General features: G+C 49.1%; 1 protein-coding gene across 1 annotated transcript; it reads left to right on the top strand.

Moving 5' to 3' along the window:
• Nucleotides 1-41,027: 41,027 nt before the first annotated feature.
• On the top strand, nt 41,028-43,952 carry LOC109777495 (uncharacterized). The gene is made up of 2 exons (XM_020336121.1): nt 41,028-41,373; nt 43,885-43,952. The coding sequence occupies exons 1-2, from the start codon at nt 41,028-41,030 to the stop codon at nt 43,950-43,952; spliced, it is 414 nt and encodes a 137-aa protein (XP_020191710.1).
• Nucleotides 43,953-72,089: the final 28,137 nt, after the last annotated feature.

Here is a 72,089-nt window from a genome sequence, read left to right as displayed (position 1 = left end):
CTGTATTCCAACTTTTCCATGGTTCATACCCCCGATACTAGCCATAGATGCATCAAAATAAGCAAACAACACGCGAAAAACAGAATCTGTCAAAAACAGAACAATCTGTAGCAATCTGAATATTTCGAATACTTCTGTAACTCCAAAAATCCTAAGAAAATAGGAAATCCTAGATAATTTTTTTATTAATTTTCTGCAAAAAGAATCAGTATTTTATCACGCTCCTGCTAAGAGTAAGAATTGTTTTCGTGAGCGCAGAAGTTTCTGTTTTTCAGCAAGATCAAATTAACTAACACCATAGGTTATCCCATAGGTCTTACTTGGCGCAAACACTAACTAAAACACAAAACCACATCTAACCAGAGGCTAGATGATTTATTCAAAGCAAAATAGGACCTAAAAATCAAGCATAAAAATAAAATTGGGTTGCCTCCCAACAAGCGCTATTGTTTGACGCTCTTAGCTAGGCATAAAAACATGAATAGATCTAAGTGTCGTCGTAATAATGATAAGGTAAATCTCGAAAACTCATCTCATACTCGATACATTCGGTGGAAAGTTTTCTTTGTGCCAAGCAAAAGTAACCAAAAGGGCTAAATTTAAGGGGATAAGAATCCCCAAGATTGATTTCGGGAGGAATTGGTTCCTCCTTTGGCCCTTCATATTGTATGGCCAACTCATCATTATAAGCATTCTTTTGGCAAAAAGTCATGAGCTTGTGTCCAAGGGAGAAACCTAAGCCATTGTTTTTAATAGAAAAATCATCATTAAGCTCAGAAATCTTATTGACTAAAACACCAGTAGGAACCCTCTTTCTTAAATTTTCATTATAAGCAACATGATCTAAAGACCGTAAACGCATTATATCCTCTTGATTAAAGAGAATTCCCTCTATGGGAGGGCGACCACCATCCACTTTATAATGAGCAAAAATTTCACTATCTTCTTTCATAATAAATCTAAACTCATGAGCTAGGAGTATAGTGGCGGCGCACTTAACAGAAGAATGCTCAATATTAGAAAACTCTAGAAAAATCCACAAGGCTACTAGTTTTATGGAGGATATTAGAAAACTCTAGAAAAACTCTAGAAAACTATAGAATATAGTGGCGGCATGTGAACAAATTGTCTTTCAAGTTCAACAACAACCAAAGATATAGCATCCGCAAGGCTACTAGTTTTATGGAGGATAGATCCACCCATAGTGGGGAGTGCACCGGCACAAGTAAAGATATCTTGAATAACCCCCTTTCCAATAATATTTCCGCTACCTATGCGGATTTTCTTTGTGTGCAAGATAGTAGATTCTTCATGAGGATTAGAATTAGCAAAAGCCTCAACGTTTCCCCAATCATTACTACTATCGTTTTCAATAATAACCTCCCCAGTTTCAGACATGGTGGCGACAAACGAGCAAACGGAAAAGACGAATGAAAGAGGGGCAGAGAAAAGGCGAATCTTTTCGAAAATCGTTTTAGAAGTGGGGGAGAGGAAAAAGAGAGGCGAATGGAGAATAATGTAATGCGAGGAATGAGAGTTTATGATGGGTACTTGGTATGCTTTGACTTGGCGTAGATCTCCCGGCGACGGTGCCAGTAATCCTTCTTGCTACCTCTTGAGCTCGCGTTGGTTTTTCCCTTGAAGAGGAAAGGGTGATGCAGCAAAGTAGCTTAAGTATTTCCCTAAGTTTTAAGAACCAAGGTATCAATCCAGTAGGAGACTACACGGCAACCCACCGAATACCCGCACAAACAAACACCAACGCGACAAAGGGGTTGTCAATCCCTTCACGGTTATTTCCAAAGTGAGATCTGATAGAGATGGATAAACGGTAAAGTAATATTTTTTGGTAATTTTGGTTTATGGAACGGAAAGTAAAGATTGCAAAGAAAGTAAATAGGAAACTAGAGATTGTAGATCGGAAACTTATATGATGGAAAATAGACCCGGGGGCCATAGGTTTCACTAGAGGCTTCTCTCGAGATAGCAAATATTACGGTGGGTGAACAAATTACTGCCGAGCAATTGATAGAAAAGTGCAAAGTTATGATGATATCTAAGGCAATGATCATGAATATAGGCATCACGGCTATGTCAAGTAGACCGAAACGATTCCGCATCTACTACTATTACTCCACACATCGACCGACTCCTGCCTGCATCTAGAGTATTAAGTTCATAAGAACAGAGTAACGCATTAAGTACGATGACATGATGTAGCGGGATTAACTCAAGCAATATGATGAAAACACCATCTTGTTATCCTCCATGGCAACAATACAATATGTGCCTTGCTGCCCCTACTGTCACTGGGAAAGGACACCGCAAGATTGAACCCAAAGCTAAGCACTTCTCCCATTGCAAGAAAAACCAATCTAGTTGGCCAAACCAAATCGATAGTTCGAAGAGACTTGCAAAGATATCAAATCATGCATATAAGAATTCAGAGGAGATTCAAATAATGTTCATAGATAAACTTGATCATAAATCCACAATTCATCGGATCTCGGCAAACACACCGTAAAAGAGTATTATATCGAATAGATCTCCAAAAACATCGAGGACAACTTTGTATTGAGAATCAAAGAGAGAGAAGAAGCCATCTAGCTACTAGCTATGGACCCATAGGTCTGAAGTAAACTACTCAAGCTTCATCAGAGAGGCAATGGTGTTGATGTAGAAGCCCTCCGTGATCGATTCCCCCTCCGGCAGGATGCCGGAAAAGGCCACAAGATGGGATCTCACGGGTACAGAAGGTTGCGACGATGGAAAAGTGGTTTCGTGGCTCTCCCGGATGTTTTTGAGGTATAAGAGTATATATAGGCGAAAGAATTAGGTCAGGGGACTCTCGAGGGGCCCACAAGGTCGGGGGCCGCGCTACACCCCCTGGGCGCGCCCTATACCCTTGTGGCCGCCTCGAGGCTCCTCTGACTTGCACTCCAAGTCTCCTGGGTGTCTTTTGGTCCCAGAAAAATCATGGCGAAAGTTTTATTCCGTTTGGACTCTGTTTGGTATTCCTTTTCTGTGAAACTCTGAAACAAAGAAAAAACAGAAACTGGCACTGGGCTTTAGGTTAATAGGTTAGTCCTAGAAATCATATAAAATAGCATATTAATGCATATAAAACATCTAAAAAAGATAATATAATAGCATGGAACAATCAAACATTATAGATACGTTGGAGACGTATCATTCATCCAGCGGCAATGGCCTCTACTACCACGAGGTCCTGTTCATCCAACCCCCCACCGGGAACTGTTCATCCAACCCCCCAACAACGCTCACTATTCATCAAGAGGCAACAGGTTTGATCGGCTTCTGTTAGCAGCAGTAGTGAAGGAATCGCTCGATCGGGTTCAGTTAAGAGCCAGATCGATCGATCGCTCGAGTTCAGTAACGCGTAGCCTGCAGTGCAATCGCTCAGGTTCAGTAGGAAAATGCCTCGCTCGGGTTCAATTAGAGCCCAACGCCTCGCACCCACGCGCATACGTGTACGAGAGAAACGCGCATCGCTCGGCCCCCGACCACCCACCATAATCGGAAACTCCTTGATATTTTTCTCGCCCTCGCTTCTGCCACGGTTTTATCCGTCATGGACGGCCGAAAGAATATCATGCAACTGCGTCTCCGACCCGCCCAGGACGAAATGCCCATTTTTTGTCATGATTTTTTTGTCATAGAAGTAGGAGACCACCACATCTATGATGATACCGGGTTTTGTCACAATTATCGTCATAGAAGTGTCATAAGCATGACAAAAAAAATTCGTTCGGCCCAAAATGTCACGGATGTGTCTTTTTTTTGTAGTGATAAATGGTGGCACGTCTCCCGCGATCGACAAAGCCCATTAATTGACTCTGGATCCTGTCATGATTAGTAGAAACAAGAAACAAAATCCAAAAATAATGCTCCTATGAACTACTAACAAGTGGTGGTAAAACGCTCACAGTATAGCAAATCAAAGCCTTACAAATTCTTACCATGCAGCAGGTGGTGACCGGAAACCAGCAGGGTCAAATAACTCCCAAAGTTGGGTAAAGCAGTTGCGAGGCAAACGTACGTATGCACAGTGTACAAATATGTGGATCTGTGTTGGTTTTATATGTATGGAAAAAATGCTACAACCACGTTAATTAATGCAAGCTGAAAATTCGTTCAAAGTGGTCAAGTGCTTGTTCTAGGCTAGATCATGCTAGAGACATGAGCCTAAGACACAGACGTAATTCATGTAACCACAAGATGAATATATGTGTATGTAGAAACTGAACAAAAAGCAGCCAAAAATGAGTTTACTAGAGAGAGTGAGCTAAAGCAGCAATGACAAAGAAAAACAATAGTTGACGTGTATTCCACCGCCTTTTGTTTCAACCGTTCCGACTGAACCAAAGTTGAGCATCACGTATCCTTCTTTCTCTTTTTTTTCCTTTGAATGTTGTGTTTCCTTTATTTTTCTAACTGATAACTCTCACGCTGCACAAGTCAAACAAAGTATATGTCCCAAAGGAAATCGATCTCTGAACAACTCTGTTTTTCTTAAATAAATATCCTTGGAATCCAAACCTTCCAAAGAATCTACTTGTACTAGTACGTAGCCTTTCCTTGGATGCTTTTTTGTTTGTTCTTTTCAGACCATACCATGTGATCCCTCAAAATGTTCTCCTCGTTACTCTTCTCTCTCTCTCTCTCTCTCTCTCTCTCTCTCTCTCTCTCTCTCTCTCTCTCTCTCTCTCTCTCTCCTGCTATTTTTTTACTTGATGATCAAAAACTCCAGCCGAGCAAAATTACACACTATCTGCACTTCTTTCTTTCTTCTTGTCTATTGCTTTGCACGATCCAAAAATTCTACTTTCTTTCCAACCGAACTGAATGGATCAGCGCATCCCTGTTTTTTCTATTTCCTTATATCTCTCTGCGGTTCAATAGCCAAGCAAAATAAGATGCCACATGAGCGAGCAAATATCTCAACTTTCCAAACAAGCGCCCCAAGCAATCAATTTTCTTTTACCAACGAAATCTCAGCAGCCAAAAAAATGTAACTACCTAATTTGGGGACCCAACAATGATCTCTTTCCTTTTAAACCAAAACCACAAATCAGCCCTTTATTCCTTGCCAAACATTGTCTCTTTCTTTTAGGCTGCACCAAACTTGCCCTTTTATTCTGCTTTTTTTACTGATCCAAAGTTACCAAACCAGGAGGATTCAATCTGATTCTCGTTTTTTTGTTGATCCGAAGTTACCAAACCCGGAGCACACCACATCCCCCTTTTTCCTCTTTATTGTTTTTCTCTCTCTTTACTTTCCAAGTACTACTACGGAATCCCCGTAACTCTTCTTTGATATAATTTCCTTCTTATCTCCTCACGTGATCACCTTCTATTCTTCTTTGCGCTCTTGCCAAGTCGAACTCCTAGCACGTATGGATCTCTTCCCAACAACCGAATTCTCTTTCCTTATTATTTTTTTCTTACTTGATCCACACATCAAAAGGACAAGGCCAAGGCACGAGGCTCAATGAATCTGATTGCTACCTCCCTCATGATATTTTTAATCAAGGAAGTTTCGAACAAACGTGGCTCCCTGTGATTCTATAGCATTTTTTTACTACTCCTCCCCTTGCAATTCGTACACAAGTAAGTCTCAACCTTTTTTTTCTTTCTATAACCCAACAAGATCAGATCGGTTCACAAAATCTGCCACCATCCCAAAGCTTCCACCGAAAAACTCTCTTTTTTTACGAGGAACGATATGATGGCAAAACTGATTGAGGAAACGACCACTTACAAAAACAGTGGATGGATAGCGACAGCCGTGGTAGGAAATAATATCTGGCAGTGAAAGATGTCAACGAAGTGGATGACGGTGTGAGCGGACGCGACGTCGACAAAACGTGATTAGAACTCGAAACTCTAAAAGGCTAAACACTAAAACCGACAACTCAACACATGATGTAACCGAAAATTTAACAATGCAAAAACTAAGTGGTAATGGCGAAAAGGCTCAGACTGTCTAGGACATGGATGAACTAATCTAACTTTTTTTCTGTCTTTTTTGAACTCTAGGTATGAAGAACAGATGCAATCTAGACTAGTAAAAATTGGAGAATCTCACCGAGCAACCTGAAAACTGATACCACTTGATACAGGCGAGGGCCCGATCTTTCGATGAGATGATAACTATCGATTTGCTGGAGTAGACTTTGACGATCCGACTACAAACATGCACAACGTTGCGCCTTAGCAATATCTAAACCAACTCCGAGAGGTTATTGACCACGCCGGAGCACGATCAACCTGACCATGAAAGTTTACTCCTGCAAGCAATCGAAGAACCAACAAGAATATGATAAAGCAATCTGAATATCGCGAATGTATATGAAGTGTTGTTAAAGGTGGGGTTCTAAAAGCGGTCTTGGTCTGGTCGTTGGACACAAACGAAGTACACGAAGTTGCAGTAGTGTCTAACTTTTAACTAATTAAAACCCAAGTCTAAACGATGCCTTAAGGGCTGTATTTATAGGGAAAAGAGAGGGGATTTCCTTCACCCTTGGCAATGTGGGACTAAAATACCTCCTAAGTCGTTTTTCCTATAATACAGACTCTAAAACTAGATTACATGGGCCTGGCCCAAAAATAAGGTAGTGCACCACCAATAATAAGCTATGGACGAAATTTATGAAATGCCATCTTGTCTATTTCGTCCATCTTCTTGTATGTCATCATGGTGGCTTCAAAGTTCGGAAATCTCCACTAGAACCTCCGTTCTTGTTCTCTTCGCACATGCCTTCATCTCCGTGCTTGACACTACTAGGGAAAACCTTATACACAGAACTTTAGCTGTAGCGCGTGTTAAAAAAGCACACTGGTGCTAAGTAGCAGTAGCGCGCTGATGTAAACTGCGCTACAGATACAGTTGTAGCAGTAGCGCGCCTGAAGATAAAAACGCTACTACTAAAATTCTCACGGCTTAGCCGATAGGCTACACATAGTAGTAGCGATCTACGTCGAACCGCGCTGCCGCTACTTGCTTTGTAGCAGCGCGTTTACGCTGAAATTCGCTACTGCTAAAGGAAATAAAATTAAATGGAAATCAAATAAAAAAGTAAATGAAAATGAAAGAAATAGAAAAAGGTGAAAGGAAAAAATAAAATGTAAAGCAAAATAAATGAAAAAGGGGAAGAAGAGAAAGGAGTAGCAGTAGCGCGTATTGAGGAACGCGCTGTAGCTAGCTTAGCAGTAGCGCGCTTCCTGGAACGCGCTACTGCTACTTCTGACTAACCGCGCGGTTCGTTCTTCCCCACGGCCACTTTCCCCAAATCCAACTCCTCCGTTGTCGCCGCTGCCGTCGCCCGTTGGCCATCGCGCGCTCTCCTGTCGCTCTCCTCACACCCTCGACGCCGCCCCCGACCCCGACCTCGACGCCGCCCTCCGCCGCACGCCCGAGCCCCGACCCCAACCTCGACGCCGCCTGCCCCTCCCTCGCCGCAGGCACCCGAGGTGAGCACGCCTGCTCCTCCCCCTCCCCTAACTCTGCCTAGGGTTCTGCAAATTTTAGTTGCATCAAATTAGTTAGGGTTCATCTATGGGTGGAAACGAATCGGATGCGGATGTTATCGGATACGGATGCGGCTCTGATGTTTTTTTAGATGATGAATAAACACTATTGTAATACATAATAAAATGAGTAAAATTTGACCACTTATTTCACTTTTAAGTTGGATAACTGGAATATCCACTACCACTTTCCACTCCTAGGTTCATCAAATTAGATGGTAATTAGGGCAGTAGTTCCTAGGTACTAATTAGTTAGTAAGAACTAGGTACTAATTAGGTACTAGTTTATTTTTATTTATAGTAAGCTTATTTTTAGTAAGAACTAGTTGAACATGTCACATTTGTTGTTATTTTTTAGTTAAAGCAATTTTTCCCGCATCGACGTCGACGATGCCTATCCCACATCCTTGTCGTCGACTCAGCGGAGGACACCTGCTTGACCAGATGGGCCATGTCCGGGCCTGGGCTCCGTCGGGCTGGTACTGGGAGGCGCTACCTACCGAGGGGCGCAGCTTGGTGAGGAGCCAGCCCATCGTTGACCCGAACCTTCTTTGGTGGCGGTCGCGTGGGCCAGTGATGGTGTAGAGGCTTGAGGACCCCGCGGAGGTGGTATGTCACCGTGTCAGTGAGGAGGACGCGCCCGTCCATCGCTACTTGTTTGCGTTGGAGCACAGGTTCTCCAGGGATCTCACTGGAGCTATGATCCTGTGATGGTTCCTGCTCTTTGGGTGTGACGCCCGGATAATTAAGCTACAGTGAACCTCTGCTAATGATGCCATGTCACTTCCATTACTGTTGCTAATCTCACGTTAGTTCGAAACCAATTTAAATTCAAAGTCAAAATCAAGCAATCAATAAAAGTTTTCAAATATTAAAACTAAAATGTTCATCATGTGGCAAATAATCCCTAACTAGTTTTGTGGTGAAACCAACCTTTTACAAAGTGTTTAAATGCCCTAGACTAATTAAAAATAGCGGCTAAAATAATAATTTAATTGCTTTTGAAAATATAAAAATATTAAACTAATTTATTTTGGGTCCAACTATGTTTGGCAGTGGCCTATTTTGATGATACTAATTTAGGTGCTAACTTGGTATTTTAAAGAAACTAAAATAATTAGGAACTAAAAGAAAACAGAAAAGAAAAAAAAAGAAAAGGTAAAAGAAAACAAAACGAACAAAAGAAAAGAAAGAGAACCCCACCACTGGGCCAGTTGGCCCAGCTGCTAGCCAAACCGGCCCAGGCCGCCCTCCCCACTCCCCATATCCCCCACCCCGGTCAAACCCTAACCCGTAACCCCCACTCGCCCCCCACTACGCACTCCTCACCCCGATCCGATCTGAATCGGGGCTTGCCTCGTCGCCGCACCGCCGGCGCCCGTCGCTCCGACTCGCCGGGCCACCTCGCCGCTCGTCGAATGCCTCCCCGCTGCGTCCCGACGACCACGACTCGCCGCCCGGCGCTGCCGACGTCGTCTTCCCCGCGCCCGTCTGCCTCCCCTCTGGACTGCCTCCCCTCTGGCGCACGTCTCCGACCTCCACCTCGCGCCCCGCTGCCCTTTCCCTACCGGCCCCGTGAGCATGCACCCCTCCCTCCTCTCTCTGCCGTGCCGCGCGCCCGCTCCGCCGTGGCCGCGCCCTCTTCCCCTGCCTCAAATCCTCTTCCCTTCCCCGTTCGGTCACCGCGGCCACTACCGCCGCCCGCGCTCCCGACGCCGTGCTACCCGCGCCCATCCCGCGGTTGCCACCGCCCGACTCCGCTCACGCGCCCCAGCCGGCGCCAGGGACCAGTCGGGCTGCGCTCGCCCCGTCGCCACGGTGGCCTCGCCCCACTGCGCCGCTCGGAGACCCCCGCACCTTGCCTGCTCGCCGTGGCCACGCTCCGGTGAGCCGCCCGTGGCGCCCCAACGGCCTCTGGTCAGGTCCGCCCCAACGGACGCCCACGCCCCGCTCGCGCCATGGCTGCGCCGTGCTTGAGCCCGCCCACACGGGGCCGTGCCCGCCGCCGCTCGCTCCCCGGCCGGCCCGTGTTGGCCTCACCCACGCCGGCCTGGCAACCTGCCAGGTCCGCTGCCCTCCCCGGCGCCCCTGGGCATGCGCTCGCTCGGGCTGTGCCCAGCGCCCACACCCGCGTCGCCTGTTCGGGCAGCCCCCGCGGCACCCGAACCCACTATGGCTCTTAGGGCCTATGACAGATGGGCCCCACGCCCAGAACATTTTTTATAAAAAGAAAAGGAAAAGAGAATAAAATAAAAATGAATTAATAAAATTAATTAAATCAATAATTAATTAATTAGTTAACTAATTAGTGAATTAATTAAGTTAATTAATCCTGTTTAATTAATCTAATTAACTAGTTAGTTTAATTAAACAGTAATTAGATTAGCTAAATCCTAATTAACCTAAGCTGAGTATGACAGGTGGGTCCCACATGTCAGCGACCCAGTCAACACCTCTGTTGACTGCTGATGTCATGATGACGTCAGCAAGCACTATTCTGGATAATGTTGAATTAAATTAATTAAATAAATTCTAAAAATGATTTAAAACTTTAGAAAATCATATAAAATAAACCGTAGCTCAGATGAAAATACTTTCTACATGAAAGTTGCTCAGAACGACGAGACGAATCCGGATACGCAGCCCATTTGTCCGCCACACATCCCTAGCATAGCAAACTCGCAACTTTTACCCTCCGATTCATCGGTTCGAAAACGCGAAACACCGGGAATACTTTCGTGGATGTTTCCCCCCTTCGCCGGTACCACCTCCTAACGCGTTAGGGCACACCTAGCACCGCACATTGTCTTGTCTTCCATCGTCATGCTTATGTTTGCATTATATTCATTGTTTCTTCCCCCTCTTCTCTCCGGTAGACTACGAGACCGACGTCGCTGCTGGTGCCCCGACCGACTACGCTGTTGACGACCCCTACTTGCCAGAGCAACCAGGCAAGCCCCCCCCCCTTGATCACCAGATATCGCCTATTCTTCTCTATACGGCATGCATTAGAGTAGTGTAGCATGTTACTGCTTTCGGTTAATCCTATTCTGCTGCATAGCCTGTCATTGTTGCTACAGTTGTTACCCTTACCTGCTATCCTACTGCTTAGTATGGGATGCTAGTGTTCCATCAGCGGCCCTACACTCTTGTCCGTCTGCCATGCTATACTACTGGGCCGTGATCACTTCGGGAGGTGATCACGGGTATATACTATATACTTTATATACATGACACATGTGGTGACTAAAGTCGGGTCAGCTCGTTGAGTACCCGCAAGTGATTCTGATGAGGGGGCTGAAAGGACAGGTGGCTCCATCCCGGTAGAGGTGGGCTTGGGTTCCTGACGGCCCCCGACTGTTACTTTATGGCGGAGCGACATGGCAGGTTGAGACCACCTAGGAGAGAGGTGGGACTGGCCCTGGTCGGTGTTCGTGGATACTTAACATGCTTAACAAGATCTTGGTATTTGATATGAGTCTGGCCATTTGGTCTATACGCACTAACCAACTACGCGGGAACAGTTATGGGCACTCGGCGTCGTGGTATCAGCCGAAGCTCTTTTTGACGTCAGCGACTGAGTGGCGCGCGCCGCATTGGACCGTAAGCTCGCGCTTGTATTAAGGGGGCTAGGTCTGCTTCCGGCCGCGTACGCAACGTGCAGGTGTGCAATGGGCGATGGGCCCAGACCCCTGCGCGCATAGGATTTAGACCGGCGTGCTGACCTCTCTGTTGAGCCTAGGTGGGGCTGCGACGTGTTGATCTTCCGAGGCCGGGCATGACCTAGGAAAGTGTGTCCGGCCAAATGGGATCGAGCGTGTTGTGAAATGTGGTGCACCCCTGCAGGGAAGTTTATCTATTCGAATAGCCGTGTCCCTCGGTAAAAGGACGACCCGGAGTTGTACCTTGACCTTATGACAACTAGAACTGGATACTTAATAAAACACACCCTTCCAAGTGCCAGATATAACCCGGTGATCGCTCTCTAACAGGGCAACGAGGAGGGGATCGCTGGGTAGGATTATGCTATACGATGCTACTTGGTGAACTTACCATCTACTCTCTTCTATATGCTGCAAGATGGAGGCTTCCAGAAGCGTAGTCTTCGACAGGATTAGCTATCCCCCTCTTATTCTGGCATTCTGCAGTTCAGTCCACCGATATGGCCCGTTACACATATACCCATGCATATGTAGTGTAGATCCTTGCTTGCGAGTACTTTGGATGAGTACTCACGGTTGCTTTTCTCCCTCTTTTCCCCCTTTCCCTTCTACCTGGTTGTCGCAACCAGATGCTGGAGCCCAGGAGCCAGACGCCACCCTCGACGACGACTCCTACTACACCGGAGGTGCCTACTACTACGTGCAGGCCACTGACGATGACCAGGAGTAGTTAGGAGGATCCCAGGCAGAAGGCCTGCGCCTCTTTCGATCTGTATCCCAGTTTGTGCTAGCCATCTTATGGCAACTTGTTTAACTTATGTCTGTACTCAGATATTGTTGCTTCCGCTGACTCGTCTATGATCGAGCACTTGTATTCGAGCCCTCGAGGCCCCTGGCTTGTATTATGATGCTTGTATGACTTATTTTTATTTTTAGAGTTGTGTTGTGATATCTTCCCGTGAGTCCCTGATCTTGATCGTACATGTTGCGTGTATGATTAGTGTACGATTAAATCAGGGGCGTCATAAGTTGGTATCAGAGCCAACTGCCTGTAGGAATCCCCTTCCCAACTCCTTGGCCGAAGTCGAGTCTAGACATTACAAAAACTTTTTACGAACATGGCTGTGTGTCTTACGGGCCCACGTCGCCATTTGGGTGGTATTAGGATCTTTTACTTCTCGATCTATACTCTGGGACTCTGATCTCTCTTCTATTTGGGTTAAATGATTTTACTAAATTTGACTCTAGGTTCTCGTAACTACTTATCCCGGAGAGCCCCTTATCACAGATGATCGCCGACTGCACCAGAAGATGTTGAAGATACTCTTCAATCATTCCCGAGACCCTTGTGCCCTCTGCCTTTTCAATTCCCTACTACCGATATATCCATATGGATAACGACATACACTTGTTGTTCATACAATTACTCTGAGTTTCTCTTGTTATTACCAGATATATCGAATTGCTCTCCGGCTTTTAAGAATCCCTTGTACCACTGCCTTGTAGTTCCTTGCCGCAGAAATACCCATACGGATAGTTACTCGCACCTACCGAGTATCGACTCATCCCCAGTTGATTCATGTATTTCCCAATAGTCTTCAAAATACTATTCGATCTTCCGAAAATCCTCAGGAGCCTATTGCTCTTGAAATTCTTGTTTGCTTGCATTATGGTTAATCCCATAAGTCTCGTAATCTTATTGGCATCCCTTGTCATTATCATTTTGAGTCTGTTGATTCAATATGTTGCGAATGCTCGCAATCCTCAGTCAGATCCTAGAATTCATCCTTCCGGCTCAGACATCATTTGAATGTGAGCTGGTTCTTGACCAATCAATGCCTTGATCGGTTGTGCTTCTAAGTCTATTGAGCTTATTCATTTTTGATCAGAACGTTTGCTTTTGATCCCTTGATTTGGAAATCATAAATTCCTTTGCAATTGAGCTTTGAATTAGTCAGTTGTTCTCTAATCGGATCTCCTTGCATTCTTTCTTCCTCTGGTTGAGTACCGATGCTCACATCAGATCCCTTGAAGACCACCAGATCCTTTGTTGGATTTTATCCGACAATATCCTTCATATTCAAATAACCTTGTGAGCCTTTCCATGGATATATAAAGCCTTGGGTAAATTGTATCCTCTGCTTTCTCAACCATGCCCTGTTTTCGAGCTGGTGGTATTTACTATTGAAGCTTGTGGTATATGTTTCCACGATACCCTGACGGGTTGAACCTATGCCTTCCTTAATATGTGTGAACTCGAAAGTTTTCACGAGTCATACTCTTCTGGTATTTTGCCAGATAAAATTTCAACACTACAACTTCTTCGAAAGTGAGGAGTGGATGAAAGGTTATGCATTGGAGAAGTGGGAGTCGACCTTGAACTTTGTGTTCATGCCCATGGAAACGATGTAGATCGTATCATTAAAGCTTCTCTTCAAATAAATATTTCCTTGGTATAAGTTTATCTTATATCTGGGATCTGGCATTTTGCAATCGTGGTTCCAACCATGTTCTCTTTTAAATACCATTTCTCGTGCAAGTTTAAGCACTTGTCTTCTGCAGAACAATACCCAGTCCAACCTCTATTCTGATCTATCGTCGAGTATTACCCCCTGGTATCTCGAGATTATCACAGAACTGCATAACCTCTTATGAGTTCTTCATCAAGTACTACATCCTCACTGATTCCAATTTTTCACGGGCTCCGAGTTTTTAAACACTCAAAGGCACCGATAACTGAACCGAGTCTGCATTACGGTTCAACAACTCTTACTAATATTCTTTACTTATGAGTTTGTACCCGATCATGTCATTCCTAGCCTGATCGGCTATATCATTATTGTGCTAAATCTTAACTGTGCTACCCGGTCCTTCTTCCCGGAACACAATTTTTGACGCTTAGCTAAGCTTGCGTTGATTTCCTTGTCTTATCATTCCATCTCGAACAACAAGCTTGGTTTCGAGTTTGTGTCGTAACCATGGTTCCAATAACCTCTTGCTTCATCATTCCTTTGACTTGATGTCGTCGATGAGTGATTATATCTTCATGAAACCTCTCGACAAATGTGTCATGATCATCATCAACATTCCGAGCTCCTCAAGGATATCAATTGAATTCATGACGAGAAATACCATCCTTGCCCTCGATGATTTGTGTTATCATCGACCACTCGATTGCCTTCCGTTCAACACAAACTTGTTCGTGTTTTGTGTTATACCTTGAGATCCTTGCTATCCAGCATTTGTTCTTCTATACCTGGGAGTATTACCATCTTTTATGTCAAGAATGTCGTGAGAATTCCACCACCTCTTAAGAATTCTTGATGCAGGTGATACCTTTTGCCACATCCGTTCATTCCTTGGTCCCCGTGTTATTTATAACCGGAAAACCGACAACCGAACAATGATGTGCGACTTCAAAACTTCTAGCAACCCTATTGCTTTGAAGTTAATGGTCGATATTTCATTCTTAAATCATTGGTTATCGGATCACCATTCTAACATTGATCATGCTACCTAAGCCCATATTTCGGGTGCATCTTTCAACCAATGTTTAACTGTGTATGTTTTCCACCAGCATACCTCATTATATCATTTGATCTGACAAATGTTATCTCCTTGTTCACATAAGTGTGGAAATCCATCTTTTGAAAATCTCAATGAATTGTCGCTGAGTCAATCAGCCACCTCCTCACGTCTCCTTGGTTTAATGATGAACTCGTGTGTCGGAACTCGTCCCATAGTTCATTTCCCGAGAATCTTGCAATGTCATTTCGTCGACTTGTGGTGCACCTTTTCTTCTCGGACATCCTGAGTCTGAGGTATCATGACACTAATCGGATCTGAATCTCGGTCAGATATGATGGTTGGGACAACTTTCCAGGAGTTATGATGTTGGTCCTTTGATGACCCGGTAATCTGATGTCTTGCCTAGCCCCCCCTGGCTGGAGGACCTATCATTATAATTTCTTTTGCAAGGATAACCATTATTCCTGGAGGAAATTGTAAGACTTATAATATAAGTTGCCCCTGGTGTATCATTTGTGTATCCAAAGTCCGGCCCTTGATTGAAACACCATATCATTGCTACCTCGAAGCATGAGTATGATACCCTGCTCATCAACAAGAACATTGGAGGCGCGATGCTAAATGTTTCTTGGTCAGTTATCCAAACACCGTTGTATGGGTAACATCTTGATTAATCCTTGCCTCTTATCTGAATGGTTGGGTACTTGCTCTCCTACCCTGTATGCCATGTCCTGCTTGTCCTTGGGAAGAATATACCTCTGAAGTATGAGTTTAAACACATTTTCCCTTCTATTGTTTTGTTTAATCTGATAAACATAATTTCCTTTCCATTGTTTTGTTTAACCTTTCTGTGATCTATATGGCATAAGCAATAATATCTCCCTACTTATGTAAACACCGTGGTGTACAACTCGGTCAGTAAAACCCTGTTACTATTGTTGATGATATTCCGGTAACCACCGATGGACGAGAACTTTGCCTATTGGTCCGCCTCGTTTCAACGAGCAAGAAAATGGTTCTCTTCGTCCTTCGCCCTTGGTACTGATGTTGTTGCTGACATAACTGACAGGCGATACTCTGACCTGCCTTGCTATCTTGACCGTGCAAATTGATTAGCGCCTTCCTGCAGTTAACCCACATGGTGAGCCCATAACCCACAGTTCCACAGGATCGAAACCTGACTCTCCTGTACACCCCTGTTTCTAAAGTTATTCCTCATGCTTGGCTTCGTATGAAAAATCACGAGCCAACTTCCTAGTGATCTATTCTGGTATCAGACACAGTACTATTCTAGTTGCGCTGAACCCCTTTCACACTTTGTTTCAGTCAATGAACGATTTCCTACCTGCTTGAAACTTCCCATGATACCTCCTTACTTTGCTCTCAATATTTTTCTTAAGTTTCAATTCGAGAGTTACTTTCCGCCACCTTCCCCGATGTTATCTACCAGATAAGCAGCATTGTAGCGGTCCGTTCTTCCGAAGTTACTCCTTGTCCTTCATACGTACGATGGAGTATCCGAAGATAGGATGACGACTTCATCATGATGACCTAGAGCAGGGAAATGAAGACATCAATGTAATGGATCGACTTCTTCGAGAAGAGCACCCAAGACCGAGAAGACTCGATAGAATTTCGTAGCCAGAACTTTCCCCCTTACTTCACCTCTTAAATCTCGGGACGAGATTTCTTGTAGTGGAGGAGAATTGTGACGCCCGGATAATTAAGCTATAGTGAACCTCTGCTAATGATGCCATGTCACTTCCATTACTGTTGCTAATCTCACGTTAGTTCGAAACCGATTTAAATTCAAAGTCAAAATCAAGCAATCAATAAAAGTTTTCAAATATTAAAACTAAAATGTTCATCATGTGGCAAATAATCCCTAACTAGTTTTGGTGGTGGAACCAATCTTTTACAAAGTGTTTAAATGCCCTAGACTAATTAAAAATAGCGGCTAAAATAATAATTTAATTGCTTTTGAAAATATAAAAATATTAAACTAATTTATTTTGGGTCCAACTAGGTTTGGCAGTGGCCTATTTTGATGATACTAATTTAGGTGCTAACTTGGTATTTTAAAGAAACTAAAATAATTAGGAACTAAAAGAAAACAGGAAAGAAAAAAAAATAAGAAAAGGTAAAAGAAAACAAAATGAACAAAAAAAAGAAAGAGAACCCCACCACTGGGCCAGTTGGCCCAGCTGCTAGCCAAACCGGCCTAGGCCGCTCTCCCCACTCCCCATATCCCCCACCCCGGTCAAACCCTAACTCGTAACCCCCACTCGCCCCCACTACGCACTCCTCCCCCCGATCCGATCTGGATTGGGGCTTGCCTCGTCGCCCCTGACGCCGCTCGTCGCCGCACAGCCGGCGCCCGTCGTTCCGACTCGCCGGGCCACCTCGCCGCTCGTCGAACGCCTCCCCGCTGCGTCCCGACGACCATGACTCGCCGCCCGGCGCCTCCCGACGTCGTCTTCCCCACGCCCGTCGCCGGAGCGCCTTCGCCGGACCTCCCCGCCGGACTGCCTCCCCTCCGGCGCATGTCTCCGACCTCCACCTCGTGCCCCGCTGCCCTTTCCCTACCGGCCCCGTGAGCACGCGCCCCTCCCTCCTCTCTCTGCCGTGACGCGCGCCCGCTCCGCCATGGCCGCGCCCTCTCCCCCGGCCTCAAATCCTCTTCTCTTCCCCGTTCGGTCACCGCGGCCACTACTGCCGCCCGCGCTCCCGACGCTGTGCTACCCGCGCCCGTCCCGCGGTTGCCAGCGCCCGACTCCGTTCACGCGCCCTAGCCGGTGCCAGGGACTAGTCGGGCTGCGCTCGCCCCGTCCCCATGGTGGCCTCGCCCCACTGCGCCACTCGGAGATCCCCGCACCTTGCCTGCTCGCCGTGGCCACGCTCCGGTGAGCCGCCCGTGGCTCCCCAACGGCCTCTGCTCAGGTCCACCCCAACGGACGCCCACGCCCCGCTCGCGCCACGGCTGCACCGTGCTTGAGCCCGCCCACACGGGGCCGTGCCCGCCGCCGCTCGCTCCCCGGCCGGCCCGTGCTGGCCTCACCCACGCCGGCCTGGCGACCTGCCAGGTCCGCTGCCCTCCCCGGCGCCCCTGGGCATGCGCTCACTCAGGCTGTGCCCAGCGCCCGCACCCGCGTCGCCTGTTCGGGCAGCCCCGCGGCACCCGAACCCACTATGGCCCTTAGGGCCTATGACAAATGGGCCCCACGCCCAAAACGTTTTTTTATAAAAAGAAAAAGGAAAAGAAAAGAAAATAAAAATGAATTAATAAAATTAATTAAATAATTAATTAATTTATTAATTAACTAGTTAGTGAATTAATTAAGTTAATTAATCCTGTTTAATTAATCTAATTAACTAGTTAGTTTAATTAAACAGTAATTAGATTAGCTAAATCCTAATTAACCTAAGCTGAGTATGACAGGTGGGTCCCACATGTCAGCGACCCAGTCAACACCTCTGTTGACTGCTGATGTCATGTTGACGTCAGCAAGCACTATTCTGGATAATGTTGAATTAAATTAATTAAATAAATTCTAAAAATGATTTAAAACTTTAGAAAATCATATAAAATAAACCGTAGCTCAGATGAAAATACTTTCTACATGAAAGTTGCTCAGAACGACGAGACGAATCCGGATACGCAGCCCGTTCGTCCGCCACACATCCCTAGCATAGCAAACTTGCAACTTTTCCCCTCCGATTCATCTGTCCGAAAACACAAAACACCGGGAATACTTTCCCGGATGTTTCCCCCCTGCGCCGGTACCACCTCCTACCGCGTTAGGGCACACCTAGCACCGTGCATTGTCATGTCTTCCATCGTCATGCTTATGTTTGCATTATATTCATTGTTTCTTCCCCCTCTTCTCTTCGGTAGACTACGAGACCGACGTCGCTACTGGTGCCCCGACCGACTACGCTGTTGACGACCCCTACTTGCCAGAGCAACCAGGCAAGCCCCCCCTTGATCACCAGATATCGCCTATTCTTCTCTATACAGCTTGCATTAGAGTAGTGTAGCATGTTACTGCTTTCGGTTAATCCTATTCTGCTGCATAGCCTGTCATTGTTGCTACAGTTGTTACCCTTACCTGCTATCCTACTGCTTAGTATGGGATGCTAGTGTTCCATCAGCGGCCCTACACTCTTGTCCGTCTGCCATGCTATACTACTGGGCCGTGATCACTTCGGGAGGTGATCACGGGTATATACTATATACTTTATATACATGAATCATGTGGTGACTAAAGTCGGGTCAGCTCGTTGAGTACCCGCAAGTGATTCTGATGAGGGGGCTGAAAGGACAGGTGGCTCCATCCCGGTAGAGGTGGGCTTGGGTTCCTGACGGCCCCCGACTGTTACTTTGTGGCGGAGCGACAGGGCAGGTTGAGACCACCTAGGAGAGAGTTGGGCCTGGCCCTGGTCGGCGTTCGCGGATACTTAACACGCTTAACAAGATCTTGGTATTTGATATGAGTCTGGCCATTTGGTCTATACGCACTAACCAACTACGCGGGAACAGTTATGGGCACTCGGCGTCGTGGTATCAGCCGAAGCTCTTTTTGACGTCAGCGACTGAGTGGCGCGCGCCGCATTGGACCGTAAGCTCGCGCTTGTATTAAGGGGGCTAGGTCTGCTTCCGGCCGCGTATGCAACGTGCAGGTGTGCAATGGGCGATGGGCCCAGACCCCTGCGCGCATATGATTTAGACCGGCGTGCTGACCTCTCTCTTGAGCCTAGGTGGGGCTGCGACGTGTTGATCTTCCGAGGCCGGGCATGACCCAGGAAAGTGTGTCCGGCCAAATGGGATCGAGCGTGTTGGGAAATGTGGTGCACCCCTGCATGGAAGTTTATCTATTCGAATAGCTGTGTCCCTCGGTAAAAGGACGACCCGGAGTTGTACCTTGACCTTATGACAACTAGAACTGGATACTTAATAAAACACACCCTTCCAAGTGCCAGATATAACCCGGTGATCGCTCTCTAACAGGGCGAAAAGGAGGGGATCACCGGGTAGGATTATGCTATACGATGCTACTTGGTGAACTCACCATCTACTCTCTTCTACATGCTGCAAGATGGAGGCTGCCAGAAGCGTAGTCTTCGACAGGATTAGCTATCCCCCTCTTATTCTGGCATTCTGCAGTTCAGTCCACCGATATGGCCCTTTACACATATACCCATGCATATGTAGTGTAGATCCTTGCTTGCGAGTACTTTGGATGAGTACTCATGGTTGCTTTTCTCCCTCTTTTCCCCCTTTCCCTTCTACCTGGTTGCCGCAACCAGATGCTGGAGCCCAGGAGCCAGGCGCCACCCTCGACGACGACTCCTACTACACCGGAGGTGCCTACTACTACGTGCAGGCCGCTAACGACGACCAGGAGTAGTTAGGAGGATCCCAGGCAGGAGGCCTGCGCCTCTTTCGATCTGTATCCCAGTTTGTGCTAGCCATCTTATGGCAACTTGTTTAACTTATGTCTGTACTCAGATATTGTTGCTTCTGCTGACTCGTCTATGATCGAGCACTTGTATTCGAACCCTCGAGGCCCCTGGCTTGTATTATGATGCTTATATGACTTAATTTTATTTTTAGAGTTGTGTTGTGATATCTTCCCGTGAGTCCCTGATCTTGATCGTACACGTTGCGTGTATGATTAGTGTACGAGTAAATCGGGGGCGTCACATTGGGTGTCCACCGCCCGCGCCGATACCCGTTGTGCACTAGGGTTTTAGTTGTATTAGTGATGTTATATGTATGGTACTATTCGGGATGTATTAGTGATAATATTCGACGATGTACGGACGCATGAGATGATTTACTTTTGCTTATTGAATGCATGCTAATTTGAATACTTATTTATTTTACAATTTGGTTTTGCTTATTGAATGCTCATGTCAATATGAGTCCTATAAGATATTTTGAAATGTATATCTTGTGTTGCTCAAATAGGATATGTGCTTGCCCAAGTGGCCGGTCATGTTTGCAGGTTACACCTCCGAGTGGCCTATGTTTTGCCGGAGTGTTGATTCATTTCCGTTCCGGCAAATTTCAGGCGCTCGATATGTCCTATTTTAGCAAAGGTCATGCCGGATTTTTCCGTGAATTTTGGCATGATTTGTGCCAGAATATGTAGGAAATATCGAGTGCCCCGGATTTGTGTGTTGAGTATCCTGGTAGTTGCCTTCGATCGATTTTCAATTAATGTTTCAACTATGAACATAGGAAATGTCTGACGACAAAAAGGATTTCGGTATTTGCGAATACTGCGAAGACGAGCACGGCTTGTGCGATAGAATCTTCCTAGATGATGATAGGCGCTTCAGCATCAAGCTGAACGAGAACTTCGAAGTGGATACAGTAAGTCATAACGACAAGTCTTTTTTCGTAATTAAGCATGACGTCTGCTTCATTTGCTTCAACTTATAATTTAAATTTTTTACTATTCTACTAGCGTATCCCCTGCCATGCAAGAGTTTTTGTCTTGGATAAGATAGGTTTCAGTCCTATGAAAACTACTATGGAGGTAAAGAGAGTTTACTTGAAGACCGAGCTTGGTTATACTTTCCATGCAAAATTATACAACGTAGACACCTACACCAATTTTGAATGCAAAACTTGGCAAGCACTATGCAAGACTTATGCATTTGAGCCTGATATGGTTATCACCTTTGATATTCGTCCGGAAGATGATATTGAAGGTAATGTCGACATCTGGGTCGATGTGCAGACGCCTCCAGTTATACCATTATGTGAGTTTCTCAACCATATTTATGTCTTCGATATTGTTTATTCAAAAATAGTTGACAACTAATTTCTATTGACAGCTTATTTCCATTCAAGCAAACATGTCCGGCGCTTGGTAGACATGACCGTCCACTGTCCCGACAAGTCATTATGTTTCATAGCTTGAGGATCTTGATGCTGTCAAGACAAATTATTTTCCTGCACTTAAAAATCTTAGTACTCAAAACGTGCGACCAATAGTGATCGTATTGAACTATGGTCACATCTATGTAGGAAAGATGGTAAGATTTTTACTATTAGTCCTCAGTGCATCTTTTGCATACAGTATTTTTAAGCTAAACTTCATTGCTAAGTATGTTACTATACGATGTTCTTCAACATGGACTCCCGATGAATGTTGTGCCTCATTGGATCGAGACTAAAGGTCGCATGAGAATGGTTAGCTTACGGCCAAGATATCCTACAATGCACTTTAGTGCATTCAGGATTTCTAAAAGCGAGGAATGCTTAATACTGAAAGACTGGAGCAAAATTGTGAATGATCGGAGAGAAGTACTAGGGGGCAGCAATCAGAAGTGCAGCCCACGATTAGGAGACAGATTCATCTGCATGCTCCAACATGATGAAGCAGGAGTGCCACATGTTTTATGCTATTTTACCTGAGAGAGAGCAGCAGGAGTGATTAGCTAGCTAGAAATGAGTTATGATGATTAAATAGCTAGTGTTGGTGGTAATGACTATGATGATTATTATTAGCTAGTGTTGGTGGTGATTAGATAGCTACCGCAGCTAGTGTTGGTGGTGATTAGCTAGCTAGAATGAGTTTGAAGATGATGATGTGTGCTACACTATGACTATGATGATTAAATAGCTACTGTTGGTGGTAATGACTATGATGATGATTAAATAGCTTGTGTTGGCGGATTAGATTCAAGTGGAGGCAACATGTGGTGCACATCGAAATTACTAGTAGCGATGGAGAGTAAACACACTACTACTAGCTATATTAGCAGTAGCGCGGGAGTGAACAAACGCTGCGGCTATATGTCTTAGCAGTAGCGCATGTCGCACACGCTACTGCTAAGGAATAGTCGTAGCGCCTTACTAGTAGCGCAGTGTCCCGCGCTACTAGTGGGCATTAAACCCGCACTACTACTAGGGTTTTTCCTAGTAGTGTGATCATGCTTCAATGTTCGTCCTTCTTGTCCGTGCTAAGCCCTTCAATTGTAAGCAACACAAATGTATCCAAGTTAGGCAGCATCACATTCTCATGAATATTAGAAACATTACTAAGAAACGAAAGTACCTAATAATTTAACTGGCGTGAGCGGGCTCTAGAAACTGGTCCGATAGGTATAGTAGTAGGGGTTGTGGGTGTAACAATGGTGTCCATGTCCTCATCATCCTCCCCTTCTTGAAAACATAGCCGTCCTCGGCGTTGCTTAATCTGAAAGGTGGCTAACAAAGGAGACAAGGTGTACACATTGTATATGTATATGTCATCCATTTTGACTGATCTCAGTTGTAGCACATGTGACACAGTCATACAAGAGCACCCTTGAAAAGTCGTGAAATATAAAGCCAATATATTATCACAAGAAGTCAAAGGCATGAAAATATTGCAACCCAGTTTGCACATATAAGTATATGTCCTAAAGGATGTATGGAGGCTTGCGTCGGGCCGGATGTCCAGGGCCTGTGCCGGATGTCCGGACTAGCAGGGGCCGGATTCGGTGACGTTCTGTGATGGAGGGCCGGATTTTCGCGCAGGCACTGGACGTTCGGCCTGTCGGGCCGGATGTCCGGGGCCTGGCCGGATGTCCGGGCTCTGTAGCTCGTCGGCTAGCCTGCTGCTACTGTAGACACCTTCAGGGGCCGTATGTCCGAGGTGGTGGCCGGATGTCTGGGTCCTGGGAGTTGTCTTTGGTTCTTTTCATCGTTCCCCTTCATCCATGTATATGGGGGCTTGTCCGTCTTCACGAGCATCTCTGAGAGAGTATTCTAGATACCTGATCACACATAGCTTTTTCGGACTTAGGTAGTGATAGAGGCAAAGGTGTCCAATCTTTCGATGAGATGAAAATTGTCAATTTTGCGGAGTCGAATTCGACGATCCGAGTATGAACGTGCAACAATGTTGCACCTTAGCAATTGCTAAACTAATCTCCTGAGGTTATTGATGATACCGGAAGCATGATCAGCCTGACCATGAAGGTCTATTCCTGCATGCAATCAAAGAACAAGCAAGAATATGATAATGCAATCTGAATATTGCAAATATATATGAAGTAATGATAAAAGTGGGGATCCGAAAGCGGTCTTGGTCTGGTCGTTGGACACAAATGATGTACACGAAGTTACAATGGCTAATTTTAACTAAACAAATCCCAAGGAAGCAAGGAGTGGCGGCCAAGGAGGTGAGAGGACGTCCAAGGCATAATAAACTAACCCTAGGTCGTACAAGGCCCATGGGCCCAAGTGGAGGTGATGCAACACCTTTGGACTTGTAGTTTGATTCGGATTCTGCTACAGTGTCAAATTGTTTCATCAATATCTCAACGCTCCGGATGAATTTGAATGTGAATCCGATTGGGTTGGAAAGAGCATGAAATCTACTTTCCAACAAACGAAGAATCACCCAATTCGGAGTCCGAATGAAAGAGATCTTGGCGTTTTCAATCAGGTATGTCTGTGAAGTCCGAATCTGAGTCTAGAACGTGAGAGACTTGGACTCTATCTTCTCTTGGTCCAAAAGTGTAACACCCCGCATGTAACTTGCCATATTTGTAACTCCGACTCTTGCCATTTCCGGCTATGTGATATGTTTTTCCCTCCGTTGTCGGGTTTTGTCTTTCGTTTTGTATTTTGTCATGTCTTGCATTTTCATATCATGTCATCATGTGCATTGCATTTGCATATGTGTTCGTCTCATGCATCCGAGCATTTTCCCCGTTGTCCGTTTTCCAATCCGGCGCTCCTATCTCCTCCGGTGCACCCCTCTAGTTTTCTTTCGTGTGCGTGTGTCAAACTTTCTCGGAATGGACCGAGGCTTGTCAAGTGGCCTTAATATACCACCCGGAGACTACCGGTCAAGTTTCGTTCCATTCGGAGGTCGTTTGGTACTCCAACGGTTAACCGGGCATCCGCAAAGTCCATTTGAGTGTCCAGCAAAACCCCCCTCCAAAACCAGTCCAAAGCCCACCAAACTCTCTTCCATGCTCTAGGTCGTTCGATCACGATCGTGTGGGCGAAAACCGCACCTTATTTGAAGTCTCCTAGCTCCCTCTACCTATTTATAAGTGGGCATCCCGAAAAACGGATTCGCAGACGAACCCTAGCGTTTTTCCCACCGCGCCGCCGGACGCGTCCGTCCGCGCCGGACAACGTCCAACCGCCGCCGCCGCCGGCCCGCGGGCCCGTTCCCGGCCCCCGCGGCCCGAGCTGCGCCGCCGCCCGAGCCCGCGGCCGCACCGCGCCTCCGCCGCCTCTCCCACCGTCGGCCGGCCCGCCGCCGCCGCGGCGCCCGTCCCCGCCGCCGCGCGCCCGTCGCCGTCCCCGCCGCCGGCGAGCGCCTCCGGCCCCCTCGCCCCTCGCCTCGCCGGCCCCTGCCTCGCCTCCGGTCGAGCCCGAGCGACGAACCTCGATCCGATCTGGTACTCCAGCCCGTTGACTTCTCGCTCCGGTTTTTTTTCAAAGTCTGAAAATTCCATCAGCAAGTGCCTATGTTCGAGATGTGATAACTTTGTGCATGTAGATCCGATTCACGAGTCTAATATGTCAAATTGTTCGTCTCGTGATGCTTTTCATTTTGTTCAATTGCACCATTTTCATTAGAGGTCATCTTGATGCCCAAATCTCTGTTGTAAGAGGGCTAGTTGCTGTTATTCTCTGGTTCTTATCAGAACTTGGAGATTTGTCATTTTTGTATCATTTATTCTGCGCATCTTTTGGGCATGAGCTCGAACATGTGTTTTGAAGTATGCCCTGCGATCTTTCTAGTGGTGTAGTCCATGTATTTTTGGGATCTCTGTGGTGACTAGCACAAGCATGCAAAGTAGGCTCCGTAATATTTCTGATTTCAGGGACTTAGTGATTTCTCCAAGTCCTTGTCTGCTGTTATTTTGTTTCCATGTAAACTTGATGCTACAGAGAGATCCATGCATATTTTGGAGATGTTCAGTAAGGATGTTTTGTAGCTATAGTTGTAATTGATCTATTCCTGCAATATTTTGCAATTATAGAGTGCCATAGCATGACTTAATCTTGCTCTACTTTTGCTATAAAATATTTCTGGCAGATTCTTAACATGAGATGCAATTTTGCCAAGCTTACTGTAGTTGATCCTTACATGCTATGCAATTGTTCTTGCCGTGGTTAGCTTCATAAACATGCCATCTTGCTGTAGGTGTGCTTTGTTTGTAGTTCATTGCTCTGTAGTGGGTGCATCAAGCTCACAAAGAGGCCTACATATTATTATTTCTGCCATGCTCTGTTTTCTGCTATGTCTGAAACCTGATAACGAAAATTGCTATGTTTACATGCTTGCCATCATATCTTCTGTTCCTTTTTGGCTTATGGTCAGTAAGGGCCTTTTGTCATGTGCATTTAGTAGAACACTTCCATGCCTTGTTTTGCTATGTTAAGTTCCTGTAGCACGTTGATTTCGTGCTCTGAACATTGCTACCTGATGCTGTTTTCTGCCATGTCCAGTTTTTCACCAAGTCTGTGATCCTGTTATCTTTTGCACTTTTGCCATGCTTGTTTGAGCTTGATATGTTGTGATCTAGCCATAGCTCAGTGTTCATCTTTTGTGAAGCATCTCCTGTAGATTACTGTCATATGCTTTGTTGCTATGTTGGGGTGCTATAGCATTGTTGTTTCTTGCATTTTAAGTGCTATCTTGCTGTTTATCGCAGATTAGTGTCATTCTTGTTTTGCTTGCCATTTGCAAACCGTGAATCCGATTCCGGTGATCTTTATATCGATTTCGACCGAAATCATATCATCTTTCCAGTGGAATGCTTGGTTTGCCAAGTTACTGCCATGTTCATCATTTTCCTTCCGGAGCACGCATATGCATCGCATATCATATCTCGCATATCATACATGTTTTGCATCATGTTGCTTGTGCATTCCTCGTGATTGATTGTGGTTCCGTTACTTGTGTTCTTGTCTTGGGTAGAGCCGGGAGACGAGTTCGTGAACAAGGAACCTGTCGAGTACGCTTACGAGGATCAAGCTTTCGACAACTCTGAGAACCTCGTGATGCTCTTCATTTTGTTCAATTGCACCATGTTCATTAGAGGTCATCTTGATGCCCAAATCTCTGTTGGAAGAGGGCTAGTTGCTGTTAATCTCTGGTTCTTATCAGAACTTGGAGATTTGTCATTTTTGTATCATTTATTCCGTGCATCTTTTGAGCATGAGCTCTACATGTGTTTTGAAGTATGCCATGCCATCTTTCCAGTGGTATAGTCCATTTATTTGTGTGATCTCTGTGGTGACTAGCACAAGCATGCAAAGTAGGCCCCTTAATAATTCTGATTTCAGGGACTTAGTGTTTTCTCTAAGTCCTAGTCTGCTGTAATTTTGTTGCCATGTAAACTTGATGCTACAGAGAAATCCATGCATATTTTGGAGATGTTCTCTAAGGATGTTTTGTAGCTATAGTTGTAATTGATCCATTCCTGCAATTGTTTGCAATTTTAGAGTACCATAGCATGACTCAATCTTGCTCTACTTTTGCTATAAAATATTTCTGGCAGATTCTTAACATGATATGCATTTTTGCCAAGCTTATTGTAGTTGATCCATACATGCTATGCAATTGTTCTTGCCATGGATAGCTTCATAAACAGGCAATCTTTCTGTAGGTATGCTTGGTTTGTCATGCATTGCTCTGTAGTGAGTGCATCAAGCTCACAAAGAGGCCTACATATTAATATTTCTGCCATGCTCTGTTTTCTGCTAAGTCTGAAACCTGATAACGAAACTTGCTATGTTTACATGCTTTCCATCATATCTTCTGGTCCTTTTTGGCTTATGGTCAATAAGGGACTTTTGTCATGTGCATTTAGTAGAACACTACCATGCTTTGTTTTGCTATGTTAAGTTCCTGTAGCATGTTCATTTCGTGCTCCGAACATTGCTACCTGATGCCGATTTCTGCCATGTCCAGTTTTTCACTAAGTCTGTGAACCTGTAATCTTTTGCACTTTGGCCATGCTTGTTTGAGCTTGATATGTTGTGAACTAGCCGTAGCTCAGTGTTCATATTTTGTCAAGCATCTCCTGTAGATTATTTCCATGTGCTTTGTTGCTATGTTGGGGAGCTCTAGCATTGCTACTTGTTGTATTTTAAGTGCTATCTTGCTGTTTATTGCAGATTAGTGTCATTCTTGTTTTGCTTGCCATTTGCAAACCGTGAATCCGATTCCGGTGATCTTTATATCGATTTCGACCGAAATCATCTCATCTTTCCAGTGGCATGCTTGGTTTGTCAAGTTACTGCCATGTTCATCTTTTTCCTTCCGGAGCACGCATATGCATCGCATATCATATCTTGCATATCATACATGTTTTGCATCATGTTGCTTGCGCATTTCTCGTTGTTGATTGTGGTTCCATTTGTTTGTGTTCTTGTCTTGGGTAGAGCCGGGAGACGAGTTCGTGAACGAGGAACCTGTCGAGTACGCTTACGAGGATCAAGCTTTCGACAACTCTGAGAACCTTGCAGGCAAGATGACCACCCCGCGAAATCACTTCTATCTTTGATATGCTAGTTGTTCGCTCTATTGCCATGCTCGCTACCTATCACTTGCTATATCATGTCTCCTATTTTAGCCATGTTAGCCTCTAACCATCCTCTCCTAGCAAACCGTTGTTTGGCTATGTTACCGCTTTTGCTCAGCCCCTCTTATAGCGTTGCTAGTTGCAGGTGAAGTTGAAGTTTGTTCCATGTCGGAACATGGATATGTTGGGATATCACAATATCTCTTATTTAATTAATGCATCTATATATTTTGGTAAAGGGTGGAAGGCTTGGCCTTATGCCTGGTGTTTTGTTCCACTCTTGCCGCCCTAGTTACTGTTATACCGGGATTATGTTCCTTGAGTTTGCGTTCCTTACGCGGTCGGGTGATTTATGGGACCCCCTTGACAGTTCGCCTTGAATAAAACTCCTCCAGCAAGGCCCAACTTTGGTTTTACTATTTGCCGCCTAAGCCTTTTCCCCCGGGTTTTCGCGAGCCCGAGGGTCATCTTATTTTAACCCCCCCGGGCCAGTGCTCCTTCGAGTGTTGGTCCGAACCGAGCAGCCTGCGGGGCCACCTCGGGGAAACTCGAGGTCTGGTTTTACTCGTAGCTTGACTTATCCGGTGTGCCCTGAGAACGAGATATGTGCAGCTCCTATCGGGATTTGTCGGCACATTCGGGCGGTTTTGCTGGTCTTGTTTTACCATTGTCGAGATGTCTTGTAAACCGGGATTCCGAGACTGATCGGGTCTTTCCGGGAGAAGGTTTATCCTTCGTTGACCGTGAGAGCTTATGATGGGCTAAGTTGGAACACCCCTGCAGGGTATTATCTTTCGAAAGCCGTGCCCGCGGTTATGAGGCAGATGGGAATTTGTTAATATCCGGTTGTAGATAACTTGTCACTTGACCCAATTAAAATACACCAAGTGCGTGTGTAGCCGTGATGGTCTCTTCTCGGCGGAGTCCGGGAAGTGAACACGGTCTGTGTTATGTTTGACGTAAGTAGGTGTTCAGGACCTCTTCTTGGTCATTACTAGATGACGTCCGCTCCTTTGCTTCTCTTCTCGCTCTCATTTGCGCAAGTTAGTCACCATAGATGCTTTTGCCGCTGCAGCTCCACCTCGTTGCACCTCTTGTCCTATAAGCTTAAATAGTCTTGATCTCGCGGGTGTGAGATTGCTGAGTCCCCATGACTCACAGATACTTCCAACACCAGTTGCAGGTGCCAACGATGCCAGTGCAGACGATGGCGTCGATCTCAAGTGGGAGTTCGACGAGGAACGTGGTCGTTACTATGTGTCTTTTCCTGATGATCAGTAGTGGAGCCCAGTTGGGACGATCGGGGATCTAGCATTTGGGGTTGTCTTATTTTCATCTGGATTTTGACCGTAGCCGGTCTATATGATTGTATTTTGGATGATGTATGAATGATATTTATGTATTGTGTGAAGTGGCGATTGTAAGCCAACTCTTTATCCCATTCTTGTTCATTACATGGGATTGTGTGAAGATGACCCTTCTTGCGACAAAACCACTATGCGGTTATGCCTCTAAGTCGTGCCTCGACACGTGGGAGATATAGCCGCATCGTGGGCGTTACAAAAAGTGACGTGAGAGGACTTTTTGAACAACATCTAAACTTCTCTTTTTCCCTTATCTTCATATGTCGATTATACCAATGTCGATGCGATTCCTCATGCAACAGTTATAACATAGGGTGACACAGAACTAGCTGCAGTTCATCAATGTAATGTAGGCATGTATAGCCATAAAAGGGTCAGATTCAACCAAAGTAATCAACTCAGGATCGACAGAGAAATCATAATCCTTATCAGAGATACAGATAGGTGAAGTAGCAAAAATAGGGTCATATTTCATTCTAGCATTCAAAGATTTTTCTTTCAGCTTAGCTAACAGTTTCTTAAGATCATATTTATCTTCATCCATAACATAACCCTCAGGCACATCAGGCAATTCATATCTAGGGGGAGAATCTTCATCATCACTTTCATCAATATTATCAGTTTCAATAATTTCATTCTCTCTAACCCTAACAAGTTGTTCATCAAGAAATTCACCTAATGGCACAGTATCATTCAGCCTAGAAGTAGTTTCATCATAAGCATCATGCATAGCAGAAGTGGTGTAACGCCCCGAGACCGACGCTCCAGAAGCCTTCCTTGTTTTCCATGGCAGTTGTATTATTTATTTGTTTGTAGCATTTCATCATCGCATCACTTGCATTGCATCGGCACTCGTTGCCGTCATTGTTTTTAAAACATGCATCCGCTCGTAGTTGCCGCATTCCCCCTTGCTTTCGTGACCGTTCCGAGACCAACCTTGTTCTTCGTTTTCCCTCTTGCTTAAACCGGAGTCCCTCTTTGCACAGTGCATCGCCCCCTCGCCCGTGTCCGAAACTTCCCCGAACCCGAACCGGACTATCATTACCATTGGGTCCGGATCATCCCCCAACATCTATAAAACATCACCGTTTTGTTCATTGGACTTCCTAAACTATATTTTCTTAGCCGTCCGATTTTAATCAGATGATCCAAAATACCCCTTTCTTTCCCTATATAAAGACCCCTAATCTAAATATGGACAAACCCTAACTTCTAGGGAGATGTCCCATCCATCATCCAAGCCCGCAGCCACCCTCTCTCCTTCCCTCGTTTTCCCCACCGGACCAATCCATCTCCCACCTCGACTCCGAGCGCCCCTGCAGCCTCCCGCGTCTGATCCAGGGAGAGCAGCACCCTGCCGAGCTCCTCCATGGCGTGCCCCTTCTCCAAGTCCTGCGCCTCTCCTCTAGCTCCCTGCCGTCGTCCCCGGCGAGCAGTTCTGCTAGCAGCCACCAGCAGGACAGCCACGCTCGCGCCTCTCCTTCCTTTCCCTTTCTTCTCCTGTTGCCTTTCCCTCTCATGCTCTCTCTCTCCCAGGTACGCCCGTGCAGGAGCCGCAAGGAGGAAGCCGCCATCGCCAAGCTCTTGCCGTGCGCGCCTGGATCCGCCATCCCCGGCTCCTCCGCGCTCGATTCCCGTCGCTGCGCCAAGTCCCTCGCCCCGCCTCTGCGTCTCTGCTCCTTCCTCGACGCCGAGCTCGCCAAGCTCCGCCGCCTCGACCTTCTTCTCGCCGGAGTCCCGCTCAAACCGCCGCTGCAAGTCGTCCTCAATGCCTTGCCCGCCTCCGGTCGCTCAGCCGGCGAGCCCAGTCGCCAGTGAAGCCCCGCAGGTCGCCGTGTGCCCCTGCTCCTCCTTCGCTTTTCCCCTCTTCCTCCCTGACCCCTTTCTTGCGCCCGTGTCCTGCAGGAGCACGTCGCAGCCGCCGCCCGAATCCACCGCCTCCTGCCGCCCTTCACCTCCTGCCGTCGCCCGGATCCAGCGCCCCTTCGCTGGTCCCTCCCCGGTGCCGTCTTCTACGTCGCCGTGTTCTGCTGCTGCTTCTGTTGGAAACGAGCAGAGAACGAGCGCACGCTGCCGCCCCCGCGTTGACCCGTCGCCGAGCCCAGCCTCGCGGCTTGCTTCCTCACGGGCCGCAAGCCACAGCTGGCCCAGCTCCCTTGCCGCGGCCTGCCTGGCGTCCTCCTCTCCAGCCGGGCCTTGGCCCAGGGTGAGCAGCCCCCAGCCTCTCCAGTGCACGATCGGGCTAGCCAGTTTCGGCCCGTGTAGTTTTTTTCCCAGAGCTGCGATTTTGTCCATTGTCCAGAGTAATTCCAGTTTTGCAGAAAAACCCCTCATGTTCATGCATGTAATAACTAATTAACCGTGCATCGGTTTAAAATGATTTATATATGTAAAATGCTTAGAATTTTATCTAGTTTCACATTATGCCAGTCTCATCCATGTTTAAAATGTTTAAAATGCTGTTTGTTTAAATTTGCTCGAATGCCATGTTAAAATGATTTATTTCATAACTAAATAACCGTAGCTCGGATTTTAATAAACTTTATATGTAAATGGGGTAGAAAAATGCATAGATTAACTTGGTGCACTTCATTTTGCTGTTTAACAACATTAAAATTGTGTTTAGGGAAGAACAGTACCAATTCCAAAATATGCATATGGGGATTTTCCGGAATTGTTGTTTGTCATTCCGGCCTCATTTAAATTGCCTAAAATGTGTAGTTTACTTATGTCTCACCTCTTGCCATGTTAATCAACATTTAACATTGTTGGGTACATAAACGAGAGAGAACTAAATAATTGTTGTGGTGTTTCGTCAATATGCAACTCGTTGCATATTGAGCTCCACTTAATTTGTAGTGTTGTTTGTTGCACTTTGCCATGCCATGCTCTTTAAATCGGACATGCATCATACTTGTTTGTGCATCATGCCATGTGTATGTGGTGGTTGTTTACCATGTTGTTTGTTTCTTTCCGGGTTGCTTCTCTCGTTAGCTTCGGTTTCTTTCCGGAGTTGTGAGGATTCGTTCGACTCCGTCTGTTTCACTTCTTCATGGACTCGTTCTTCTTCCTAGCGGGATCTCAGGCAAGATGACCATACCCTCGAAATCACTTCTATCTTTGCTTGCTAGCTGTTCGCTCTATTGCTATGCCGCGCTACCTACCACTTGCTATACCATGCCTCCCAAATTTCCATGAAACCACCTCTAACCTTTGTCACCCTTCCTAGCAAACCGTTGTTTGGCTAAGTTACCGCTTTTGCTCAGACCCTCTTATAGCGTTGCTAGTTGCAGGAGAAGATGAAGATTGCTCCATGTTGGATTATGTTTATGTTGGGATATCACAATACCTCTTATTTAATTAATGCATCTATATACTTGGTAAAGGGTGGAAGGCTCGGCCTTATGCCTGGTGTTTTGTTCCACTCTTGCCGCCCTAGTTTCCGTCATACCGGTGTTATGTTCCTTGATTTTGTGTTCCCTACGCGGTTGGGTGATTTATGGGACCCCCTTGACAGTTCGCTTTGAATAAAACTCCTCCAGCAAGGCCCAACCTTGGTTTTACCATTTGACTACCTAAGCCTTTTTCCCTTAGGTTCTGCAGACTCAAGGGTCATCTTTATTTACCCCCCGGGCCAGTGCTCCTTCGAGTGCTGGTCCAAACCGAGCGATGTCCGGCGCCCCCTGGGCAACCAAGGTCTATGCCAACCCGACGTCTAGGTCATTCGGTGTGCCCTGAGAACGAGATATGTGCAGCTCCTATCGGGATTTGGCGGCACAGCGGGCGGCTTTGCTGGTCTTGTTTTACCTTCGTCGAAATGTCTTGTAAACCGGGATTCCGAGACTGATCGGGTCTTCCCGGGAGAAGGAATATCCTTCGTTGACCGTGAGAGCTTATAATGGGCTAAGTTGGGACACCCCTGCAGGGTATTATCTTTTGAAAGCCGTGCCCGCGGTTATGTGGCAGATGAGAATTTGTTAATATCCGGTTGTAGAGAACTTGTCACTTGACTTAGTTAAAATACATCAACCGTGTGTGTAGCCGTGATGGTCTCTTCTCGGCGGAGTCCGGGAAGTGAACACGGTTTGAGTTATGTTTGACGTAAGTAGGAGTTCAGGATCACTTCTTGATCATTGCTAGTTCACGACCGTTCCGTTGTTTCTCTTCTCGCTCTCATTTGCGTATGTTAGCCACCATACATGCTAGTGCTTGCTGCAGCTCCACCTCACTACCCTTTCCCTCCTATAAGCTTAAATAGTCTTGATCTCGCGGGTGTGAGATTGCTGAGTCCTCGTGACTCACAGATATTTCCAAACAGTTGCAGGTGCCGACGATGCCAGTGCAGGTGACGCAACCGAGCTCAAGTGGGAGCTTGATGAAGATCTTGTTCGTTGTGTTGTTTCTTATCATGTTGATCAGTAGTGGAGCCCAGTTGGGACGATCGGGGATCTAGAAGTTGGGTTGTCTTCTTTTCTTTTGGCTTTGACCGTAGTCAGTCTATGTGTGTACCTTGAAAGATGTATGATTTATTTATGTATTGTGTGAAGTGGCGATTGTAAGCCAACTCTTTATCCCATTCTTGTTCATTACATGGGATTGTGTGAAGATGACCCTTCTTGCGACAAAACCACAATGCGGTTATGCCTCTAAGTCGTGCCTCGACACGTGGGAGATATAGCCGCATCATGGGTGTTACAAGTGGCATCATCAATAACATGCGACATATAAGAATCAATAGCAGGAGTAGGTTTAGGTGTCGCAAGTTTACTCAAAACAGAAGGAGAATCAAGTGCAGAGCTAGATGGCAGTTCCTTACCTCCCCTCGTAGTTGAGGGATAAATCTTGGTTTTTCCGTCTTTCAAGTTCCTCATAGTGATCAACAGATATAAATCCCAAGTGACTGAAAGAATAAAGCTATGCTCCCCGGCAACGGCGCCAGAAAATAGTCTTGATAACCCACAAGTATAGGGGATCGCAACAGTTTTCGAGGGTAGAGTATTCAACCCAAATTTATTGATTCGACACAAGGGGAGCCAAAGAATATTCTCAAGTATTAGCAGCTGAGTTGTCAATTCAACCACACCTGAAAGACTTAATATCTGCAGCAAAGTATTTAGTAGCAAAGTAATATGGAAGTAACGGTAACGGTGGCAAAGCTAACAGTAGCAGTTTTGTAGTAATCGTAACAGTGGTAACGAAAAAGTAACTAAGCAAAGATCAATATGTGAAAAGCTCGTAGGAAATGGATCAATGATGGATAATTATGTCGGATGCGATTCCTCATGCAATAGTTATAACATAGGGTGACACAGAACTAGCTCCAGTTCATCAATGTAATGTGGGCATGTATTCCGAATATAGTCATACGTGCTTATGGAAAAGAACTTGCATGACATCTTTTGTCCTACCCTCCCGTGGCAGCGGGGTCCTATTGGAAACTAAGGGATATTAAGGCCTTCTTTTAATAGAGTACCGGACCAAAGCATTAACACTTAGTGAATACATGAACTCCTTAAACTAGGGTCATCACCGGGAGTGGTCCCGATTATTGTCAGTTTGGGGTTGCCGGATCATAACACATAGTAGGTGACTATTGGCTTTCAAGATAGGATCAAGAACTCACATATATTCATGAAAATATAATAGGTTCAGATCTGAAATCATGGCACTCGGGCCCTAGTGACAAGCATTAAGCATAGCAAAGTCATAGCAACATCAATCTTAGAACATAATGGATACTAGGGATCAAACCCTAACAAAACTAACTCGATTACATGATAAATCTCATCCAACCCATCACCGTCCAGCAAGCCTACGATGGGATTACTCACGCACGGCGGTGAGCATCATGAAATTGGTGATGGAGGATGGTTGATGATGACGACGGCGACGGATTCCCCTCTCCGGAGCCCCGAACGGTCTCCAGATCAGCCCTCCCGAGAGAGATTAGGGCTTGGCGGCGGCTCCATATCGTAAAACGAGATGAATCCTTCTCTCTCATTTTTTCTCCCCGAACGTGAATATATGGAGTTGGAGTTGAGGTCGATGGAGTCTCAGGGGGCCCACGAGGCAGGGGGCGCGCCCCAGGGGTGTGGGCGCGCCCGGCACCCTCGTGGACAGGGTGTGGGCCCCCTGATGCTGATTCTTTTGCCAGTATTTTTTATTAATTCCAAAACGCGTCTCCGTGAATTTTCAGGTCATTCCGAGAACTTTTATTTCTGCACAAAAATAACACCATGGCAATTCTGCTGAAAACAACGCCAGTCCGGGTTAGTTCCATTCAAATCATGCAAGTTAGAGTCCAAAACAAGGGCAAAAGTGTTTGGAATAGTAGATACGTTGGAGAAGTATCAGTGTATTGCATCACCGATGATTCATGCTTGCTCCTTTCATGCGGTTGATGACAACCATTTCCATGATTTGCACATGATTGTTATTGATTCTTATCATATATCTCCATGTGTTGCCTCTCTCATGGTAGATGATTTGACATGTACTGAGTGCAACAATGTTTTTAGTCTTGCTAATGAGATTGCCCCCATAGCATTCTCACATATATTTGGAGATTTTGACATATTCCTTGTGAAGCATGCTTGTTTAACCTCTTTGCACCATATACCCAGTGCCACGAATATAGCCATTGCTGCATCATATTATTCATGCACTTGGGCTTCTAATGGTTATGTGCAAGAGATGAGAACAATCACGATGGATGATGTGTTTATCTACCATGCGCATACGTTCTTTGTTTCGTTGTGTGCATGTGTAGGATACTTGGACTTTGTGTCGACTTGCACTTCACGAGAGTTGACCATTCGAGCTCTTGAGGGCGAGCCTCATACATTCCACCACGACTTGCTACTACACCGCATTTTCTTGCGCTTCGACATTGTGAAGGATGCACAAGGACACGCCTTCAAGGTGACATCTTTCTTGAGCATGGATATTGTGGATCATACTACTTGTGTTGCTTGCACCATGAGACTTATTGGTCATCTTGGACTACTTGATTGCGCACATGTTAGAGATCTTGCTTCGACTTGTCATTTTCACCTTTCCATGCCTCATTATATATATAAGCCTTGTGTGTTGCACCGGACTTGTGGATTGCTTGCTCCTATCATATGTTTGGTTGCAACAATGTCATTTCTTCACATATTTTTGATTGCGCACATGTTAGAGATCTTGCTTGTTACATGATTAACTTGATTGCCTCACACATGATGAACAATCGCTCGTTCTATTGTGTTGAGTGCCACTCTATATTCACTACACCCTATGCACGTTATGCTTGGATTGTCTTGCACTTGACCCATGTGTTTAGATATCTCATCTTCATTGGTGTTGTGAATGATTCTTATGCCTACCATCGACCATTTGTCGAGCGCTTTATGCATGATTGCTATGACCTTGAGGTAGATGCTTATTCTCTTGTCACACATATTTGCATAACTACCTCCCAATTGCATACTTGTCCCCGTGATAGATTTGCTTGTGCTCGATTGATATGCTTACATGCCATGACACAATTCCTTGTCACACCATATGCTTTGCATGATGACGACACTTGTATGGTGAATCACCTCTTGAATGCTTGGTTTTGCACTAACGCTAACCACCTTTGTTTTTCCAAGTGTTTGTTGTCCTTACTCCTTTTGAAGGAATCACAAGACGATGCGACATTGGAGAGTGCCTATTTCGAGTTTCAAGATGATGAGTACTTGGTGATCGTCCACCTCTACACGGCGAAGCCATCTCTTTCCCATGGTGATTTGGTTTCCGATCCGAGGTCGGATCTTTCCCAAGGGGGGGGGGGGATGATGCGGAGCATCCTATGGACATCACCATGTCAAGAGTCTGTTTGGCAAGTGACACGTGTGACATCTACATCACATACACAAAGGTGAATCATCTCCTTTACACGTGTTCACTTGACCCCTTTGTGGATGGTATACTACTTGACACTTCTCCCGTGTGCATGCATAGATATTGTCGGAGCTTCATGGATGTTGAGGAGGAGTGCAAGCGCCAAGGAACAACTACACCATCCGTGAGGGAAGCATGGAAGCAATGACGGAAGAAGACGGAGACAGCTCCGAGGACCCGGACATCCGGCCACAGCCCCGAACATCCGGCCCCTAAAGTTGACTACAACAGCAGCCCAGCCGACGAGCTACAGGCCCCGGACATTCAGCCCCCAGTCCCCGGACATCCGGCCCGACGCGAGCCGTCGGACATCCGGCCCTAGCCCGGAAATCCGACATCCTTCACAGAACGCTACGGAAGCCAGCCCAGACATCCGGCCGACCGCCCCGGAAATCTGACGTCTCACGAGAGCCTGGACATCTGGCCCCCAGCCCGGACATCCGGCACCTGCCTGCACACAGCCACGGGCCAGACGCCCATGTATCCCCTTTCCCACTTACCCCTTCGTGGCTTAGACTATAAATACTCCTTCCCCTTCCTCTAGTTAGGGTTAGCAAAGGATTAGCTCATTTGAGAGATAGAGCTTTGCTCATCCACTTGAGACCTTCTCCATCAGAGTTCACGACCTCTACACAGAAGATCCCCCAAGTGGATTGAAGACCCCTCATGGGAAGACCCCTCAAGACCTCCTCACGGAGAAGAACTACCGCCTCTTGTATCGTCCTTTGTTGCGTTTGGATCTTGTATCACTCTTTATGTTCATGGATCTACCACATGTGTGATTGTTCTTGTTGATGTGAGTGTTTCCCCTCGTGTCTCCCCTCTTGTTTTTCGTGTTCTTCGTAGGATCCTCTCCATTTTATGAAAGATCGGCCTTAGGGTTTCCACCCTACACCACATCTTATGAACTACTCAGTGGTAAGAAGACAAACGTAAGCTATTTCAAAGTCTTTGGTGCTAGGTGTTGGATCAAGGATCCACATCACACTTCCAAATTTGCACCGAAAGCACATGAAGATTTTATGCTTGGGTACGGAAAGGATTCGCACACCTACAGAGTATTCAACCTCTTTCACTATAAAGTGGTTGAAACTGTGGATGTGCGGTTCGATGAGACTAACGGCTCACAAAGAGAGCACCTGCCAACTATGTTAGATGAAGCTTCTCCTAGTGAAACTATCAAGTTCATGGGTACTGGAGAAATCATATATACCCAACGAGGAACAGACTGAAGAGGAAATTGTCATTCCTACTCCTACCCAACGTGAAGACAATGCTGGAGATGAAGATAATAGTCAGCAACAGCAAAGTATTCGCCCTATTCATCCTCGTGTGGCCAATGAAGTTCAGATTGAGAAGATAATCGATAGCATCAATGCACCTAGTCCACTTACTCGATCAAGAGCTACACAACTAGCAAACTTCTGTGGGCACTTTGCATTCGTTTCCATATCCGAACCCAAGAAAGTAGATGAAGCCTTTATGGAACCAGAATGGATTCAAGCTATGCGTAAGTGCATCTAGTGCCACCCTTAGTTGGTTTTGGAGTATTGACGACAAACGTGGTTGAGGGACTAATGTGTTTGTGAGAATTGCAGGATAACACAGGTAGTAGCCCTCATTGATCCGGTTTTCCTACCAGAGATGACCCCTAAAAATGTATGAAGACATTGAAGACAATGGTGGTTCGTGAAGACATTCACGTTGAAGATAATGATGTGTCAAGACATTCACTTGAAGACAATGGAGTGCGAAGACATAGTTTCTTTCGTAATTTCATTTTCTTCCTTCTTGAGTCATAGGAAGCACCGAACTGTTAAGTGGGGTCAAAGTGAACAAAGTCAAAAGACTGATGTGATGGTCAACCCAAATCCTATGTCTTCGATTGAAGATAATGAGTGCAAATCTTATCCAAAGTTGGATGAGTCAGCTTTGCTTGTAGCCCAAGCAAAGCTGCCGCGTGTGTTTGAAATTCGTCCACTGGACACCTGTCGGTTCCTTAGTAACCCAGGGTCATTTCGGACATATCATGTCGGGTTGCCTCCTGGTTATAAATTGTCCACTCCCTACACAATAAATTGGTGGCGGCTCAGAGTTAGTGCACAACTTTTGTCGTTTTAGAGCAAGCCACCTCCGAAGCCTTTGAGAGAGAGAGAGATCCTTGCAAGGACAAAGCCCAAAACACCCAGAGCGAAAGAGTGTTAGGCATCACTAAAGTCCTTCTATCCGCGTGACGTGAAGACCTGTTATACATGAGGACTGTGTATCCTCCAGCTGGTTAGGCATCACGTTCTGAGGATACAAGAATCATTGTGGATCACCGGTGAATGGAGTCTGTGAAGGTTTGGAAGTCTACCATTAAGACTTACTAGAGTGATTGGGCGAGGACTGGGTGTCCTTAGCTCAAGGGGAATAAGCTGAAGATATGGTCTTCTGAGTTCAATCTCAGCCTCCCTAACCAGACGTATAGTTGTCACAGCAGGTGGAACTGTTCTAGCAAATCCTTGTCTTCACCAAGCTAGTGGTTCTATCCCTCACCTTCTTTACATTTCAGTTTGTCTTCGTGAAGTCTTTGCTTGTTTGCCTGATCTGTTTGACTTCACTTTGAGAAGACTATTACCTGTTTGGCTTCATACTGTCTTCCATTCCGATCTGTACTACCTAGCTGCTATTAGTCTTCGTGCTCTCCTTATGTTGCTTACTTGACTATGGACTGCCTAGGTAGTTTATCTCCCGTTGCATATCATATAGGTTCCATTTGATTGTCTGTCTTCAAAGACCTCATGTTTTGAAGACTTTCATAAAAATCGCCTCTTCACCCCCCTCTAGTCAATAACTAGCACTTTCAATTCGTATCAGAGCAAGGTGCTCCCTGGCTCTGTGTGATTCGGTTTAACCACCTGGAGTTTTAGCTATGTCGACTGCAGGGATAATCAAAGTCTCTGCTGCGTGCCCCGACTTTGATGACACTAATTACCCCTACTGGAAGAATAAGATGCACATGCATCTTCAAGCCATTGACATTGACCTCTGGTATATCGTCAAGACTGGCGTTCCCAAAGTCGGTGAAGGTGTCACCACTACTGATGTCAAGAGGTTCGCGCAATTGGACTCAACTACCAAGAACATCATCTGCGGTCATCTGACCAAAGGATAGTATGGTCGTGTGAGTGCTCTGGAAATTGCGAAGCTAGTCTGGGACTGGCTGTCCAAGATCAACGAAGGCGTCTCAACTCAAAGAGACTCAAGGATTGATGTACTTCGCAATCTCTTCAACCGCTTCAAGAGAAATGACAATGAGAATATCCAGCTCACGTTCGATCGCCTCACTGGTATCACAAATGAGCTTCGCGCACTCGGCGCCACTGAGATCACCAAGCATGACATTGTGAAAAAGCTACTGGGATCACTTGACAGCTCATTTCACACTTTGGCCCTGATGATTCAAGAATGCCCCGACTTCAGAGATCTCGATCCATCTGATATACTTGAGAGGCTCAACACACATGAGTTCCAGTTGTCTGAGAAGAGAGATATCTATGGCCCCAACTATGGCCAATCCCATGCTTTGAAGGCAAAAGATGTTTCCTCATCTGAAGAACAATCTAACTGCAGTTCTGATGATCCTGAAGATATTGGCAAAGAGCTAGCAATGCTTGTGAGAAAGTTCCAGAAGTTCTCCAAGAAGAATCACTTTGGAAAGTCTTCAAGATCTAGTTCCAAGAATGATGAGGCTTCCTCTCATGACTACAAGAAGAGAACATGCCACAAATGCAAGAAGCCAGGTCACTACATATCTGAATGTCCTCAATGGGACAAGGAAACCAAGAAAAAGAAGAAGAGCAAGGAATATGATTCTAACAATAAGAAGAAGAAGAAATCCTCAAAGTCTTCTTCGAAGTCTTCATCAAAGTCCTCATCATACAAGAAGAGCTCATCTGGCAAGGCTCATGCATTCATTGGCAAGGAGATGGATTCAGAGGAGGAGTCTGCTTCTGAGGAGGCAGAGGTGGAGTGTGAGGAGGAGTCTGATTCATGCGTGGCAAGCCTGGCTCTGGCTTCGGCATTCGTCGCCAAGTGCATATTCAACACTGAAGACAATGGTCACGTCACTGATGCTGAAGCTGATGATGAGGACGACTCTGCTCCGACCTACTGCTTCATGGCATGAGATGCCAAGGATACAACTCCGCAAGCTACTGAGTGGATAATGGACAATGGATGCACTAACCACATGACTGGTGATCGAAGTCTTCTCATGGATTCAACTCTATGTCCATCTACTAAAAGTCACATAACATTTGCTGACACTGGTAAAGGCAAGGTATTGGGCCTAGGTAGAGTGGCTATCTCATAGGATCAACACATGGATAAAGTGATGTTGTTTAAATCCCTTGGATACAACTTAATGTCAGTCTCAATGCTTTGTGATCTAAACATGATTGTGATATTTGGAAAATATCGTTGCCTTGTGCTTATGGAAACTAACAAATCTCTAGTCTTCGAAGGTTATCGAAGAGGTGATCTGTACATGGTAGATTTCTCCATAGGACCATAGCTTGTCATGTGTATTCTAGCAAAAGCTTCTGAGTGCTGGCTTTGGCATCGAAGGCTAGGACATCCGGGCATGAGGAACTTGCACACTCTCATGAAGAAGAAGCACATCATTGCCATAGAGGGTGTCAAGTTTAAGAAGGATCATCTGTGTGATGTTTGTGAACCTGGGAAGATGACTAGGGCAAAACATCCCTCGAAGACAATCATGACGACTTTGCATCCCTTCGAGCTGCTACACATGGACTTATTTGGCCCTACTCACTACTCTACCCTTACTACCAATACACATCTTTATGGCTTTGTTATTGTTGATGATTATTTGGGATACACCTGGGTTCACATAATTCTCTACAATACTGAAGTGCAGGATGTCTTCAGACGATTCGCCAATCGCGCCATGGCCAACTATGGCATCAAGATCAAGCACATCAGGAGTGACAATGGCACGGAATTCAAGAACACTGGCCTTGACGCTTATCTTGATACGCTGGGAATCACTCATGAGCTCTCCGCTCCATACACACCTCAGCAGAATGGTGTCGTGGAGCGCAAGAACAGGACCCTTATTGAGATGGCATGTTGTCGGTGCAACAAACCCGGGGTCCATTGCCCAGACTGTGTACAAGCACAAGAACAAGATTGAAGCACCAACTTAAGTCAGAGATTGAGGGACCAAGAGATTTGAAGAACCAACATGCAGTTCAGAGGGACCAAGACCAAGCCAGAGGAGCAAGATATCGGCAAGAGAAGGGCCTCCCTTGCCGGTCAGGCGAGCCCGGCAAGGGGCGAGGCCACCGCCAGAAGCAGGCAACCAGGGCACCCCAACATGGTCTGCCGGGGCTCATGGGGGTAGAACCACCCCACCAACCACTCAGGCACGACCCACGTCGTCAATCAGTGCGGTGTCAAGCCGCAGGGTGATTAAGTGGCAGCCATTTGCCACATGGTAGCCATTTCCTATAGAAGAAACCCACCGATGACACCCGTCCTGCGACGTGTCAAGGGAACAGGTGCGGAGCTGGCAAGATAGCCCGGCAAGCCTTGCGGGGCAACCAGTGATGTGACACTAAGCAGTGCATTTGATGCACCCTGTCAGCCTGCAGAGTTATGTATGATAGCACTGTTTGCTATCATATCAGTGGATAATGACTACTTTGCCATTGTGGTGACCCCTTAATCTATAAAAGGAGGCCCATGGCACCCGTAGGAAGGGTTGGAAAGCTGACGAACCCACACCACCATACGCGCATAGTCACTGCGGCCCTACGGCAATCTCTGCCCAGCAAGTGTACTGTGTTTCACCATCCCCATCCCACCATCAATCCACTAAAGCAGGAGAAGGGTCTTAAGCCTCGCGGCGGCCCGAACCTGGGTAAATTGCTTGTGTGCTCTCTGACGTGCTATCGTGTGCTGGTCTGCTCTTTGTGCAACGTGACGCCCCCCTGCCGAACCAGCAAGTGGCCTCCTGGTCCCATAGGTGGCTGTGGATATCCCGCGACATCTTTGGCACGGCAGGTAGGGGGCTCGCTTGCGCGAACCTGAAAGTGTGCGCAGCGCGTCATCTTCATCACCATCTTCATCTTCGATGATGCCATCGACCATGGCGCCTAAGAAGAAGAAGTCCGGCCCTTTGGCCCATCCATCCACCTCGAAGGCTCCGCCGCCCACGGCCTCTAGTGCCTCGGAGGATGCGGGGGCGAGCGAGGATGTGAAAACTGCTGGGGGCGTGGTTGGAGCAGGTGGCGCCATCGCCACTCCCCTCGCGGCCGACACGGGGGCTGGAGATGTCGGAGGAGAACAACATTAGCAACGCCCTGGCAGTCACGCTCCACAAGGTGCGGGCGAGGGGGTCGCTCCGTCTGCACCTGTCGGATGTGGGGTTCCGGCAAACCCTTGAGGTTCGAACACTGGGGTGCGCGCGAAGCCTTTCCCTCCTACCGATCTACGCCCTAGCTCGCTAAGATCTCACGGACGAACTCGACGAACTCGCAACACAGAAAGACACGAGATTTATACTGGTTCGGGCCACCGTTGTGGTGTAATACCCTACTCCAGTGTGGTGGTAGTGGATTGCCTCTTGGGCTAATGATGAACAGTACAAAGGAAGAACAGCCTCCTGAGGTTGAGGTATTCCTGTGCGTACGAGCTTGTGCGCGTCTCTGGATCCGATGACTACTACTGTGGTGGCTAGACCTATTTATAGAGGCCTTGATCCTCTTCCCAAATATCGAGCAGGAAGGGAGCCAACAACGGCGGGCAAATTTGAAGGGGGACAGCTAGTACAAGCTATCCTGACAAAAGTGGTCTTCGCCCGCGAAAAGCTCTGGTGGTGACGCAGTCTTGGGCTCCACGATGACCTCCGTCTTGCCGTCCTCCTGGTCTTGGTCTCGTTGCACCAATATAGCAACCTTTGCCTGATGCCTCGGTACTCTTTGCCTGCGCGGCCTCCTTAGCACCAAAGAGGAAATAAGGACGCTGCGCGCGCTGGCGCCCGCCTGGTGCCGTTCGTCATGGCTCACGTCACGAGAGCCTCGTGAGGTTTGCCCCGCCTTGATATCTCCGCTCCTTGTGAGCCTGCCTAGCTCGGCCACTCCAGAGGAGGTCTTGCGTCGTCTGCCTCGCGAGGCTTGGACCCTTGCGCGGGTCTTGGATGCCTTGTTGATGAAGATGGGCCGTACGGCCTACTGGCTTAGCCACGCGGTGGGCCGCAGGCAGGCAAGTCTGGGGACCCCCGTTCACAGAACGCCGACAGTAGCCCCTGGGCCCAAGGTGCGCTCGGGCTTGGCTTCGCGGCGAAGCCAAGGGTCAAGTTCGGAGCGCCGCGGGCCCCAAAAGCCCGCGGCCTCGGTTGACGTAGGAGGTTGATTGGACGTGGACGCCTCCGCTTCCCCATGCTGCCTTTGAATCCGCCTGGCTAGGCGGCCCCTGCGGCCTACACAGTTATTCCTCCGTCGCCTACGCCTTGCTTCCCCAATTCCCCTGCTTCCTTGTGGCTCTGCTTCCCTTCTCTGATCTGACCTGCCCTCCTCCTGCTTCGTTGCCATGGCGCCAAAACAGGCGGACAAGGGGAAGAAGCCAATGTCTTCGTCCGGCGCACCTCCAGCTGTCGAGCCGACGCTAGGCCGATCCCGGGTGCTCAACGACGAGGCCATGGACAAGGTGCATCCGATGCTCGCTTCCAGCTTCAGCGAGTGGGGAGAGACAGTGGCTTGGCCTGCGTCTCGCACCCGCATGGCTCGGGCAGCCACCGAGGTCCCAATCTTCATAGACGCCCTCTGGGCTGGCCTGATTCCTCCCTTCTCTGCCTTCCTCAACGCGGTGCTAGAGCATTACCAAATCCACATGCTGCATCTTGACCCCCAAGCGGTGACTCTTCTTGCTGTCTTTGCCTTCGTGTGCGAAGCCATGGTGGGCATCGCTCCTTCGGTGACCCTCCTCCGTCACTTCTTCTCATTGCATCTGGCCGACCCTCAGCAATGCTCGGGGTGCGTGAGCTTCCAGGCCCTGGCTGCGACCGCGGGCGCGGGGATTGACTTCGAGCTCCCTTCATCCACGAGCGAGTTTCGTACGCGATGGGTGTTTGTGGATGCCGACGTGCTCAGCCCCCTGCTTCATGCTCCGGCGGGGCCTGCTGTTCCAAACTCCCATTGGGGCCATCAGAAGCTCATGAGCCACCGCCTTGCCCCTGTCTGGGCCAGGCTGAGGATGTTGAAGGACCGCGACGTGACTGCGCCTATGGTGGTGAAGGAGTTCGTCAAGCGCTGATTCGCTTCGCTTCAGCGCCATTCCCGCCCGATGTGGGCCTTGCTCAGCAGTCAGGACCACATGAGGTTTCAGGAGGAAGGGCTTCCTCTTAAGACGCGGGAGACGATGCTCATGGTTCTGACGGGTATCCCTCTGCCGGACGACATGCCCAGGAAGAGCTGCCTGCTGTACCATTGCAAGAACAAGGATGAGTTTGCCGCGAGCATGCCCTCCTTTGATGAGTGGGGCCTGCGCCCGATCGGCCAGGTGGGGCCCAGCTGGAACCCCGTCGACGTGGTCCCCTTCCTGGCCACCGGTGCCAAGCTCGCCCCAGGTGAGGGTGCAGGAGGGCGAGCTCCGATGGAGGCCGGCGGCCCTAGCACTGAAGAGCACATGCCGGATGGCGATCCTGGGGTGTCGTCTTCTGGGTCCTACACCCCCCTCCCAAGGCGCTAATTATTGAGGAGGCGCATCATGCGGCTCCCGAGGCCAAGGCTCCAGTAGCCTCGGGAGGTTGTGGTGAGACGGTGCCCGGCTGTTTGCCGCAACCAGGCACCTCTGAAGGTATCCTTCCAGGCTCTTCTCCGGCCCCTCTGCGCACCGGCCGTCACGTCCAGCGTTTCGGTCGTCTTTGTGTGGACTTCGGTGAGCTCCGCAAGAGGAAAGGATCCCCTAGCGGTAGCAGCATCTTCGGGCCGCTGAAGCGGCGAAAGTACATCGCCATTGACGCGTAAGTACCTTGTTGTCACGGCTTCCTACGTGTTGCCTTCTTGTCCTGACGTTGGTTCTCCAGGGCTCCTTCCGCTGAAGCTATTGCGTTTCCCGAGAAGCGGCCTCCTCCTTCATCAACTCTTTCGCCGGCCTCGAGTGCTTCGAGTCCGCTTGTCGCCCCCGGAGCAGGGTTGGTTGAAGGGGCACTCCTGCCTTCTTGGCGTGTTGAACCTGCGGCCCTGTCGCTCCTTCCCCCCAGTTTGGTGTGGAGCTTGGCAGGCGTGCCCAAGACTCCTCCGCTGGTCATGGACGACAATCTGTTGGCTTCGATCTTCGGCTCCTCTTCAAGCAGCGGGCCCCGGTCAGCTTGGGCTCCTCACGAGGACTGGTTGACGTCAGGCTCGACGTCAGCCCCCAGCCCCCTGCCTGGTGGGGGCGCACCACTTGGTGCCACGCCCGCAGCCCCCGAGGCGGAGGATGAGGTGGGCCGAGCGTTCGAGCTCGAGCGCGGGCGGAGCATGGTTCGTCACGAGCTCTTCCAGGAGGCGATGGGCGCGACGTGTCGACTTGGTGAAGAGCTCGCAAGTGTCGATTCGCGTCTTGAGGCTGAAGGTGTCCGGCTGGCGGAGGAGCGGCGCAAGCTGAAGGTGGCCATCAACCTTGGCCGCTATCAACGCGACCTTGAGAACGCGAAGGCCGAGGCATCTCTCAAGGTTTCCCATGAAGCCCGCTCACGAGCTTTGGACGAGGCTCGTGAGGCTGACCGCCGCCGCGAGGCTGCGGTGAAGCGCGCGTGGGAGCTCCAGGCCTGGAGCGCGTCTCTTGAGCAGCAGGTGGAGGCGCGCAGGGCTGCTCTTGCGTCGCTGAGGGGGACGCCCGCGGAGGAAGAGGAGGTCCGGAAGCGTGAGGAGGCACTGGCCCTGGAGGCCGTGGAGCACAACCTCGAGCTTGAGGAACTGGAGACGAGGGAGCATCAAGTTGCCCAAGCAGAAGATGCCGTCGGGGCTCGCGAGGCTAGAGTCAAGGAGGAGGTTGATCGCCGGGTGGCCGAGGTTCGCGCAAATCTGGAGGGTAGGTACGACCTGAAGCTGAAGCTCGCAGGCGCGGAGGATGAGGGCAGGGCCGCTGCCCTCAGGCCCAGGTTGGACGAGGCTGAGAGGCGTGCGGAAGCCACGGCCGCCGCCCTGGTTACGGCGCAGGCGGACTTGGCCTCCGCCCGCGCCGAGCAGCGTTCCCTCCGGAGGCGGGTTGATGACGCAGAGGCCGTCGCGAGGCAAAACACGGAGGAAGTGCTCCAGCAACGAATGCTGGAGCGCGAGCATGCCCCTATGCTTTAGGATCTCCGAAACAGGGCCAATATCGCCCTGGGCCCTATTTGCGACGTGGAGGCGCCGACCCCTCACTCGAATGATTATGCCTGCCACCTGACCTTCTTCACCGAGGTGGTGACGCGCCTGGAGGCTCGATCTACCAGAGCTTGCCAGCTTGTGGAGGAAAGGGGGCGTGGCATGCTCGAGCGCGCTTTCTCCCGTGTCTTCAGCCACCTCCTGAATGCCGACCCCAACTTTGATTTCGACGCCGCCATCGCCCCCGTACTGTAACACCCACGATGCGGCTATATCTCCCACGTGTCGAGGCATGACTTAGAGGCATAACCGCATAGTGGTTTTGTCGCAAGAAGGGTCATCTTCACACAATCCCATGTAATGAACAAGAATGGGATAAAGAGTTGGCTTACAATCGCCACTTCACACAATACATGAATAAATATCATACATCATCCAAAATACAATCATATAGACCGACTACGGTCAAAATCCAGATGAAAATAAGATAACCCCAAATGCTAGATCCCCGATCGTCCCAACTGGGCTCCACTACTGATCATCAGGAAGAGACACATAGTAACGACCACGTTCCTCGTCGAACTCCCACTTGAGATCGACGCCGTCATCTGCACTGGCAGCGTCGGCACCTGCAACTATTTTGGTAGAATCTGTGAGTCACGAGGACTCAGCAATCTCACACCCGCGAGATCAAAACTATTTAAGCTTATAGGAAAGGGAGGTGCAAAGAGGTGGAGCTGCAGCGGCAATAAGCATATATGGTGGCTAACATGCGCAAATGAGAGCGAGAAGAGAAGCAACGGAACGGACGTCATCTAGCAATGACCAAGAAGTGATCCTGAACTCCTACTTACGTCAAACATAACTCAGACCGTGTTCACTTCCCGGACTCCGCCGAGAAGGGACCATCACGGCTACACACGCAGTTGATGTATTTTAATTGGGTCAACTGGAAAGTTATCTACAACCGGACATTAACAAATTCCCATCTGCCTCATAACCGCGGGCACGGCTTTCGAAAGATAAAACCCTGCAGGGGTGTCCCAACTTAGCCCATCATAAGCTCTCACGGTCAACGAAGGATAAACCTTCTCAGAGTTGTCGAAAGCTTGATCCTCGTAAGCGTACTCGACAGGTTCCTCGTTCACGAACTCGTCTCCCGGCTCTACCCAAGACAAGAACACAAGTAACGGAACCACAATCAATCACGAGGAATGCACAAGCAACATGATGCAAAACATGTATGATATGCGAGATATGATATGCGATGCATATGCGTGCTCCGGAAGGAAAATGATGAACATGGCAGTAACTTGGCAAACCAAGCATTCCACTGGAAAGATGATATGATTTCGGTCGAAATCGATATAAAGATCACCGGAATCGGATGCACGGTTTGCAAATGGCAAGCAAAACAAGAATGACACTAATCTGCGATAAACAGCAAGATAGCACTTAAAATGCAAGAAACAACAATGCTATAGCACCCCAACATAGCAACAAAGTATATGACAGTAATCTACAGGAGATGCTTCACAAAAGATGAACACTGAGCTATGGCTAGATCACAACATATCAAGCTCAAACAAGCATGGCAAAAGTGCAAAAGATAACAGGATCACAGACTTGGTGAAAAACTGGACATGGCAGAAAACAGCATCAGGTAGCAATGTTCAGAGCACGAAATCAACGTGCTACAGGAACTTAACATAGCAAAACAAGGCATGGAAGTGTTCTACTAAATGCACATGACAAAAGGCCCTTACTGACCATAAGCCAAAAAGGAACAGAAGATATGATGGCAAGCATGTAAACATAGCAAGTTCCGTTATCAGGTTTCAGACATAGCAGAAAACAGAGCATGGCAGAAATAATAATATGTAGGCCTCTTTGTGAGCTTGATGCACCCACTACAGAGCAATGAACTACAAACAAAGCACACCTACAGCAAGATGGCATGTTTATGAAGCTAACCATGGCAAGAACAATTGCATAGAATGTAAGGATCAACTACAGTAAGCTTGGCAAAATTGCATCTCATGTTAAGAATCTGACAGAAATATTTTATAGCAAAAGTAGAGCAAGATTGAGTCATGCTATGGCACTCTATAATTACAAAAAATTGCAGGAATAGATCAATTACAACTATAGCTACAAAACATCCTTACTGAACATCTCCAAAATATGCATGGATCTCTCTGTAGCATCAAGTTTACATGGAAATAAAATAACAGCAGACAAGGACTTGGAGAAATCACTAAGTCCCTGAAATCAGAAATATTACGGAGCCTACTTTGCATGCTTGTGCTAGTCACCACAGAGATCCCAAAAATACATGGACTACACCACTAGAAAGATCGCAGGGCATACTTCAAAACACATGTAGAGCTCATGCCCAAAAGATGCGCAGAATAAATGATACAAAAATGACAAATCTCCAAGTTCTGATAAGAACCAGAGAATAACAGCAACTAGCCCTCTTACAACAGAGATTTGGGCATCAAGATGACCTCTAATGAACATGGTGCAATTGAACAAAATGAAGAGCATCACGAGGCGAACAATTGGACATATTACACGCGCGAATCGGAGCTACATGCAAGGAGTTATGGCATCACAAACATGGCAAGATGCTGTAAAAACTTGAGGACTTGAAAGAAAATTAGGGTTCGGGGGAAAAAGTCAACGCTCACATTCCAGATCGGATCGAGCCTTCGAGCTCGACGGGGCTTTGGCTCCGGCAGCGCTGCTCGCCGGCGACGGGAGGGAGAGGTGGCGGCGCGGCCGGGGGTCGGAGGAGATGGAGGAGAGGCGCGGGGCGGCGCCGGTGGCGGCGCACGGCGCGGAGGGCGACGCCGGCGACGGCCGAAGACGAGGGCGGCGATGGTACGGCGACCGGCGGCGGCGGAGGGAGTCGGCGGGCGGCGCGGAGAAGGCGGCGGGGCAGCGCGGAGCAACGGGCGGCGGCTCGGGGACCGGTCGCGCGCGGGCGGGCCGGCCTCGGGCCCGGCGGGCCGCGGCGGCGCGGGGACGGCGGCGGTGACGTGGCAGCCCCGGATTGGTTGCGGGCGCGGTGGCAATTTCGTCCGGTGGCGCTGGACGCGTCCGCCCGCGGAGAGGAGATTTTTAGGGTTTCGGGGACTGCGAATGTTATTTCGGGATGCTCACATATTTATAGGTAGAGGGAGCTAGGAGGCTCCAAATGAGGTGCGGTTTTCGTCCACACGATCGTGATCGAACGCCCTAGAGCATGGAAGAGAGTTTGGTGGGTTTTGTGCTGGTTTTTGAGGGGGTTTTTGCTGGACACTCAAATGGACTTTGCGGATGCCCGGTTAACCGTTGGAGTACCAAACGACCTCCAAATGGAACGAAACTTGACCGGTAGTCTCCGGGTGGTGTAAAAAGGCCACTTGACAAGCCTCGGTCCATTCCGAGAAAGTTTGACAACCGCACACGAAAGAAAACAAGAGGGGTGCACCGGAGGAGATAGGAGCGCCGGATTGCAAAACGGACAACGGGGAAAATGCTCGGATGCATGAGACGAACACGTATGCAAATGCAATGCACATGATGACATGCTATGAAAATGCATGACATGAAAAAATACAAAACGAAAAACAAAACCCGACCATGAAGGAAATAACATAGCACATAGCCGAAAATGGCAAGAGTCGGAGTTACAAATATGGCAAGTTACATCCGGGGTGTTACACGTACACACGGCTGTCCGGGGCGACCTAGCGCGTTGGGTTGAGGTCAATGTGGACGCGTTGGTCAGGGCCTTCACTTCGGAGGATGACGCGGTGGTGGTCGTTGCAGACGAAGGCGACATGGTTGACGACAGCGTCGGGGGCATCGCCGGCGGTGGCGACGTTGCCGATGAAGACGATGATGACGCGAGCGACGCATCCGAGGGTGACGTAGCGAGCGACATTTCTGGCTGATCCCATGTTCTCCTGTCATTCCATCCTGCACACGAAGCTCGGGAAGGGCCCTTGGAAAACTTGTAAGAGCATTTTGGGAGGGGGAGCCCCTCATGTAAGCAAATTGCAGTTTTTACTTTCCCATGCGATGTGAGTTTGTGTCCTCGTGAACTCGTGAATCCGGATGCGAGTTATCTGCCTTTGTCGTGGAATTGTCACGGCAGATGTCCTCGAGATAGGACTTAGTCGTGGAGCCATCGCAACTTGGAAGCTTGAAGGGGTTAATGTGGGACAAGGAACACGAGGGTTTATACTAGTTCGGCCCCTTACGGTGAAGGTAAAAGCCTACGTCCAGTTGAGATGGTATTGATTAGGGTTACGATCACCAGGGAGCTAAACTGCTATGCCCAGCTCTCGATGAGATCGTTCTCCTCCCTAAACCGCTGCCGGGTCATCCCTTTATATAGGGAGGCTGACGCCCAGCAGCCCTCAGAGCCCCGGCCGGCTAATAAGAGCGTCCGGCTCGGACTCTCAATCATACTTGCCTTGCACTACAAGTTCTACCATAATAACGATTGTAACTACGGGCCCTAAGCCACATCCGGGTCTTAAGCCCATCTCTGGCCCACCATCTTCAAGCTTGGCTCCGGGCTTCTGGTAATGACCATTGGAGTAACCCGGCCCCTCCTGGCGGGTGACTCTAAGGTCTATATCCTCAACATTAGGCCCCAGATTGATTTGAGCCGGCTCATGTCAATCTTCGACTCTGCCGACAGAAAAAATCTCCGGCTTACCATTCATGTGAAGGCCATAACCCGGCGTGACGTCGTCCTCCGGCCTCCGGATAATCCGCCATGACGTCATCTTCCATTAAGCCCGTTTTTTACTCCACCAGATCCGCAACGGATCTCTGCTTTTACTGTCATCCCGAAAATCGAGGCGCCGTGGGGGGGGGGATAACCACGCCGTGGTCTCCTTGAATCTCGCGCCCACTTATGACCTTGCCTTATAAATAGGCTGGCCCGACGGGCTTCTCTGCCACTCTTCTTCCTCCTCGCGCCGCTGCCTCTCTCCCTGAGCTCGCACTTCGCCGCCGTCGTCTCGCCTCCGGTCTTCGTCAACTTTGGCCACTGCATCACCCTGACTCGGACCAGATAAACGGCGGCGACTCCCGCACCTCTTCAGCTCCGGTAAGTTCTCACTACCCCGTACAGTAGATCTGCAGTAGGGTTCATCCACGTTCTTCGTGTTCGTCACCATTGCGCGTAAGTTCGGTAGTTCTCCTAGTTGCTTCTCCTGCTTGATCTTAGGCCTGCATAGAACTAGTGCGGTAGTTGTTTTAAGATCCATTTCACACGCAAGTAGCCTTCCTTGTACTGCATAAGAACCTTGTTCGAACCCAAGAACTCCCTCACTTCAGTTTCTAGGTCTAGAAATGTTTTCCTTGGCCCGACCATTTTGATCCAAAAAAGTTACTGCAATATGTGAAACCTGTTTTACCACACTGCAACCATTGAACCTTGGCGGCTTACAATTCCGGTTTAAAGAAACCACGCGCCGTAGAATCCTCCGGCTTTAAAGAAAACCATGCTTCGTAGAATCCTCCGGCTTAACTGTGGTAAGTCCGTAGATAACCAACTTACTCTAAATGCCCCTGTGGCTTAAATAACCCACTGTACCAGAGTATATATCATTAGTCCCCTTCATAAGCCGCCACCTTAGTTGTGAATTGTAGATCTCCGGCTTAAAATTAACCCGGACATTTCTCCTTTTTGTCATAGACTGCCAACTTTCACCATGCCTCCTAAGGCTCCCATCACTTGCAACTGGATGAGGTCCAACGTCACCAACGATACCCTAGTCAATTTTGTTAAGTCCGGATATCTGCCTAAGAAAGAAGTCATGTCCTACCGTGCCCCTGACCCGTCAGAAGAGAGACCACAACCAAAGGATGGGGAGGTAGTGATTTTCGCGGATCACATGAGCCGGGGCTTCGCACCGCCCGGCTCAAAGTTTTTTAGGGACGTGCTCAACTTCTTCGACTTGCGGCCTCAAGATATAGGGCCCAACTCTGTATCCAACATCTGCAATTTTCAAGTCTTCTGCGAGGGTTACCTTGGAGAAGAACCTAGTCTGCTGCTCTTCAGAGAGCTTTTTTATTTAAACCGCCAAAATGAGTGCGCCAATGGGCCAAGTCTGGAGTTAGGTGGCATTTCCATCCAGTGGCGTAGGGATTGTCTTTTCCCTTACGTAGAGCCACCGAGCCACCCCAAGGACTGGAACATGACTTGGTTCTACTGCCAAGATACGTCCCCGGCTGATGAAAGCCCGCTGCCCGGCTTTCGCCCAACACGTCTAGAGCCGACTCACCCACTGTCGGACAAGCTGACTCAAGCGGAGCGCCAGCCTCTGCTTCCTACTATCAACAAAATCAAGGCCCTCCTGGGCAACGGTCTGAACGGAATTGACCTGGTCCGGGTCTGGATCTCCTGGCGGGTGATCCCATTGAGCCGCCGCCCCGGCTTAATGTGTGAGTACACAGGGCGAAAGGATGACCCTCAGAGGCATAGCCGCAATGATCTTCCAGAAGACGTTGCAGAAGAGGAGACCAAGGCTCTTTTAAACGAGAGCCTGGCAGACTGCGGAAGGACCGGGTTAGCCCCCTTCTGCAAGACCAATCCAGCCCCAGCGGTAAGCCGCTGACTTTAACTTTTTATCTTCGTCTGCATATAACCTTCATCTGAACCGTTTTAAGAATTCGTCATTGTATTTTTCAGGCTGATGATAAGTTCTGGCGGGTCAAATATGACCATGAGGCGGCCAAGAAAGCCAGGAAGGCGAAAAAAGCCGCCAAGAAAGCCGCCCCTCGCAAAAAGGGAAGCAGGCCTACTGCTTCGGAGCTGATGCAATTAAGCGACAGCTCCGAGTCAGAGGTAACTCCTGAGCATTTAAGTCCTTATTATATTCACTGTTTGTTGCTGTCCGCCTTATCAATACTTGCTCATTGACAGGATGACACCGGCGCAAGTAACCCGGTGGTTGAAGAGGTAATGTCGCTTTCCTCCGACTCGGAGCCCTTGCCACAGCTAAAAGTCCGAAGGGTAACCCGGAAAGTAAGCTTTTCACATCCTTTAGCGTACCAAGACCCTCAATTTATTTTGAAGCGACAGGTTCATGAAAGCCGGCGTCACACCCGGACCAACAAGGACACCGATCTCTCCGCCGGGCTACCCGACGCAACAAGGAAGCGTCGAACTGAGGTTTTTTCTCACTTGTACCCTTTTCATCCGTTGGCGGGTGTCATCCGTCAGCCACTCAATTCTTCTGACTCCAATTATCAGGAGACCTCCCCTTCTTCGGGCGACTCTATGCAGTCGAGCCTTCCGGCTTTCAAGACCGCGCCCGGGTAATGACAACCATCTTACATTATATTTGTCTGTACTTACTCTTTGTGTGCTTAACACTTTTGTCTTTTCAGTGCTCAAGCAAAACTCACCAAAAGAGCAAAGAAGACCAGATCAGCCGGAGTGCCGGATTTGCCTGAACTGGAGGTGACGGCTCAAGAACCGCCAGCTGCCTCCGCCCCCGAAGCCACCACTCCAATGGACACGGCACCTGAAGCCGCTGCCCCAACTACCAAGGCAACAACCGAAGCATCGGTTAATCCGGAGGCCTCCGGCTCAGCTCCACCAGCAGACGACCCAGACGTGGTGATCACCCGGACGGAGTTTGTTGAGCCGGGGAGACCGACCGTGTTGGCCAAGTGCTCCGCTAAGGGGGAGCTGCTTCAGCCCCACCGGGCGAATCTGGACCTCTCCAACTACAGCAACCTGAGCATTAGAGAGCTCGTCTCTGGCTACATCAGCCATGTACACAAGAGCCGGGACGCCGAGGTCGCCATGGTAAACCAGATCCAGCAAAAATCTGAGGTATCCTTCTGTTATCTTCTTACTTACTACATAGTTATCTTTGCCATGCTAGCCCCCAAGTCGACGACTTATGATTTGAATATGTTGTAGACTTAGGTTCCGGCTTACTCAATTGAGCCGGCTGTATGTAGATAGATACGTTCAATATGCATTAGCCCCCAAGTGCCAAGTATCTTTGCTTGGAAAGTGCTTGGGACTTATATAGTAACTGCTCATGTCATAACTCGGAAATTTATACAGGCTGTTGGCAAGAAACTAGAGTCGGACCTTGCGGATCTCAAGAGCCGGCTGAAGACGCAGGAGATGGAGACCCGGAAGGCAAATGCCAAGTTTGTCTCCAGCATCGCCACTCAAGAGAAGCTGAAGACAGAATTTGATGCCGAGCGGAAGGCCTGGGCTGAAGAGAAGGTCGCACTGGTGACCCGGGCAGAACAGGCGGAGAAGACTCTCTCTGAGAAGACCGCCGAGCTCTCCGGCCTAAAGCGCCAGGTTTCCCAAATGGTGGCCGCCATCTTCGGTAAGTCGCCTCACCGGCTTTCATCAATGTTAGAATGTTTAGATCTCATGATTCATCCTTGTCGCCGACTTACTTGATTCTGTTAAACAGGTCCCAGAAGTGCCAACCTCAACCAGAGCGTGGTCACCAAGCTAAAGGCCGTGTATACCCTGGTGGAGCAGCTCTACACCGGGTCACAGCGTGCCTTAGCTGTGGTGGCCCTCTCCAACGAGGTGCCGACTCACCTGGCAGAAGTCCTGCGCCGGCTCGCCGTTCTGCCTCAGCGGATCCAAGAGCTGCGACGGGCTTCTGCGAGAGCCGGAGCGATCGCCGCGCTGAGCCGGGCCAAGGCATTCCTGCCGGAGTTAGACCCGGCGGACATCGCCCTTGGCTATCCAAGCCTGAAGGAAGACGGCTCAGCTTTCGATCAGGAGGACTTCGCAGCGTGCGTGAAGGCTGTATGCCCGGTGGCCACTCTCATCGGGAACGACACAGATCTGACCAAGTACCAGCCGGGTTATGACGCGGAGAATCAGAGGATTCCAACCCCTCGCTATGAAGCCCTCAACCTGATCCCGCCGGCTCGTCAGCACACCTTCACCCCGGAGATTGACCCGGCCGGGTTAATTGACGAGGAAGCCCAATTCGAGGCTCTCCGCGGCATCGACTGGAAGTCATCAACCTTTCAGGTCTTGGGATCAGCCGGAGGAGAGGACAGGAACGAGCCGGAGACTTCAACTCAGCGGGCATCGTAACTCGGCTGGCGGTTTACCAAACAATGCTCCACCCTTTTCAGACTTGATGAGTTTTGTAATAGAGTAGGTGCAACAGTCTATCTCTGCCGTGCCATCGTGCACGCATTAAATGCCAAAGTCTTATGAAATTGTCTATTTGATGTTTCTCCGGGTCATAATCATCCCTTTGTTTTTCTCCACCTGAAAGAGGTGCCTTTAAGCATCCTGCATAAAAAGGCAAATCACAAGTCTCGAGGCGGCTTACCGCCCTGAGAATCAGGTGTTTCGGATAGATAACCCGGAATATGAATCAAAAAAGACTGGTCCTCAATTATAGCCTTAACACAGGCGTAATAACACCCTTAGTGGCCTGTAAGCATACTTCCGGTTTAGATAACCCGGGTAACAAGGTTGATATCTTAACTCCGAGTTACCTGTCTTGATGACACCCATGGTGTTCAACTAACATCGTAAACCAAAGTTAAGCCGGCAAAGCGAGACCCGGCCGTACACACCTTGACATAATCAGAGTAAACTTGTGATAGAACATAGGAACCTAGGGGCTTCCAGTTCGAATACGATCAGAAACCCGGCCCAAAGGGGTTAAGCTAAGATTCGGATACGATCACATAGCCCCCAGTGGGTGTGGCGATGCCAATCAAGAGGGTACCGACAGCTATGCTCTCTTTGGTTCGAATACGACCCATGTTTGAACAGGAAGCCCCCAAGTGATTTTAAGAAATTGTTTAACGACGCTGATTCGAATACGATCCACGTCGGTTCTCAGAGAGGTTAAACTATGATTCAAATGTGACCAAAGGTAACCTCCCAATGAGCTCGGCACTTTGCCAATCAAATGGGTATCGACAGCTATGTTCTCTTTGGTTCGAATACGACCCATGTTTGAACAGGAAGCCCCCAAGTGACTTTACTGCTTACGGCTAGATTCGAATACGATCATAAGCCGGATCCTCCTTTAAGTCATCATGTAATCTTGTAATAAAAACAACACGCGCATATTTGGAGGAGAAAATAGGACAGAGGTCCTGCTTTATTGCTTTATCATAATATATACATGGCTGAGATAAGTATGTACATCACGAGAGCCGGCGGCTCAAGTGTAGTAAGGCCAAAGCTGAGCTATGTTCCACGGCCGACGGGTCTCCTCCTCCGACTTACGTGAATCTTTGTGCTCCCGAATGTCAATGAGATAGTATGACCCATTGTGCAAGTTCTTGCTGACCACAAAGGGCCCTTCCCAAGGTGGGGATAACTTGTGTGCATCTGTTTGATCCTGGATCAGCCGGAGCACTAGGTCGCCTTCCTGGAAGACCCGGGATTTGACCCGGCGGCTATGATAATGGCGAAGGTCTTGTTGGTAAATCGCTGAACGGGCTGCTGCCACATCACGCTGTTCGTCCAACAAGTCAAGAGCATCTTGACGCGCCTGTTCATTATCCGTCTCAACATAAGCCGCCACGCGAGGTGAGTCATGACGGATGTCACTGGGGAGGACTGCTTCTGCTCCATAAACCATGAAGAAAGGCGTGAAGCCTGTAGACCTGTTAGGAGTAGTGTTGATGCTCCATAAGACGGAGGGCAACTCCTCTACCCAACAACCCGGCGTCCGTTGCAAAGGGACCAAAAGCCGGGGCTTGATGCCCTTCAGAATCTCCTGGTTAGCTCTCTCAGCTTGACCATTGGATTGAGGATGAGCCACGGAGGAAACGTCAAGTCGGATATGCTCTCGTTGACAAAACTCTTCCATGGCGCCCTTGGAGAGATTGGTGCCATTGTCAGTTATGATGCTGTGCGGAAAACCAAAGCGGAAAATCACCTTTTTCATAAATTGAACTGCCGTGGCTGCATCGCACTTGCTAACTGGCTCAGCTTCCACCCACTTTGTGAACTTATCAACTGCCACCAAGAGGTGGGTCTTCTTATCCTTGGACCTTTTAAAAGGCCCCACCATATCAAGCCCCCAGACCGCAAAGGGCCAAGTGATTGGGATCATCCTCAGCTCCTGAGCCGGCACATGAGCCCGTCGTGAGAACCTCTGGCAGCCATCACATTTACTGACCAAGTCTTCCGCATCAGCATGAGCCGTCAACCAATAAAAACCATGATGAAAAGCCTTGGCCACAAGAGACTTTGAGCCGGTGTGATGGCCACAATCCCCTTCATGGATCTCACGCAAGATCTCTTGACCTTCCTCAGGGGAGACACAACGCTGAAACGCTCCTGTAACACTGCGATGATGTAACTCGCCATCAATAACAATCATTGACTTGGCCCGCCGGGTTATTTGCCTGGCCAAGGTTTCATCCTCAGGCAACTCGCCCCGGGTCATGTAAGCCAGATATGGCATTGTCCAATCCGGTATGATATGGAGAGCCGCCACCAGTCGTGCCTCCGGGTCAGGGACAGCCAAGTCTTCCTCCGTAGGCAACTTAACCGAAGGGCTATACAGAACATCCAGGAAAGTGTTAGGCGGCACCGGCTTCCGCTGAGAGCCTAGCCGGCTTAAGGCATCAGCCGCCTCGTTCTTCCTGCGATCAATGTGCTCTACTTGGTAGCCCTGAAAGTGCCCAGCAATGGCATCAACTTCGCGGCAATAAGCCGCCATGAGCGGGTCCTTAGAGTCCCACTTGCCTGATACTTGCTGAGCCACCAAGTCTGAGTCACCGAAGCATCTTACCCGGCTCAAGCTCATTTCCTTAGCCATCCGAAGACTGTGGAGCAAGGCCTCGTACTCAGCCGCATTGTTAGTGCAAGGAAACATCAACTGTAGCACATAATGGAACTTGTCACCTTTGGGGGAAGCCAATACAACACCAGCCCCCGAGCCCTCCAACTGCCTGGACCCATCGAAGTGAATAGTCCAATATGTGTTATCCGGCTTCTGCTCAGGCACTTGTGACTCTGTCCAATCATTGATGAAATCCACCAAGGCCTGAGATTTAACAGCAGTGCGTGGCACATATTTGAGACCATGAGGTCCAAGTTCTATAGCCCACTTAGCAATTCTCCCTGTGGCCTCTCTGTTTTGGATGATGTCACCAAGGGGGGCAGAGCTGACCACAGTGATGGGATGACCCTGAAAATAATGCTTAAGTTTCCGTCTTGCCATGAACACACCATACACGAGCTTCTGCCAATGCGGGTACCGCTGCTTGGACTCAATGAGCACCTCGCTGACATAATAAACCGGCCGCTGAACCGGATGTTCCTTACCCTCCTCCTTGCGCTCTACCACAATGGCCACACTGACAGCTCGTGCGTTTGCTGCCACATACAGTAGTAAGGGCTCCTTATCAACCGGAGCAGCGAGGACTGGGGGCTCTGCCAGCTGCTTCTTCAAATCCTCAAAGGCGGTATTAGCTGCATCATTCCAGACAAAGTTATCAGTTTTCTTCATCAACTGATATAAGGGCATGGCCTTCTCACCCAAACAGCTTATAAACCGGCTTAAAGCAGCGACGCGACCCGCCAAGCGCTGAACGTCATTTATACACGCCGGCTTAGCCAGAGAGGTGATGGCCTTGATCTTCTCCGGGTTAGCCTCAATGCCTCTGTCAGAAACCAAAAAGCCCAAGAGTTTGCCTGCAGGAACACCGAAGACAAACTTGGCCGGGTTAAGCATCATCTTATAGACCCGGAGATTATCAAAGGTTTCCCTTAAATCATCTATCAGGGTTTCCTCTTTTATGGACTTAACCACAATATCGTCCACGTAAGCGTGAACATTACGCCCAATCTGTTTATGAAGACAGTTCTGTACACAACGCTGGTAAGTCGCCTGTGCACACTTGAGTCCAAAAGGCATGGATACATAGCAGAAGGCTCCAAAGGGAGTAATGAACGCCGTCTTCTCCTGGTCCTTAACTGCCATCTTAATCTGATGATAACCGGAATAAGCATCCAAGAAACTTAGATGTGCACAACCTGCCGTAGCATCAATGATTTGATCAATGCGGGGGAGGGCAAAAGGATCAGCCGGACACGCCTTGTTCAAGTCCGTGTAGTCCACACACATCCGCCAGGTGCCGTTCTTCTTGAGTACGAGCACCGGGTTAGCCAACCACTCCGGGTGAAAGACTTCAACGATAAACCCGGCCGCCAAAAGCCGGGCCACCTCTTCACCAATAGCTTTCCGCCTCTCTTCATTAAACCGCCGAAGGAACTGTCTGACCGGTTTAAATTTAGGATCAACATTGAGAGTATGCTCAGCGAGTTCTCTAGGTACACCTGGCATGTCAGAAGGTTTCCATGCAAAGATGTCCCTATTCTTACGGATGAACTCGATGAGCGCGCTTTCCTATTTTGGATCCAGATTTGCACTGATGCTAAACTGCTGAGATGAGTCACCTGGAACGAAATCAACAAGTTTAGTCTCATCAGCTGATTTAAATTTCATTGCCGGCTCTTGTTCTGTAGTTGGCTTTTTCAGAGAGGTCATATCTGTTGGGTCAACATTGTCCTTGTAAAACTTCAACTCCTCTGTAGCACACACAGATTCTGCATAAGCCGCATCGCCTTCCTCACACTCTAGAGCCACCTTCCGGCTGCCGTGAACCGTAATGGTCCCATTGTGACCCGGCATCTTGAGTTGTAAATACACATAACACGGCCGTGCCATGAACTTGGCTTAAGCTGGCCGTCCAAATATGGCATGGTAGGGACTTCTTATCTTGACCACCTCAAAGGTCAATTTCTCCACCCTGTAGTTGCTTTCATCACCAAAAGCCACTTCCAATTCGATCTTGCCGACTGGACAAGCCGACTTACCAGGTACCACGCCATGGAAGATAGTGTTCGACTGGCTGAGGTTCTTATCAACCAACCCCATACGGCGAAAAGTCTCATAATAGAGGATGTTGATGCTGCTGCCTCCATCCATGAGTACCTTTGTGAATTTATATCCTCCCACTTGAGGAGTCACCACTAAGGCCAAGTGGCCCGGGTTATCCACCCGGGGAGGGTGATCCTCCCTACTCCACACTATAGGTTGCTCAGACCACCGCAAGTAGAGTAGGATCGCCGGCTCAACAGCATTCACAGCCCTCTTGTGAAGCTTCTGATCTCGCTTGCACAAACTAGTGGTAAACACATGATACTGTCCACCGCTAAGCTGCTTTGGATTGGTCTGATAACCCCCTGCTGCTGTTGATGACCCTGGCCAGACTGTTGATTAAAGCCCCCTTGACCGTTCTGAGGACCGGAGTTTGAGCCGCCACCCGGGCCATGAAAGCCGCCGGCACCTGAGCCGCCGCCCGGGCCATTGTAGTTCTGAAAGGCCTTCATGATTGCACAATCCTTCCATAGATGAGTCGCTGGCTTCTCTCTAGAGCCGTGCCTCGGACAAGGCTCATTCAACAGCCGCTCCAGTGAAGGTCCTGACCCGCCGCCTCGGGGAGGGGGCCTCCCCTTGCGTCGCTGGTTATTGCCTTGTGCGCTGGCGTTGGCCACAAACTCTAGGCTGCCATCTGCCTTGCGCTTGCCTCCTCCTTGGTTCCCCGGGTTACACTGAGGACCCCTGCCATTGCCGTTCTTCTTTCCCTTCCCTGCCCTTTCATCATCTGAAGGGGGATCCTTGGTACCATCAGAATCGGCGTACTTGACAAGAGCCGCCATTAGTGTACCCATATCACTGCAGTCGCGCTTAAGCCGCCCGAGTTTCATCTTCAGGGGCACGAAGCGACAATTCTGCTCTAACATTAAGACTGCAGAGCCGGCATCCATCTTATCTGATGAATGTATGATCTCCTTAACCCGGCGAACCCAATGGGTCGTGGATTCACCCTCCTCCTGCTTACAGTAGTCAAATCCACAATTGACATAGACTGCCTACAGGTATCTTTGAAGTTTTGGATGAACCGGGCTTTCAGCTCAGCCCAAGACCCAATGGAGTTCGGTGCTAGCCCTTTCAACCAAGTGCGGGCAGTCCCATCTAACATCATGGTAAAATATTTGGCCATGGCCGCCTCACTGACCTCCAGTAGCTCCATAGCCATCTCATAACTCTCGATCCAAGCTGCGGGTTGTAAGTCAGCTGTATAGTTAGGCACCTTCCTAGGGCCCTTGAAGTCCTTAGGTAGACGTTCATTAAGGATAGTTGGCACTAAGCAAGGGACACCCCCGGTCTTGGTAGGGATACCCACATCAATGGAAGTCGTCGGATAAGCCGGGGGGGGGGGGGGGGTCTGGTAAGCCGTCAATTGAGGTACTTGCTCCGCCTCTTGCCGCGCTTGGTCTGCTGCGTAAAAGGCTCCATTATGAGCCGGGCCATGGCCAGGGGGCGGGTCATGGCGTCGGACATTACTTGAGCCGGTTGCTGAGACCATGTGCCGGCTGTAACTCGGGCTCTGGCCTGGACGAGGAGTCGAGTGGATCCTGTCCCAGCTGTAGGAGTACGCCTCTTGCTGCGCCAGTGCTGTCTGAAGGAGTTCCCTGACCCGGCGGGTTTCAATAGCCGTCGGAGAGTCACCATCAACTGGTAGAGCCGCGAGCCGTGCTGCCGCGGCGACCATGTTCTCCAGCGGGTTATTATAATGACCCGGAGGTATTGGCACATACTGAGGCGGGGCAGGGGGCACCTGGGGAGGCCCCATCACTCGTGGCTGAATAAGGGGTCCAGACCCAGGCGCTATGATCCCTGGCGGGTTACTAGACCCTGCACCTGGTGTGTTGAAGAGGTTGCGTGGATCGTAAACCGGAGGGAGTCGAGATTGGGCCTTTTGGTGCCTCCTTCTCAGGACCTCATTGGCCGCGTTTTGATCCATCGTGAGTTGGAAGGACTGCGCCTGGATCAGCTGGGTTTGGGCATCGAGAGCCGCCCTCTCCGCAGCCAGCCTGATCCCTTCCGCTGCAAGATCCTCTTTAGCCTTCACTAGATCTAATTTTAACTGTGCCACCTCCGCGTCGTGCTGAGCTTGATCTGCCGGGTCAACCGTGGCGGTTAGCAGGGCCGTCATCTTGTCCGTGAGATCCATCAGCACCTGAGCCGGAGAGGGCACCGGGTTTCCTGCTCCCGCAGGGGGGTTCTGAACAGGCTGCGCGCCAGCCATAAAGACTCCGACCTGACTTGGCGGCTCGAACGGGTCCGGAATGCTGTCACCATCGGAACAGCCCATGAGCCTGCCATCTTGAAGTTGATACAATGAGTTCGACTCATCGGTGGCCGACTCGCCGTCAGAGCCGGCGGCCGCCTCACCACCAGACCCAGACGGATCAGAGGCCCCTCCATGGATGCATCCCACCAAAGCGCGCCTTAAGGCAGGCCGGGCCCGGGCGGGTCGTACGCGCTGAGCCGTTTCGATGAGATCGGCGCAGAGATCCGGCTCAGGTCCCGGTTCACCAATCTTGCCAATGAAGACATGGATTCCACCGAAGGGGACCCAGTACCCGTACTCAATTGAGCCGGCGTCGGGGCCCCAGTTTGCATCGTCGATGTAGAGCTTGCCGCGACGACTCTTGGTCATCCGGCCCACAGCGTATCCCTTGAGCCCTTCGAAGCTGCCCTCCAAGAACTCAAATCCACCGTGCGCTGGCCCCACGGTGGGCGCCAACTGTCGTGGAATTGTGACGGCAGATGTCCTCAAGATAGGACTTAGTCGTGGAGCCATCGCAACTTGGAAGCTTGAAGGGGTTAATGTGGGACAAGGAACACGAGGGTTTATACTGGTTCGGCCCCTTACGGTGAAGGTAAAAGCCTACGTCCAGTTGAGATGGTATTGATTAGGGTTACGATCACCAGGGAGCTAAACTGCTATGCCCGGCTCTCGATGAGATCGTTCTCCTCCCTAAACCGCTGCCGTGTCGTCCCTTTATATAGGGAGGCTGACGCCCAGCAGCCCTCAGAGCCCCGGCCGGCTCATAAGAGCGTCCGGCTCGGACTCTCAATCATACTTTCCTTGCACTACAAGTTCTACCATAATAACGATTGTAACTACGGGCCCTAAGCCACATCCGGGTCTTAAGCCCATCTCTGGCCCACCATCTTCAAGCTTGGCTCCGGGCTTCTGGTAATGACCATTGGAGTAACCCGGCCCCTCCTGCCGGGTGACTCTAAGGTCTATATCCTCAACAGCCTTGGTTCACCTTAGTCAGCGCCAGCTTTGAGCTGGGCTGCGACTTGTCGAGTTCCTGAGAACCCTGCGGAGCTCGTCGCCCCGTCAGAAGGGGCCCCACTAGAGCTGAGCACCAGTTGTAGTGCTTGCGCGCACTTGGCGTGCGTGCTTCGCGCTGTCCCGCTCGCGAGGAGCTCGTGAGGGGAAGGCGATGGACATGAGTCCCAGTCAAAACGAGATCCAGAAGGCAAGAAATTGCTCAAACAAGAAAAGGCTCCCCCCCGCGCGCATCAATAAAAACTTAGCTTCAACTCAAATCCAGATCCAGAAAGCAAAGCTACACACAGAGAGAGATCCAAATCAAAAGGCCGCGTCCGACACCTAGTCTAGTCTTCTGGTCTTCAAGTCTACTCACCAGCGCGGAGCTAAGTGCTGCCACTTGGCGTGGGAGGGAGCCCCAGGGCCTGAGGCCGGCACCCCTGAGACTCCGGGGCGTGTACAGCCCCAACTCATTATTACGTGAGAGTGTCACGGGCAGCGAGCTTCACAGGCACTGGGCCTTCTTCACAGGTACCGGCCTTGCTTCATATCGCCAGGCGAGGGCCCCGCCTTGCGCCACCCTTGACCTCCTTTGGGCCGACCGGTCACCGGGACGACACAAAGGAGGGAAAGGGGACGCTAGCGGTGCCCTCGGCGACCACATGTCCTTTGCCGGGGGAAGGGTTGTCGAGGCCTCCCCGGGAGAGGGCCTACCTCCGGGTGTCGTCAGGCGTCGCGCGCCGCGGGGAGGGGCCTTGCTCCTGGCTTCCCCTCGGCGGCCCCCAGCATGTCTCCCTTGTTGGAACGGATGCTGCCGTGCCAGGGTCGTCGATCAACGCTGCAACCTGAGTCATCTGCAACCCATGGTTAGCATAAGCCTGTTCCTGAGAGATTAGCGAAACCCTGTAGTTGCCGTTGCCGGCGTGACCGTCGTGGTTCTTCGTTGGTTCCTGGAAGGCTTCGACTCCTAGCGCCCCCTCTCCCCAATCTTCTCCAATGAACGAGTCAGGGTCGTCCTCTGGTGCGTACCCTTGGTCCATCACACGGGGCACGTAGGCTTCCGGGGCCGTCACCCAGAACACCTCGCCGTGGTGCCCCACGCTCCATGTTGCTCGGCTGTAACACCCCGGATGTAACTTTCCATATTTGTAACTCCGACTCTTGCCATTCTCGGCTATGTGTTATGATATTCCCTCCGTGGTCGGGTTTTGTCTTTCGTTTTGCATTTTTTCATGTCATGCATTTTCATATCATGTCATTATGTGCATTGCATTTGCATACGTGTTCGTCTCATGCATCCGAGCATTTTCCCCGTTGTCTGTTTTGCAATCCGGCGCTCCTATCTCCTCCGGCGCATCCCTCTTGTTTTCTTTCGTGTGCGGGTGTCAAACTTTCTCGTAATGGACCGAGGCTTGTCAAGTGGCCTTAATATACCACCCGGAGACCACCGGTCAAGTTTCGTTCCATTTGGAGGTCGTTTGGTACTCCAACGGTTAACCGGGCATCCGCAAAGTCCATTTGAGTGTCCAGCAAAACACCCCTAAAAACCAGCTCAAAACCCACCAAACTCTCTTCTATGCTCTAGGTCGTTCGATCACGATCGTGTGGGCGAAAACCGCACCTCATTTGGAGCCTCCTAGCTCCCTCTACCTATAAATATGTGAGCATCCCGAAATAACATTCGCAGTCCCCGAAACCCTAAAATCTCCTCTCCGCGGGCGGACGCGTCCAGCGCCGCCGGACGAAATCGCCACCGCGCCCGCAGCCAATCCGGGGCTGCCACGTCACCGCCGCGGCTCGCCGGGCCCGAGGCCGGCCCGTCCGCGCGCGACCGGTCCCCGAGCCGCCGCCCGTTGCTCCGCGCTGCCCCGCCGCCTTCTCCGCCCCGCTCGCCGACTCCCTCCGCCGCCGCCGGTCGCCGTACCATCGCCGCCCTCGTCTTCGGCCGTCGCCGGCGCCGCCCGCCGCGCCGTGCCCCGCCGCCGTCGTGCGCCGCCCCGCGCCTCTTCTCCATCTCCTCCGACCCCCGGCCGCGCCGCCACCTCTCCCTCCCGTCGCCGGCGAGCAGCGCCGCCGGAGCCGAAGCCCCGTCGAGCTCGAAGGCTCGATCCGATCTGGAATGTGAGCGTTGACTTTTTCCCCCGAACCCTAAATTTATTCCAAGTCCTCAAGTTTTTACAGCATCTTGCATGTTCGTGATGCCATTACTCCTTGCATGTAGCTCCGATTCGCGCGTGTGATATGTCAAATTGCTCGCCTCGTGATGCTCTACATTTTGTTCAATTGAACCATGTTCATTAGAGGTCATCTTGATGCCCAAATCGCTGTTGGAAGAGGGCTAGTTGCTGTTATCTGCTGGTTCTTATCAGAACTTGTAGATTTGTCATTTTTGTATCATTAAATCTGTGCATCTTATGGGCATGAGCTCTACATGTGTTTTGAAGTATGCCATGCCATCTTTCCAAGGGTATATGCCATGTATTTTTGTGATCTTTTTGGTGACTAGCACAAGCATGCAAAGTAGGCCCCGTAATATTTCTGATTTCAGGGACTTGGTGATTTCTCCAAGTCCTTGTCTGCTGTTATTTTGTTGCCATGTAAACTTGATGCTACAGAGAGATCCATGCATATTTTGGAGATGTTCAGTAAGGATGTTTTGTAGCTATTGTTGTAATTGATCCATTCCTGCCCTTGTTTGCATTTATGGAGTGCCATAGCATGACTCAATCTTGCTCTACGTTTACTATAAAATATTTCTGGCAAATTCTTAACATGATATGCAATTTTGCCAAGCTTATTGTAGTTGATCCATACATGTTATGCTTTTGTTCTTGCCATTATTAGCTTCATAAACATGCCATCTTGCTGTAGGTATGCTAGTTTTGTCATGAATTGCTCTGTAGTGAGTGCATCAAGCTCACAAACATGTCCTCATATTATTATTTCTGCCATGCTCTGTTTTCTGCCAAGTCTGAAACCTGATAACGAAACTTGCTATGTTTACATGCTTGCCATCATATCTTCTGGTCCTTTTTGGCTTATGGTCATTAAAGGACTTTTGTCATGTGATTTTAGTAGAATACTGCCATGCCTTGTATTGCCATATTAAGTTCCTGTAGCATGTTGATTTCGTGCTCTGAACATTGCTACCTGATGCTGTTTTCTGCCATGTCCAGTTTTTCACTAAGTCTGTGAACCTGTTATCTTTTGCACTTTTGCCATGCTTGTTTGAGCTTGTTATGTTGTGAACTAGCCATAGCTCAGTGTTCATCTTTTGTCAAGTATCTCCTGTAGATTACTTTCATATGCTTTGTTGATATGTTGGGGTGCTGTAGCATTGTTACTTGTTGCATTTTAAGTGCTATCATGCTGTTTATCGCAGATTCGTGTCATTCTTGTTTTGCTTGCCATTTGCAAACCGTGCATCCGATTCCGGTGATCTTTACATCGATTTCGACCGAAATCATCTCATCTTTCCAGTGGCATGCTTGGTTTGCCAAGTTACTGCCTTGTTCATCATTTTCCTTCCGGAGCATGCATACGCATCGCATATCATATCTCGCATATCATACATGTTCTGCATCATGTTGCTTGTGCATTTCTCGTTGTTGATTGTGGTTCCGTTTGTTTGTGTTCTTGTCTTGGGTAGATCCGGGGGACGAGTTCTTGAACAAGGAACCTGTTGAGTACGCTTACGAGGATCAAGCTCTTGACAACTCTGAGAACCTTGCAGGCAAGATGACCACCCCTCGAAATCACTTCTATCTTTGCTTTGCTAGTTGTTCGCTCTATTGCCATGCTGCGCTACCTATCACTTGCTTTATCATGTCTCCCATATTGCCATTTCAGCCTCTAACCATCCTTTCCTAGCAAACCGTTGTTTGGCTAAGTTACCGCTTTTACTCAGCCCCTCTTATAGCGTTGCTAGTTGCAGGTGAAGTTGAAGTTGGTTCCATGCCGGAACATGGATATGTTGGGATATCACAATATCTCTTATTTAATTAATGCATCCATATATATTTGGTAAAGGGTGGAAGGCTCGGCCTTATGCCTGGTGTTTTGTTCCACTCTTGCCGCCCTAGTTACTGATATACCGGGATTATGTTCCTTGAGTTTGCGTTCCTTACACGGTCGGGTGATTTATGGGACCCCCTTGACAGTTCGCCTTGAATAAAACTCCTCCAGCAAGGCCCAACCTTGGTTTTACCATTTGCCACCTAAGCCTTTTCCCCCGGGTTTTCGCGAGCCCGAGGGTCATCTTTATTTTAACCCCCCCGGGCCAGTGCTCCTTCGAGTGTTGGTCCGAACCGAGCAGCCTGCGGGGCCACCTCGGGGAAACTCGAGGTCTGGTTTTACTCGTAGCTTGACTTATCCGGTGTGCCCTGAGAACGAGATATGTGCAGCTCCTATCGGGATTTGTCGGCACATTCGGGCGGCTTTGCTGGTCTTGTTTTACCATTGTCGAAATGTCTTGTAAACCGGGATTCCGAGACTGATCGGGTTTTTCCGGGAGAAGGTTTATCCTTCGTTGACCGTGAGAGCTTATGATGGGCTAAGTTGGGACACCCCTGCAGGGTATTATCTTTCGAAAGCCGTGCCCGCGGTTATGAGGCAGATGGGAATTTATTAATGTCCGGTTGTAGAGAACTTGTCACTTGACCCAATTAAAATACATCAACTGCGTGTGTAGCCGTGATGGTCTCTTCTCGGCGGAGTCCGGGAAGTGAACACGGTCTGAGTTATGTATGACGCAAGTAGGTGTTCAGGATCACTTCTTGGTCATTGCTAGTTGACGACCGCTCCGTTGCTTCTCTTCTCGCTCTCTCTCGCGTATGTTAGCCACCATATATGCTTATTGCCGCTGCAGCTCCACCTCATTACACCATCCTTTCCTATAAGCTTAAATAGTCTTGATCTCGCGGGTGTGAGATTGCTGAGTCCCCGTGACTCACAGATTCTACCAAAACAGTTGCAGGTGCCGACGATGCCAGTGCAGATGATCGGGTCGATCTCAAGTGGGAGTTCGACGAGGAACGTGGTCGTTACTATGTGTCTTTTCCTGATGATCAGTAGTGGAGCCCAGTTGGGACGATCGGGGATCTAGCATTTGGGGTTGTCTTATTTTCATCTGGATCTTGACCGTAGTCGGTCTATATATGATTGTATTTTGGATGATGTATGAATTATATTCATGTATTGTGTGAAGTGGCGATTGTAAGCCAACTCTTTATCCCATTCTTGTTCATTACATGGGATTGTGTGAAGATGACCCTTCTTGCGACAAAACCACTATGCGGTTATGCCTCTAAGTCATGCCTCGACACGTGGGAGATATAGCGGCATCGTGGGCGTTACATCGGCCCATGGTGGCGTCCTGGGGATGACAACACGACATCCGGCTGGGACCGTGGAGGGCGACGCTTGCGCCCGTGCCCGTCGCGGGCGGCATGGGGGAGTCGGAGCCCCCTACGCTGCTGGCCGTGCTGATGTTGATGAAGCCCCGGGCGTAGTTGATGGCGCGCGGATGTGGTGAGGTTTGCCGCGCGGCCTTGCCGTGGCTTGGGGAGGAAGTCGATAGCAAAAGGGTGGTGCTCCCGACGCCGCTGCATCCAGCAGCTCGGCAACACGCTCCAGCAGTGTGTCCAGGCCGCTTTCCATCAGCCTGCACCGCAGCAGCTCCCTTGCCACGGTGAGCGCTGCCCGCATGTTTGCTTGCTCCCGCCGTGAGTGCGGTGCCGTTGCTGCGGCATGGCTCGCTGCTCTTGCGGTGGCCCATACCTGCCATGGGGTGAGGGTGGACGACGCCTGGCCGCACTGCCCGCGCCCGGCGGAGTTTGGCGGCGCCCGTGCCGCCTGGAGTGCGGGGTCGAGACCTTCATGGGCAGGCGGCGCTGCCCGGGCTGGCCAGGCTGCCCAGCGGTTGTAGCCGGCCCTTGAGTCGCCGGACATCATGGCTGGGGAGCGTCGACGAGCTGGCCGGTGGAGGAGGAGCTCCGGTGCACCCCTACCTGGCGCGCCAAATGTCGGATGTGGGGTTCCGGCAAACCCTTGAGGTTCGAACACTGGGGTGCGCGCGAAGCCTTTCCCTCCTACCGATCTACGCCCTAGCTCGCTAAGATCTCACGGACGAACTCGACGAACTCGCAACACAGAAAGACACGAGATTTATACTGGTTCGGGCCACCGTTGTGGTGTAATACCCTACTCCAGTGTGGTGGTGGTGGATTGCCTCTTGGGCTGATGATGAACAGTACAAAGGAAGAACAGCCTCCTGAGGTTGAGGTGTTCCTGTGCGTACGAGCTTGTGCGCGTCTCTGGATCCGATGGCTACTACTGTGGTGGCTAGACCTATTTATAGAGGCCCTGGTCCTCTTCCCAAATATCGAGCGGGAAGGGAGCCAACAACGGCGGGCAAATTTGAAGGGGGACAACTAGTACAAGCTATCCAGACAAAAGCGGTCTTTGCCTGCGAAAAGCTCTGGTGGTGACACCATCTTGGGCTCCACGATGACCTCCGTCTCGCCGTCCTCCTGGTCTTGGTCTCATTGCACCAATATAGCAACCTTTGCCTGATGCCTCGGTACTCTTCGCCTGCACTGGCCTTCTTAGCACCAAAGAGGAAATAAGGACGCTGCGCGCGCTGGCGCCCGCCTGGTGCCGTTCGTCATGGCTCACGTCACGAGAGCCTCGTGAGGTTTGCCCCGCCTTGATATCTCCACTCCTTGTGAGCCTGCCTGGCTTGGCCACTCCAGAGGAGGTCTTGCGTCGTCCGCCTCGCAAGGGTCTTGGATGCCTTGTTGATGAAGATGGGCCGTACGGCCTGCTGGCTTAGCCACGCTGTGGGCCGCAGGCAGGCAAGTCTGGGGACACCTGTTCCCAGAACGCCGACAGCACCCACTCCTCCCACTGACGGGCACAGCCGCAGCAACGATGCTCAGACCGGGGTGAACCAT

This window comes from Aegilops tauschii, chromosome 3, assembly GCF_002575655.3.
Source record: "Aegilops tauschii subsp. strangulata cultivar AL8/78 chromosome 3, Aet v6.0, whole genome shotgun sequence".
Taxonomy (NCBI): domain Eukaryota; kingdom Viridiplantae; phylum Streptophyta; class Magnoliopsida; order Poales; family Poaceae; genus Aegilops; species Aegilops tauschii.
The sequence above is the reverse complement of the archived record's forward strand: the minus strand, read 5'-3'. Positions and strand labels throughout refer to the sequence as shown.

Excerpts from the sequence above, each read along its gene's own strand:
- LOC109777495 (XM_020336121.1), top strand. The coding sequence starts at position 41,028 with ATGATTCAAGAATGCCCCGACTTCAGAGATCTCGATCCATCTGATATA. Across the intron at positions 41,374-43,884 it reads CCACAAATGCAAGAAGCCAG|GTGGCGCCATCGCCACTCCC; the intron begins GTCACTACATAT and ends TGGTTGGAGCAG.